The sequence below is a fragment of the Rhamphochromis sp. 'chilingali' genome (assembly GCF_963969265.1).
Source record: "Rhamphochromis sp. 'chilingali' genome assembly, chromosome: 19".
Taxonomy (NCBI): Eukaryota; Metazoa; Chordata; class Actinopteri; order Cichliformes; family Cichlidae; genus Rhamphochromis; species Rhamphochromis sp. 'chilingali'.
The window spans coordinates 10,296,016-10,366,748 of record NC_137946.1 but is presented as its reverse complement, the minus strand read 5'-3'; the positions used below and the strand labels follow the sequence as shown (position 1 = coordinate 10,366,748).

At 41.3% G+C, this 70,733-nt stretch overlaps 4 protein-coding genes across 12 annotated transcripts in view; 1 reads left to right on the top strand and 3 right to left on the bottom strand.

Annotated features, from left to right (window-relative positions):
• Positions 1–889: 889 nt before the first annotated feature.
• Positions 890–6,600, top strand: pcolcea (procollagen C-endopeptidase enhancer a). The gene is made up of 9 exons (XM_080866160.1): positions 890–1,073; positions 3,320–3,428; positions 3,516–3,774; positions 4,843–4,967; positions 5,068–5,204; positions 5,375–5,676; positions 5,765–5,842; positions 5,928–6,098; positions 6,241–6,600. The coding sequence occupies exons 1-9, from the start codon at positions 985–987 to the stop codon at positions 6,369–6,371; spliced, it is 1,401 nt and encodes a 466-aa protein (XP_080722286.1). The 5' UTR covers positions 890–984; the 3' UTR covers positions 6,372–6,600.
• A 239-nt stretch (positions 6,601–6,839) lies between these two features.
• Positions 6,840–10,521, bottom strand: tmem88a (transmembrane protein 88 a). 2 transcript variants are annotated; one of them, XM_080866063.1, is made up of 3 exons: positions 10,056–10,521; positions 8,779–9,104; positions 6,858–8,362 (listed from the first exon to the last, which is right to left on the bottom strand). In XM_080866063.1, the coding sequence occupies exons 2-3, from the start codon at positions 9,085–9,087 to the stop codon at positions 8,075–8,077; spliced, it is 597 nt and encodes a 198-aa protein (XP_080722189.1). In that variant the 5' UTR covers positions 9,088–9,104; positions 10,056–10,521; the 3' UTR covers positions 6,858–8,074. The 2 variants fall into 2 exon arrangements, with proteins under 2 accessions (XP_080722190.1, XP_080722189.1); XM_080866064.1 differs by lacking the exon at positions 10,056–10,521 and having other exon boundaries at positions 6,840–8,362; positions 8,779–9,102.
• A 2,035-nt stretch (positions 10,522–12,556) lies between these two features.
• Positions 12,557–40,417, bottom strand: kdm6bb (lysine (K)-specific demethylase 6B, b). 7 transcript variants are annotated; one of them, XM_080867685.1, is made up of 22 exons: positions 40,036–40,311; positions 37,637–37,801; positions 35,565–35,623; positions 34,963–35,086; positions 33,237–33,293; positions 32,768–32,972; positions 32,438–32,686; positions 31,236–31,325; positions 30,879–31,157; positions 24,128–26,682; positions 23,906–24,032; positions 23,342–23,447; positions 22,670–22,875; positions 20,828–20,997; positions 20,673–20,741; positions 20,439–20,587; positions 20,016–20,130; positions 19,745–19,932; positions 19,469–19,610; positions 19,229–19,355; positions 18,631–18,801; positions 12,557–16,600 (listed from the first exon to the last, which is right to left on the bottom strand). In XM_080867685.1, exons 4-22 carry the CDS (start codon positions 35,079–35,081, stop codon positions 16,577–16,579), a joined length of 5,148 nt encoding a protein of 1,715 aa, XP_080723811.1. In that variant the 5' UTR covers positions 35,082–35,086; positions 35,565–35,623; positions 37,637–37,801; positions 40,036–40,311; the 3' UTR covers positions 12,557–16,576. The 7 variants fall into 7 exon arrangements, 6 of the variants coding, with proteins under 6 accessions (XP_080723811.1, XP_080723810.1, XP_080723809.1 ...); XM_080867684.1 differs by having other exon boundaries at positions 31,236–31,391; positions 40,036–40,307; XM_080867683.1 differs by having other exon boundaries at positions 30,879–31,325; positions 40,036–40,313.
• Positions 40,418–50,312: 9,895 nt separating this feature from the next.
• The window catches only part of nlgn2b (neuroligin 2b), a 65,586-nt gene continuing 45,165 nt past the window's right edge, over positions 50,313–70,733 (bottom strand). The window contains exons 5-9 of one of the 2 annotated variants that reach the window (XM_080867279.1): positions 60,991–61,176; positions 58,283–58,548; positions 57,829–57,982; positions 57,157–57,523; positions 50,313–55,104 (exon numbers count right to left, since the gene is read on the bottom strand). In XM_080867279.1, the coding sequence (XP_080723405.1) occupies positions 54,174–55,104; positions 57,157–57,523; positions 57,829–57,982; positions 58,283–58,548; positions 60,991–61,176 (1,904 nt within the window). In that variant the 3' untranslated portion in view covers positions 50,313–54,173. The remainder of the gene's footprint in view (positions 55,105–57,156; positions 57,524–57,828; positions 57,983–58,282; positions 58,549–60,990; positions 61,177–70,733) is intronic. The other variant, XM_080867280.1, reaches the window with a different exon arrangement.

Here is a 70,733-nt window from a genome sequence, read left to right as displayed (position 1 = left end):
AACTATAAAATCTTACTAAACATAAAAAAAGAAAGAAGAGAAAAGAAAAAAAACTTCTTTGTGGAAATATCTTTGTGATTTTACAGACTGTCTGGACCTTTTCCCTCACAGTTTGATCAAGATGTCCACCTTTGTAGTCCATAAAAATTTATCATTTTACATCAGCGTACCCTCCACAGGCCTCAATAACGCAGGCGAAAGAGTTGGCTCATTACTGAATCTCAACAGAGAAAGGATACTCCCTCCTCTCAAGTGTTATTCTTGCCTTGGTGGCAAATAAACAGTCCTTGAGTCAATGGAGCCAAAGGAGCTCCTGGGGCTTAGGGAAATAAGAGCATCAGGTTTATTATCATTCCTATTAGAGCTTATTTTGACTCCCACATGTATTTTTCATTCAACTAAGGCTATTTTTTTTAAAGAAAAACATTCTGTTTTGCAAATTAAAGGTCTCACATCATGCTGTGGAATGTAAAGATTTACGGGCCTTCCTGTGCACGTACAGCCCATACAGCCTCAGGCTTTGCCTCTACCTGTGCCCTCTCTGTAATCAGGAGTCAGACGCAAGCTGGAGTTCATTTTTCCTGAACTTTTAGGCATTTAAAGGTCCAGAAACATCCAGAAACAAAACTTTCCAGACTTCTGATACTGGAGCCCTTTGCTCCTCCTTCCTAGATGCTCACTGAGACTGAGACCAGACTTACTCTGGAAGAAACATCTGGCTCAAATTAAAGCCTTCTCCTCCGTCCCTCGCCACTCATGTCATCCCCCCCCTCATGGTTATTTTTTGCAACTTTAGCCCTTTCATCCTTATTGTCCATCTCTTCGTCCATTCTTGCCCCCCTACTCATTCATTCTCTCCGCCCATTCCGAGCCTCCTCCTCCTCCTTCTCCTCCACTTCCTCCTCCTCTGTCTTTCACCTCTTGCCTCCTGTTACCATCTTCCTTTTCTGCAAATAGTCTGGTTTGCTTTTTGTACGCAGCATCATGAAGCCAATGAGCCATATCTGGGGTCTCTCCTTGGTCTTGTCTCTGAGTTTGGGATGGACAAAGGCCCAACAGACAAATTTCACCAGGTGAGGTTGCATTTTAAACCATTTGTGATCGAGAACCTGCAAAAGAAAGGTTCTTCTTGAAATTCACTCTGATCCTCATATGCAGATATGTGAGGTGAAGATACTTTTGTTTATTTTAACAAATATCAACCAGGATAAAAAGGCTCTTTGAAATGATCTTTACTATGACATTTTAATTCAGTCCTGCTTCTGTACATTCTTTCCAGCTGACTGTTTAATTGGGCACAGAGCTGTCCTGTTGGTTTTGGGCTCATGATGTGTGGCGCACTGAGTTTGCAAAGGCTGAGGTGCCACAGATGTTAATGCTTTCAGCTCTGCCTGTGGGGTTGAATCAGAGAAACTTGGCTCTGATTCTGTGCATTTAGGCTGTAATCAGCAGCTGTCTGACTTTGCTGGGGTTCTGCTGTCTGAGTCCTAGTCTGGGAAAACAACAACGTTATGTTTCAATCTAATTTTAGTTTTCTAATTTTGGTTGTCCACGTTGCTGTTTTTGCCTCCTTACAATTTGTTTACTTCCTCTAAAATGAGGCATGATTGAAAGATGTTTTATATTTCTTAAAAACTTGAACTCTCCAAAACTCTCTACACCACTAACTGTAAAATATCCCTTAACAGAAATGACTTCATAATAACTGACATTTTTTCAGTGGCTCCTAGTTTTACAAATGTATCCTTGCCAAAATAGGACATTTTTCTTCCTGGAAAGTACATTTTGACAAAGTGTCCAAAACCTGAGCATCAGCTGTAAAATCCCCAGTACTTTTCACTGGCCTACAATTATTCAACTCTTTACTTAAAGCTACTGACTAGTCACTACATAGTTATGGACTACCAAAGCACTCAAGTTTAAAAAAATACAAATTAAAAATTAATATGTGCAACCACTGTGATGGTATTGTCTCTAACCCCTATTAAATTTAGCTAGTTAGCCTCTGTTAGCTGCACACAATATCAAAGTCAGTCTGAGTCAAACAGTTATTTGATGTAAATACGCACATTGCACAAATGCAAGAACATCTCTATTTAACAAGCATTACAAATCTTACCTCGTGGGTAAACTAGTTACAACAACTTAGATAGTTTCCAACACCAAAGATAACAGATAATGTTAACTAGCAAGAAGAAGGAAATACCCACCTCTTTCTTGTTCATGTAAAGTGTTGTTTTGTCCAAGGAACACATTGGGGATCAAAAGACACAAACATGATAACCAGTTTACATTAGTTATGCTAGCCCAAACTCAAACCATGGCTGGTTAGTTCAAACTCTGTTAAGTTTGAAAATCTTTTACTGTATAAATGGACTAAGAAAAAGGCAGTTGTGTGACTGGGTAGATGAGGCTTGTATAAGAAAGCCCTTTGAGTGCTCAAATTGAATAGAAAAGCAAACTATAGGTACAAGTCTATTTAAAACACACAAATAATGACAGGTAATTTGGGAGCAATTTATCTTACTAAAATGCTATTCAACATGTGGCTATAAGATCTGCGAATGAAACCACCAACCTTTAGATTAGTGGACCTTGGCGTCTCCTATTGGTAATGGAAGTCCAGCTGTGAAGCTTCAACATTAGCAAAAGGCTAATGACTTCAATCAATCAAAAGTTCAGATTCCTATGGGGACGATAATTGACAAAAGAAAATCGCTATGTAAACCCACACGTATAACCATTTAATCAGAAGTCTTTTTGCAATCACAAGATTTTCCTCTTGCTGGACTTTAAAAAGAATGCAAAGTACTTCTGCGCTGGCTTCTGTCTTAAGAGCAGAAAGCCACAGCCATGTTTTATATACAGTCTCTGGCTCTATTTCCTGAGGTACAGCCAAGCTAAGACTATAAATCGATTTATAGGCTTTATAAATGACTGATATAGAGTAAACAAGGGTCTGTCAAAAGAAGTCATCTTAACTTAATTATGATCCTGTTACAGAGCTCAAGTGCTGACTCCAACTTGATTGAAGTGTGATTATTGTTGTTTTTTTCATTCTTTCCCTGTTTTAGTGTCAATTAAGCAGCAGACTTTAATTAAGAAAAACATTGCAAGAATACATGTAGCAACATCTGCACCCTGCGATTAAATCATCATATAATGAAAATTTCCATCTTCTTACACTAATTTCTTCCAGTAAATTCCCACAACAACAACCACAACAGCCAAGAGTTCATTTAGAGAGACAACTAGAGGATGTTAGTCCTTTTAGGACTCTGCTTGAGATTCCCATTTCTCACTGACTCCTTTACCACAGGCCTGTGTTCTACTGCGGAGGAGACATGGTTGCTGAATCAGGCTTTGTTGGAAGTGAAGGGTTCCCAAGCTTCTACAAACCAAACAGCAAATGTGCCTGGCGCATCACTGTGAGTCACTCTCCCTTCCCCAAGCCTGAGTTCTCCAGCTTTTCCAAGCTTTCTGTGTCTGACTCATGTGATCTCGATGCTTTCCAGGTCCCAGAGGGAAACGTGATAACGCTCTCCTTTCGCATTTTTGACCTCGAGGCTGACTCACAATGCCGCTACGACTATCTGGATGTTTACAATGGACATTCCAACTTGGTGCAAAAACTGGGTCGCTTTTGTGGAACTTTCCGACCTGGAGCGCTCATTTCAACCACAAACATGATGATGCTGGAGATGGTGACTGATGACGAGACGCAGAGTCGAGGATTTCTGGCCTATTTCAGTGCAGTCAAACCCTACGTATCTGGTATGTGGTCACATGATGAAGCTGTTTTGTTTTTGTGTTTTTCATTATAATGCCATGTATGCATTCCCAAATAATCCCAGTGCCTGAATGTAGCATATATTTTTGGACTTCGTATCCATGACCACAATTTCTAATGAGGTAATTTTGCCTTAAATTAAAGTTAAGCTTAATTAAATAGTTAATCTCCTCTTCTTCTTGGCCTCTTGCCTGCTCAGCTTTAAGTGGTGGCAAACCTAAAACCAAAGTAATAATAATAACAATAATAATAATAAAACATTTGAAAGCACTGCAGAGGTTCTCAATACACATTAGTTTAACAACATTTATGACTCCTAAAATTTTTATAAATCCCAGATTAAGCCTGTTTTGGATTTAAACTATTAAAAATGACTATATTCTTTAAAACGATTGGCAAGTGCAGCTTTCATAGTTTAGGAATGAAGTGTTTACAGTGTTAAAGAAAACAGGAAGTTTCCCACCTCATCCAGCTTTCACAGTACTGTTGTAAGGGAGCAGAATAATAAGTAGTGAATTTCTTTGCATTAAAACCTTCAATAGCAAATTATTACTGGTAATTAAAGTAACCTCTGGCAAATGATCTGAAACATATCATTAAAAGTAACAGGAGGCAGAACCATCGACAGTCTGGATTCAGCAGATAGATGTTGAGTATCAAGCCTGAGATTAGTCTTCAGACTTTTCTTTTTTGTTTGGAAGAGCTTATAATTAAGCTTCAATAATATGCTTCAAATGTGACCCTGAGTCATGCTGCACCAGCGACCTCCAGCAGTACCCTGGGGGCTCATCAGAAATTGTGTAATAATAGTAGAAGGGGGGCCGGAATAGAGGCCAAAGTATGATGCTACACCCCTGAGCTTGCACAATGTGTTTTAAAAAGTGTTCCAGCCAACAGGCTAGATTATTAATAACAGCTCAAAATGTTGAAATTTATATCTTTGTTATAAATGTGAAATGTCTTATTTGATATTAATGGTGCAGACAGCTTTAAGAAAAATTTACAAGTCTCTTCATTTAGCACCCTAATGGAGTGTTTACGGCTTGTTTCAGACGAACAGTTCTGTGGGGGGAGGATGACAAAAGCCCAGGGAGAGATCAAGACACCCAACTGGCCCGACAAAAAATACGAACCAGGAACAAGCTGCTCCTGGCTGATCACTGTGGAGCCCAATATGGTCAGTGGCAAGCTGACTCGCAGTGTGCAGCCACTGTATAGTCCAAAGTTCCTTACTTTGATTAATTGAATCTTTATACTTGTGTCTCTTTGGATACCAGGTGATCCACGTGAATTTTGATAAGTTTGCCGTGGAGGATGACGCTTATTGTCGCTTTGACTATGTGGCATTCTTTAATGGCGGAGAGAGGGATGACTCACGTCTGATTGGAAAATACTGTGGCGATCAGGTCCCAGAGTGAGTGACAGAAATTTCTGAAGCCTTTAACCCCTGGAGGGTCCTAGAAAAATGCATACACTATCGGACCTAGAGCCACAAATCGACCCAAGACCCTCCAGGGGTTAAAGTCGTTTTAAAATAGCCATTTCTAATTTTACACCTCATCCTTTTTCCTGTCTCGTTCCTAGACCTATTGTTACCAGCGGAAATGTGCTACTGGTCCAGTTTGTGTCAGACCTCAGTGTGACGTCTGATGGGTTCCTCGCCCACTTTACCAGCATCGCACGTGGTTCTCAGATACCAACAGTCAACTCAGGACAGACTACAAGATACAGTCCTCCAGTACCTTCTGTCAAACCTGCACATCCTTCTACCCCGATAGAAACAACCACCAAATATGTGCCAGCTCCTGTCCCTAGGTCCACTTCGAGCCCCAAACCAGTCAAGCCCACTAGAGACCGTAATGCAAAGCCAAATGGAAAGAGGCCTGGTAGGTAAATGTACAAAATAAAAATAAAAAAGTTAACAACTAGTATCACTAAAAACATATTATTTCTTTTTCACTATTTTCTTATTAGTGCCTCAAAATCCACTCTGTGCCAAAGCCTGTAAAAGAAATGGAACAATCAAGACTAGTTTCTGTGCCAGTGAATTTGGTAAATTTCCTGCTGTTGACATATATACACACACATGCATTATCAATCAGATGTTGCGTTCTGACTGACCCCACCTTTTTTCCAGTATTAACCGGGAAGGTGACCTCTGTGGCCCCGAGGCCCCGAGGTGCTATTCAGATTACTGTGTCCCTCATCAAGGCCTACAAAGCAGGCCGGCTAACCATAACACAAGTTGGAGAGACCATGTCAGTTAAGCTGATGTCGCAGTGCAAGAAGTGCCCGCTGTTCCGCAAAGGTGGGTTGTTGCTTATTTTTTAATTCGTATTATCCAGGTGCCGGAGATCAGCAGTATCGTCTTTAACTCAACAAACATAACCTCATTTAATCTTAATGTTTGTGGGGTTTTTTGGGTTTCGTTTTTTTTTTCATTCTCACAGGTGTCAACTACATCATCATGGGTCAGGTGAATGAACAGGGACAAGGTACCCTGGAACCCGGTGCATTCACAGCTCTCTACAAAGCCCCACACCACAAATTGTTAATGAATATCAGCCAACAACCCTGTTAACCTCAAATACCCGTCCAGACCAGAAAATGGAAACACAAATCTAGACATTTTAATGTGAAATGCAGCTCTTTCAAAGCACTATATATATGTTATACAGGAATACATAACTTCAGTGTTGTACCGCAAAATAATTAAAAGGAAGGCAATTGTAATGTCTTATTCAAAACTCTGCCAAACCTTATGTTTGTAATTTATAACTGAATAAAGGTTTTATATCTCTTTCATTTTATCTGACTGGCTACTTTGTGTGTGTGTATCAACTGTGACACTTAATATTAGAATGATGTCTCTGACTCCACCTTGTGGATTTAAAAAGTAAGAGCAACCTGCACATTATGAATCGGATAATCATGGCTCTAGATGAAGAAAATGTATTGTCATTCATAAACACAGAGACCAGTTTACCTTCATTTTTTTTTCAATATTTTTTTATTCGAAGATTCTGAAGCCAGGAATGACAAAGTCAATTTTCGAAAGATATATCAAGAAATTCCTCAATTTTATTAACAAAGGAAATGGAATTGCTCACTTTTTCTCTGCCGTTTTTGTAGCTTGCAAAACCATCTGAACCACTGAATACTTCTAGGGCCAGGGTCTGGCAGACTGACCTTATATTTGAGATCCGTGGTTCCTATTAAAAATCTCAAGAGGTGATAAAGTCTAAAGTCTTTGGTCAAAGAGTCTAAATCAAGATGTCACGTTTTTCAAAAAGGTTTCTACAAATTCCTGTTCTGACCTCATATAACTAGAGTGCAACCAAAAAATGTTCTGTACTTTTAGTACGGAATTATAATTGGAAACCTTGCTTTTTTAATTATTACTGAAGTTTATTAGTATAAATGTGTTTCACACGGCTATACCAGGGCATCACAAGTTGTAGAAATAACAGAAAGAAAAATAACAGAGTACTCCTACCATCAGTCACACAGCAGGGATGTGGCTTTTTATGTCTAAGTGAGAAGTCCAGTGTAACAGACTCACCTGTGAAAAAGCTGACATCCCCATATGCCCTCTTTGCTTTCCAGCAGCTTGTTATGTGGGTTGTTGATGGCAGTTTGTCCATTAGATCTACTACCCAGTCTTCTCCTCATTCTTCAATTTTATCTTCAGTTTCATCCCTAGCATCCTCTTCTGCCACACCAACACTCTGCATGTCCTCCTTCACCATGTTCAGCATTTGGCCCACATTTGTAATTTTCTTTGGGCTACCTTTGGCTTTGACTAATGAGGCTGAGATGCAGTCTAGCTGCCTCAACTAAGCCACGGGTCTACCTTATGACCCCAGACACGTGCCGTATCCTAAGTCAGTCTCAGGTCATACCCTTTGAGCCACATCTGGCCCATGCTATATTTTATGTAGCTCGTGTCATGAGTTTTTCCTGCATCTGGCCAAAAGTATATGTCACTGAGTTAACTGAGCTATCAGGGAAGGTTTTCTTTTGTGTAAAAAAAAAAAAAAAAGCTGAGTGACACTTTATTTTTTTTAAAAATAACTTTACTGTATAAAAGAAAAGAAAAGAAATTAAATACATTGAAACTGTATTCAAAACGCAATTGTGACTCTTAAACAATGAATATGAATGATTAAATGTGATGGATTTTTACAATGGCTACAGAAAAAGGACATATAAAAGTAGATTTCGTTATAAAGCAGGAAACTTGATAATATAATCATATATAATCCTCCTCTCCACTCCTCTCATCTACACCCAGATGCTACCCTTCCCCTGTCTCTCCATTGCATCCTGTTGACTAAAGCAGCTCCCCGGACCTTGCTTCTGATTGCGTTGGGTGGGCAGGTTCTTGTACACAGCCCGGCTGTAGGGGATGAAGCACAGGCCCAGCTGGAGGTGTCGGGCCAGACGGCAGTAAGCCGCCAGCGCCAAGACCAGCAGAGGGGTGAGCAGCAGAAAGCCCACCACCAGCAGGGCTATGCAGGCTGTGTCGTCCAGCAGGTCTGAACAGTATAGTGATGTTCCATGGGGCTGCACCTGAAGGAGAAGGGATGAGCAGCACATCATCAGCACTAACTCTAAGAAGTGTTTGTGTATTTAAGGTGCTCACACTAGTGATGTACAACACGGTCAGCATGCAGTGTGCTGTTTGTGAGGGCCTAAGTCTCACAGTGACCTAGAGCAGCTTAGTAAATGAGCTCTGGGAGGCTCCAGAAACAGCTGAGAAAACAGCGTCAAATCTCCGGAAATAAAGGAATTCCTTTCTTTTCTTTGGCATTCCAACATAAGAGTTTGATTAAAAATCGACATCAGGAGGTGCAACTCCAGTGGTTGGTTTGATAAACTGTGATTACCAGCAGAATCTAGTTTTAACCCCTTTCTTTCAATCTTTTAAAACAGCATTTTCTTTCATTAAATCCAAGATAATTATATAAATATATATATGTATTTACTGTGGAGTGGCAGAGAAAGCCGAATATGATCATGGTCAGCGCAGGGGTGAGGATGATGCCGAACAAGATGCTGGCCAGACTGAAATTGATCAGAGCGATGATCATATTCTGTGCAGTGACCAGCACGGAGCACGCCCAGCAGTCCAGAGAGCCCCTCAACTCCACAGGGGGGTCAGCGGCTTCGCTCCCTCTGTGAGAGTAAGGAGGCGGCACCACGACCCCTGACCCCAATCTGGAGGAGAACCGTGCTTCGGAGCGGGCTTGCTCAGACATTGTCTTCTCCAGCGTCCCGGTCCGTGAGAGGCTCATCTTCTTTGTGGTCTTTTCTGCATAAAAAAACCACACACGAGTCATTCATGCAGCTAGACAATCCACAAAACAACCTGGATCAGCATGACTTTGTTTTAATCCCGGCGTTATCGATCTCATCTTGGGTCTTTGATTGTCTGTTAAAAACCTTCCCTCTCCCTGCATGCTCTGATTCTGATTCAGTCTGACCGCTACAAAGATGGAAAGTTACAGAATGTTAAACCATATTATGCAATAGGTCCCTGAAATATTATGGCGAAAGATATGGAAAGTCACCATGAGATAACTGCACAGTTGTAAGTGCAAGGAAATTAACTTCCCTGACTCCACCTCCAACCCCCTCCCAAAACAATGAGCCAGGAGCATCTGGAAAAGTTTGAAAAAATTCCACTACTCACCGAAGTGTCAGAACAATGTCACAATTTTATTCATGAAATGCTGGGTGTGAGCTTTTAATTCCTACATTTCAATTCATTCAAGTGTTTCCACGCGATAAAGAGGAGCACTAACACTACTTCCCTCTGATCTGTGCTGCACTGACAGCTGCTGGTATTCACCAGTGTGAAATCTTTCACTTTGGCATTTCAACCTCACCCTCCAATCGACTGTCCAGTTAGGTGTTAAGATCATTAAAAAATATCTCTTCTAAAACTAGATTATTGTGCATTATATGGAAGTCAAAGAGTACAACTTGAGTAACAACTATCACATAGATTAAAAGGGCTTTTTGAGTATTAAAAAAACATATTAACGGCTTACACAACATTTTAACAGTTCCTTCGATCTGGGATGGCCTTTTGGAGACACTGGAGAAAATAGGCTGTTTGCTTCCAGATCAAAATGAACCCTACTGAATGGCACTGATTTAGTGTGTACACATTCAAATAAAATGAGCTGTTTTGTTTATTTTTGAAAAAAAGAAAAAAGAAAGGAAAGCAAAAGTAAAGGATGGATCCTGTCATACTTACTTGCGTTATAAACCTGATGACCTTCCCCGGTGCAGCTCAGTAGTGGCACCAGCAGATGAAGAGAATTTCAAGAATTTCCTCCTGATGTGCGTCTTCTCCGACTAAAAATCCAGATTTCGAACGTATATCCAAGTAAAGGTGGAGTTTCTACCTCTCGGCTAAGTCTTCTTCTGTGCTCAGGGCTAATTATACAAGCTAATAATAATAATAAGAAGAAGAAGAATCAGGAATCTGTCAGCAGTTTGGACTTTAGAGATGTCACAGAGGCGGGGAGAAAAAAGCTCTACAGGCTGGTGGCAAATTGTGCTTTCCTACTGGCTTCCTTCCCTGACATGCTTTTCCTTCCCTTTTTAAGATTTTCACTCTGACTCCAGTTTTGAGATCCGAGCCAGTGAGCCTGTATCCTGTGTTGCCTCGAATGCACAGAAAGAAGGCTGGGCTGTGTTAAAGGCTGATGTTAGGTTTGTTGGGCAGAGGTGCAGTGGAGGGGTTTATATATGATAACCCCTGAGAGGAAGGGGGAGGGAGGAAGAGTGTTTATTTGGATGGATTAGAGGAGTTATATGCAGCCCAGTCTGCAACACTTTACACCTTCACTGAGCTTTTTCTTCACTGTCAAGTCCCGATAAGGTCCTGTTCAAAATCCAAAACAGCTCATTTTGTATCGCTTTTCAAGCCAAAAGAGAAAAAATAAATAAATTTGAACCCATTCTGGGAGAAGTCAAACTGAGAGTCTGACAGAAGACTTGCTATATTTACATTTTCACTGAGAGCTCAATTCAACCACTTGGCAATATAGCCTGAAGTAAGATGTTTAAGGCACAGACAGACTTACATAAGGTTTCTTCCCAGTGCGGGAGTGACAGGGGTTTGGCCTTTGACCCTGTGATGAAAAACAGATCTGCTCTTTCAGAAAACATAAGGAAACGAGGAAGCGGGGGAACACTTGCTAATTTAGAGGTGGGGAAAGAGGCTATCATGGGACTGATAAGAAGCCAGAGGGGCTCAGATCAAAGGGTGAAATTAGTATTTTGATATGAAGTCTAATTTTATTATCTTTTTTTAAAAAAAGCTCACCGTAGACATCTTTGTTTATTTCTTTTTTAACAAGGGGCAGATCTGTAAATTACCCAAAGAGAATGAGACTGATCAAAGAACTCTTGGCGTTTAATCTGTGGGTTTAAAATAGAAAGAGGGGATGAGGAACAGAGAAGGTGACGGGGGTCAACCAGTGTTTTTGCCATTAGCAGTGCCACAGTGTGTGTTGTTTGCATGTGCATGTGAGTGTATGAGAGGGCTGGTAGAGGAAGACCAGTCTTCCTGTCCTTGGATCCGGGATATCCGCTGCTGTGTCCACGCTCGACACTGTGATGTGCACAGGTCTGGCAATCTCATACCCGTGAGACAGAAAGAATGACACTCTCATTGCGTGTGGCGCCTGTTTTCAAACAGTTTCATGCAAGTCTACATCTGTTATATTATTTTGGTTCATTATCATTGTATAAGCAATATGTAGCGTTACTTCTTTTGGTCACTTTAGGCACTGACTTCATTGTTTTACTGTATGACTTATTTGACTTATTGCTACATTTGAATTACTTTCCTGCTGAACTCGAGAGCAGCTGCAGCTTGTAGCTTTGACAAGATGGTATCAGGAAAGTGTTGGAGGGAAAAATAAACGAGCTGTGTGCTCGCCTCCCTCAGCATCAACTCTGAGGGAAGCACAGTGTCCAGTGGAGCCACTCAGTGGCCATAAGCAGACTGACAGAAGTGCAGCTGGCACATTTAAACGCTGGATCAGATCCTTCAGGACCACAAGACTTCATTGTTGCACAGATATGCCTTCAAAAGTGAAACAATTTTGTGAACTTGGAAAACTAAAATGAAAATAAAAAATATTATCCTTTGTTTCAGCATTTGTTAGTTTGGCTTGATAGCTAACACTTTTTAATTAATACTGAGTTTGACAGGAATGATAGTGGAATTTAGTAATTAATGGATAATGGATGGTGCATAGTGAGATTATTTGAATTTTTAGAAAATGGAAATTTTGATGTACTGGTTCTAGAAAAAAAGGGGGAATTGCATCACCAATAACACGAGGTTTTATTCTCCTGTAAAACTAATTTTTATTCAAATTAATAAAAGATTCAGACAGAAGCAAGTTGCATGCAGTTCAGTCTCACTTTCTTAGAAAACGATACCATATAAAATAAGTCGTGTTTTTAAATGCTTATAAACTTCTGTACCTCCACACTAGAATGGAGTTGGGTTGCAAAGCAGCTTGCCGAGCCATCTACAACTGTGGGCGGGCAAAGCTCTTTTTAAGATTTTCTCATAGAATGCAAATAGAGGCTGTAGCTTACCCATCAGGTAAAAGACATCCGCTCATATTGAGCTAATCTCAAAGAGAGCAGAGAGGGTTAGCCAGTTAAGACTGAAGAAGGTACTCGATGGGACTCCAAAAAAGAAATGAAACGTCGGAAAAAATCATTGTGGGATAATTTATCAAAACATTTTATTTTCTTGCACAACCATACAATATGTCACAGAAAAATCACAGAGGGATTTAAGACAGGTCTGGCTCAGGTTTTTTCTTCTATGTGAGTTCTTTTTCAAACAGTAAGTGCAGCATAAATCAAACAAGTCAAGAGGGGGAAAAAAGAAGCATTATTACACCCTCCAAATAATCCCAATAATGAAGACAAGACACGAAAAACCTCGACGCCATTAAAAGTCACATCCCTAAAAGTCTCTGCAAAAGTGTCAAGAGTTACAACTACTGCTAATGCTCATCATAAAATCACTAATGCCTCACAAGATTATGAATTTCATACAATGGAAAAAAAATGTTAAAAAAGATCTCGTATTTATCTGTTAGATACAGTACAAAGACATCATTCCATTTCTGTTACCAGTAAACTGTGTTGAAATGGTTCTGAGCACCAAATGGTTGGTTTGAGTTGTATCACTGACTTATGTTCATATATCATTATATGCTGTTTAATGAGGGGGCACTGAGGCAAGGAGGGGTCTAGCACCATGAAAATTAAACCACCCCCCTGATTGCACTTCCCCTATCAACACATTATGACCATACTACATTTTTAAAATACCTTGTAGCCCCTTGTCAAGTGACGTATCCTTTGATATGCAATAAATATATACGAAAACGACAATGTACAGTATAAATAATGTCACAATTTACAATTTTCCATTTTCTCTGTGATCCAAAAAATCGAAACTGACAACAAAAAAAAGAGGTATAAAAGCGGGAAAGATTTCCCATTGCAGTTATTTAAACTACAGTGAAACAAGATATTTTTAGGGTGTATTTTAATATAGCAACAACAGAAACAAATGACTAAGGTGGACAAGTCCGACCAAAGACGAGTTAAAATTTCTGATTGAGAACAAATCTACAGTCTTCTAGCAAACCTGAAAACAGATACATTATGTACATTGAATGGTGTGCACAGACTAATGAGGGGCAGAGGTATGATGTGGAAGATGTCATTCGTGGGCATTCTATTATAATGGTTATACGACAGTGAGGTTGAACCGCCATCCAAATTCATAAAAACAGACCCGAGCTTGTGGAGCGAGCACGAAAGACAACGGCAGGAAGAAAAGCTGCTGAATGTACTTGAAGCAGCGCTAGGCGCATACAGCATGGTAACCAGCCTCCCAGCGTCACACTACATTACAGAGCACGCGTGAGATTTTTAGCTTGTAGCTTAGAATTTTTTTTAAAAAGTATCTGTGACAAAATTAGTTGTGTTTATAAACAAAAAACAACATCATCATAGATTGCATTAATATGTGACTTAAAATCTCAACATGTGAAGCTACATCAACTTTGGCACATTTTGTAGCCAAGTAAAAGTGAACGCAAAATAAAAGTAGGTCATATGAACAATAAATGCGCCATTACTAATATAAGCAATAAAATGAATTAATGACAATGAAAATCATTTGATGTGCTGTTAAACAAAGAAATCTGGGTCTTTCCTGTCATATTTACATTCAGCCGCTCTTGAACATGCAATACTGTTCAAAAGTTTTGGTGCACTTTTTTTTTTTTAGAATAAAAAAGTAATTTGTTTTTGGAAAAAGATTGAAATTACTTAGTAATCATTAGTTTAAATTAGACACATTGTAAATGATGATCAGTGACCACCGGAATCGTTAACTATACATCATTAGTAACTATTTTAATGGAGGGCTGTTTTCAGGAAGCATCGTGTGTTCCTGTGGTACACTGTTACCTGATACAAGTTTATTAAGTTAGAAGGCTAAGTGATCATGCTCGGAAGCTGCAGAATTGGCCTTTGTTTGACTGATTGCAGCTGCTTCATCAAGAAGGTTTATGTTCTAAATAATGAAGCTCTTCAAAAATATTTAATAAAACAGCGTATATGATAGCTTTCTCTGAACCAGCACAATCTGCTTATAACCAAGAGAAGTCGGAGGTCCTTGTGTGCAGCCAATAAAGTATCCAAGTACATCTGAGTCTCCAGTTTGAACAATAGATGCCACATGGCGTCTTCTCTGGCAGCTTCAACAGCGCCCATAAAATGCCTGTCTGAACATCTGCAGTAAAGAGGCGTCTAAGCAGTGTCACAAAGGAAAAAAGCCACAAGACGGGCAGAAGACCGAACAGCAAAATATGGCTTTTTCCTCACAACTTTGCTTGAAGACCAGAATCCTGGAGTCACCTCTTCACTGCCGACACTGAGACGGACGTTATGTAGCTGCTGTTCACTGAAGATGCCAGGTGAGGACCTGTGAGGTACCTGTTTCTCAAACCAGTCTTTAGTCAGTAATGGACTTTTCCTCTTCCTCAGCTGTGCACCAGCCTCTCCAAAATCTCTTTCCATTCTGATTAGAACTAGTTTGTCAATTTCTTTTTGGCTACAACTGAACGAGCCAAATTTACTGCTTCCGTTACTTCAAAAAACATTTTCACATGTACTCATTTAATTTACAAAAACACTCTTCTGACGACCACATAGCCTTTTAGCACGATAAAGCTGTAACAGGAAACACCGCAGAACACAGAAGTGATGGTTCTCTTTGAAGCAATGACGACTTTGTCCATTAATCAGAAATTGTTTTGTAGCATGTGGCATGTCTGATCAGCACTATGCCTCATTAGACAAAAAACAAATATGCTTCTATTTCAGAAACAAAAAATCTTCCGAAACCAACCCAAACTTCTGAGCAGCAGCGCACCGAGCTGGACCCTTCAGGACTGACGATACTGACGCGGCCTGCAGTCTGACCTCACTGGTTTTTGCATTATAACATGATTGTGTGTCCCTCCGGACGTTTCACTTCACGAGCACTTCACTGACATAAACCCGAACGGCGACCCCTGCTCTCTCGCACCCCATCTATGCACACCACTGCGTATCCCATAAATTTATTCACAATTTACAATTATTTATCTTCTCTGTCATCTAGAAACAAGAATATTGAAACAAAAGAGGTATAAAACTGGGACTGTTTGCCCATTCCAATAATGAAAAAAGAGAAAAGAAAAAGACATCACAATGCCTTTTTTCCTCCATGTGTCATAGAACCACACCTAACACCATTTAGACCTGTGAAGAAGCCAAAAACAAATAAGACAAGTTCGTTTTTCTTTCTGCACACTTCATTTTCAAATAAGAACAAAACTGTTTTAGTCCTCTGCTAAACCCGTATTTTAGAGACACTGATAAAAATTTGTGTTTTTTTCTTTTTAATGCTTACATAAAACCTTTGTGTGTGTTTAATCTTCTAATTATCTCTCCTCTAAAGTTCACAAGGCCAATGTGGTGTACTTCTAGGCTGGTAAAACTTTTTTTAAGCATCTAACGAGCATAAATAAGATTGGAATAGCACCTCAGAGAGTTTACAGACAGGAGTTACAAATGTCAGAGCTTTTACCTGAATATGAAAAAAAAACCAAAAAAAAACCCCAACAACAAATAACCAGAAACAGAAACCAGTACAATGCCAAATGTGACAATCAGCTACTTCTCTTATGAAGCGTTTCCCCTGCTGGTACATTAGAATCACAGCAAATTCATGGACACATAGAATAACTAGATTGGTGTAAAAAAGTTCTACTGAATTTGCATAAAAGTACCTGAATCAATACACAGAACTGGCTACTTGACGCTTTTGAATCACAGCAGTGTCCGTTGAAAATACATCACCTGATTTTCAGTGCTAGCAGTGCTCACATTGTGTTTTTTTTCTCCTGTCCTTATCTAAAATGCTTCTTGTGAAAAGTACCAGTCTAGTCATTCTATTTCAAAACACATGTCCAATCAGCAGCTGGTATGGGGAAGACGGTGAGCTATATAGTTGGACTGGCTGAGTATCCATACCTTACAGTGTGATGTAAACAATACTGAGTAAACGTGATTGGCTGATTGAGACAGTGTTTGCAGGAACAGATTGCCTTGAAGGCAACATTTGTGCTGCCATTAGAGTTTTGGTTATGGCTGAAAGACACTGTGGAGGAATCCTCACTTTGAGAAGGGAGTTGGAGTCTGAAGGATGAGGGGAGAAAAAAAAGAGGAAGAGAGACAGTTCAGCTGGGGGTTTGGAAAGAGCTGTTATCAAATACTCATTGCATTACTGCGGACTATTTTTCAAAGCAGACAACTAGTATCTGCAATAAGGATGTTGTTTATTTAAAAGCACCAGGACAGGGAACCTAGCAGACTCCCTTACTGCAGCAAGAAATCATAATGTGAACCCCAATTTTACAAAATGGCCAAAAGTAATATAAATTTTAGCCAAATAACACATGACTTATTTGATATGTATAATGGTAGATGAGAGCAGTTCTAGGGAAGGTTAACCAAAGCCAATAAAAAACAAAAAAAAGAGAAATCGAGAGAAATAAACTCTCATTCACACATTTCTAAAGGGAGAAACTCTAAAGGCTGGATTAACATAATAGCGTCACATCAGCCACCAGTAAACAGCACTTCATCCAACCCAGTGTGCTTTTTGAGAATGATGACTATTCTCTGTTTAAATGACAAATACATGATTTGGAAGCAAGATGATATCACTTTGTAAAGTGAAGCAATGTAGCTGTTTGGAAAAAAATAAAAGTTACAGGGAAATTCTGATTTTCTTTTTTGGTTGTGAACTTCACAAATTTGCTAGCTCAGCCTGTTAAAAAGAAAACGTAGGAAGGTAATTTCGCTAAAACAATACCATGAAAAAGTATTTGACCCCTTCCTGATTTCTTAGCTTTTTGCATATTTGTCACACTTACATGATTCAGATCATCAAACAAATGGTAATACTAGACTAAGATAATCTGAGTAAATACAGAATTTTATCTAGACCTACCAAGTGAAAATGTGAAAAAGTAAACCTGGTAACTTCTTGTGTCATCCTTGGCAGCAAGAACTGCAATTAAGCATTTGTGATAATTGGAAGTGAGTCTTTCACATCGCTGTGGAGGAATTGTGGCTCACTCTTCTTTAGAGAATTTGTTTTAAGTGAGCCACATTGGAGGGTTTTGGGGGGATTTAAATCTGGACTTTGGGCACTCCAAAAACCTTAATTCTGTTTTTTTGAACCATTTAGAGGACTTGCTGATGTGTTTTGAATCACTGACCTGCTGCATAAGCAAAGTGTGCTTAAATTTAAGGGCATGAACTAACGGCAGGACATCCTCATTCAGGATTTTCTGGTAGAGAACAGAACTGATGGTTGTACCAATTATGACAAGTCGCTCAGACCCTGAAGCAGCAAAACAGCCCCAGACAATCACAGATCCACCACCATGTTTGACTGCTGGTGTGATGTTCTTTTTATGACATGCTCTGTTCCCGTTACATGATGCAAAAAAAATAAATAAATAATTATAAATCAACTTTTGTCCAGTTAGTCCACAGAATATTTTCTTGAGGATCATCGAGATGTTTTTTGGCAAACATGAGATGAGCCTTCGTCTCTTTCTTACTGTTGAATCATGAGTGGGTTCCTTAGATGTTGTTCTGGGTTCTTTTATAACCTACTGGATGAGTTGTTAAAAGCTCTATGGAGTAATTTTGGTAGGCCGGCCATTAAAGTTTTCTCCATTTGTGGATAATAGCTCACTGTGGTTTGCTGGAGTCCCAACGCCTTAGAAATGGCTTTATAACGCTTTCTTTCAGCGACTTTGTTTCTCAGTTGTTTCATGATAATGATGTGTTGCTTTTTCAGATCTTTTAGCCTGCTCCACTTTGTCAGACAGCTTTTTTAAAGTGGTTTCTTGATTAGACATGTGTTGCAGGCCTGCTCACAGTCCATGAAATTGAACTCATTTAAAAACTACAGTTTGTATTTACTTGGGTTATTTTTGTCAAATATTTTTATGATCTGAAACATGTAATTATGACAAATATGTGGGGAAAAAAAAATCAAGAACGGGGGAAATACTTGTTCACAGCACCGTAGCTCCAAATGCATGACAGAGATGCCATCAAAAACAAAAAACAGTCTGAATAAATAAATTTAATTCATTCCAGATGCCAGATTAAAAAGTGACCATTAGAGATTATAAAATCATACTAACCAGCACAAAACCGTCATAGATTTTCATCAGCTCCTCTGTCCGATACTGTTCCAGCACCACTACTCCTGTCAGCGACGGGCTCTTAGCTCTGGCACAGTCCTCACAGTGCACCACGTAGGTCGTCTTACTACTGTTCTCACTGGTCACAAACAGCAAGTTAAACACCTCCACCTGCACAAACACAGTGTAGTCAGCACCACTTTAGTCAAGCATTAGTTCATATTTAGTGGTATGACTCTGTTGGGGAACCTTCCAGACCCTTCTATATGCAGACATAGGGAGAGCCAAAGCAAAGCCCCAACACAGGACAAAGCAGGTATCAGCGACTGCAGATATAACATTGCTTATGCCATAAACAGCATGAAAAGGAGCAGCTACAGCAGAGGAGGGTTACAAAGCAGCTTGCAGGTATGCAGCACTGAGGGAAAGCTAAAGCAGCACAAACAGCATCTTCTAGGATGGATTTGCCAATTGGATGTGTAAAAGGGTGTCAGCTGAGCGACCTCATAGCCTGATTAAACTAACACCGCGCTCGACTTTTGAAAGTGGGACTCGTATCATGCTTTCACTTCTTTCACACAACAGAAGAGTCACTCACATCACACTCGTTGCAGTAGTAGGCTGGCTCGTCTTTCACGCGGCTCTGGTAACAGATTTTCTTCCCTGCAGCCACCAGCTGGTCTCTCAGAATCTGGATGTGCTTGATGGACTGCAACAGGCAGTGTCTGAGTGTTTGAGAGAGAGGGAGACAGAGAGGGAGGGGAAGACAGTGAAAGATGTACACTAACGCCCCCTCACATACACACATGTATTCTGTAGATGCAAACACACATCTTACTTGATCATCTTGAAGGTATCCTGATCTGTGATTTTAATTGTGCGAGCCACATTCCAGGAAACGTGGATCATGGGAACGATTGACTTAACCTTCTTCACCTCGTTCCACTCAAAGCGCTCCAGGGCGAGTTGATATTGGTATGCTGGAGGAGTGAAAAAAAAGCAAACACAAAACAGTGGCTGACAAAAGGCAACAGCATATTTAAGTAGTAACTTTAGACAAAGAGGTTTGAAGCTGCTGCTTTTGGCTTATTTTATTTTTGTCCTTGTAACTCACAGTTGAGTGGTCCCACATTCCAGGCAATGTTGTTGCACCAGCCCACAGCTTGGACCCAGTGCACAGTCCCTGCATTAATCCACACCAGGTCGCCTGGCCTCTGGATGAAGCGGTACACAGGGATGTTGGAACTGTAGAGATCCTCTAGAACTGGCCACCAGGAGCCTGTAAGGTAGTCTACTCCATGCCTGAAGGAAAGACCAAAGCAATTCAGGCTACAGTAACATCTTTTGTATCATTTTTGTTTCAACTGAATAAGTTCTTAACTCACTTTTCACATAAATTATTAATAAGTTCCCAGTAGTGCTCATGGACTGCGAACCACTCGCAGTCACCAGGCCCGATGTTGATGTTAACTGAGCAGAAGTTGTTGTTCTCTTGATGACCTGATGAGAAACACAAGCAGTCCTTTTAATTTGAAAAGCAAAGTGTGTAAAGTGTGCGTGTTAGTCCCCATAGGGAAATAGTTCCTCTGCATTTAACCCATTCACCCAGTGAAGCAGTGGGCAGCCGCCAGTGCAGCGCCCGGGGAGCAGTGTGTAGGGACGGTACCTTGCTCAGGGGTACCTCAAGGTAGCCGTTCGGTGGAGTCGAACCCCTGACCTTCCGATCATGGGGCTACCACTCTACCTACTGAGCTATCCCTCATTTGAAACATTAAAAAACACCCTCCTGAGTCAAGACACGCACTTACCTGGTGTACGGCTGCCCGGCACCTTCATGTAAAGCTGGACAGTGTTCATGCCCAGGATGGTGTGACCGACGTGACTCAGCATGTTGTTACTGGATTCCACTCGCATGAAAGCTGGCAGCTTCAGCAGCTCCTGCAGCTGGGGCTTCCACCTTGAAAAAAAAAAAAAGTCATAAAAAAAGAAGGTAATGTGAGAGATTGTGGATCCTCGATTAGGTAAGTTTAACATGATCTTACCTTTTAGGATCAGACAGATCTATGTTGGTCCCGAATTTAATGATCTTTCCAACAGGTTTTTGCTCTGAGCTGGGGAGAGACACAAGCCTAACATGAATATGCTTCGCTGTAATACTGTGACCTTTTACACGAACAGATCACAGTTTTTCACTAACCTCAGAGAGCTGTTGGCATGAGGAGGCTGAGCTTTGCTCAAGATGGACGCAGAACTGGCTTTTGAGGTATGATTGCCTTTACTGTTGGATAGTGTCAGAGCGGCTTTTGTGGCTGCCGATTGGTTTGGAGTCTGTTCCTCATCTTCCTCATTCTCACTCTCCTTCTCCTCCTATAATACATCTGCATGAGCTTAGCTTATAACTGATAACAAATGCATGATTACATAAATTCAAGGTAAGTTTTGGACAGAAACATCTGTGAAGTCAATCACGTTTTTGCCTGCATGTGTTGATTTCCTCACTTCAGACACTTAAATTGTTAAACACAAACTACTACACATCTGCTTACTAACCTACAACCTTCATTTAATGTATTTTATTCAAATAACCTTTGAACAAAATACCTTAAAATACTGTTAGTGTCCCCCTAATGCTTTAAACGATGGACAGACCTGCATCAAAAGTAAATACAAGTCTAAGAATATAAAACAATTCTGAATTATCATTCACAGTGGAACACATAACACATGTATGCTTATTTACAGAAGCATGGATTCTTTCTTGAAAAATATACATCTCACACATCTGAGATGACAAAAAAGAAGCTAATCTCCAGTTTGCAAAACATTAGTTTTCATACAACTTTAAAAATGTTTTTAACACACTGCAAATCACTGTTGTTTATTCAAGTAAACCAACATTTAAGTTCTAGTTCATGGACCCCACTTCAACCTAATTCCAGTCTATAGCATAGCGGTTAACACATTTGTCTAACACAGAAAAGATCACCACATTTTTTCATGATAAATAAGGTTCTCTTAACTACGGGACAGGACTTTTAGCTTTGAGATAGCTTTGCCTTTCTCAGACAGAAATATGAACTTTGCGATCCTTGGATGCTTTGTTTTATACTGTTATCAGATGAACACATTAATAACGTGCCTATAACTGCACCCAACAACCTTCTGTTTCATTCAGACATTTAAAAACAACACTCCCAAAATGTTCCCGCTTGTCTTATATTCAGACCTATGATTACATTCATTCATGACCTCTTCTTTTGTTTGTTTGGTTTTTTTCTGTGCTGATACATGGAAGAGCTAGCAGCCTTTATTCTTCAAGAAGCATAGCAGTAGGAAATGGACGGCTCAGATTTCTGTCCCTGGTAATATATGCAAGACGATCCAAAACACTGCCTTCATATTCAAATCACAGCTGTAATCTGTTTCTTTTTTTCAACACCAAAGATAGTGCTTATTTGTTTTGCATGTGTAGCTTCCTCCATATCGGTCACAAAACAGGTGTGGTAAGAAAGCCTGCATTGATGCGCACTTCTTGTTGGGAGGGATTTATAATGCACTCTGACTAAAAGCCAGTTGGTTTAAAATGGAGCTTAATGCAGTGGACTGTGCAAATGGGCAGACAGACTGCAATGATATAGGAGCCTTTTGGAACTGGGTCACATACTGTTGCCCATGTCCTCTACTGGTCAATCCCCTTTCCTCTTTAACAGACAGAAGAAATGACCTGAAGCCACCTGGCCATACACCCTATTTTGAACTTTTTTTGTTTGCTTTATTAAAATACCCTGGTCTAGCAAATGCTGCTGAACTTCCAACCTGAAGTGTCCGTTAAAAAATGATATTCAGGGGTGAAAAGACACCAGCAGGCAAACAACAAATTTAGCAATGTCAGCAATCACATTAGAACATGTGATACAATATTTCTTTAAAATCTATTTAGCCATGAGCTGAAATAAAAGCTGGTGCAACTCAATTATTCAGTCAGTTATTTAATTACCCAACATTAATTGCCATAAAAGTAACATGAGAGTATGCCTACCTGCAGGCTCTCCTGAAAGGTGGAGGCCTGGTACTGGGCGTATTTGGCAATGATGGTGTGTGAGCGGCTGCTCTCGCAGGGCCATGTCTGACTCGCGCCACTTGCATCCCAGTTCTCATCAGCAGGCTGCTGAACCTGAGTCCTCACTTCCACTGCATGGTCCGAATTGGCCTCCACCAGAGATTTGGTTGAGAACAGACCAAGATCTGCGATGGAGAAAGAAACAGAGAAAGATAATTACCAGATAATTACAAAAACAAAATTTTTTTCCCCTGTTCAATTGCTGAGACCGGTGTTGCCATGCAAATGAATTCAAAGCGGCAATCATAGAAGAGTGGTTGCCAAGCCATCAATCGCAGTTGAGAATACATGTTTTGCATTTAAATGTGAAAGATGAAGCAGGAAGTGTTAGATTAGATTAGATTAGATAGAACTTTATTAATCCCTCGGGTGGGTTCCTCTGGGAAATTCGATTGTGTTATGTGACTAACAAAATTTAAATGGGTTATATAGCAAGATACAGCACTATTAAAATATCCACTACTTCTATGACAAACCAGTTTTTTTTAATCTGAACAATCTGTGCCTAATTTGACCTTTCCTGCTTCTTGTGTGATGATTTGAACAAAACAATAAAGTAAAATTATTTTTTTTAACAGTAATTAAACTTACTAAGGCGGAGGGAGCCAGCGAGGCCTCTGATGACCGTAACAGCGTTTTTGGGATCAGTGCAGAACTGAAGCAGAACCGGAGAAAAGGCATCCCTCTTGCTCTCCAACTGTGAAAACAGCACGGGGTAAACCATGATGAGATCTGAATGCAGTGTTGGAGAACATTTCTCTGGAAACCAGGGGAAAAGTCCTCACAGTAGGTTTGAAATTTGCAGATTTCTCAAACAAGGTGTGTTAGGATAGCTCTCGCTTGCTAACCAATAAACAGGCCAAGAAATAGAACTGAGCTAAATGTTAACATGGGGATTTGTTGTATATCCATAAAAACTAATTGAACTGCAATCCATCCAGTTTTTTTTAAATTTCCAAGAGATTTCATTCTTAACCTTTCAAAAGTTGAGAATGGCTAAGCTAGGCTAGAAAGGTTAGCAGGTTTTTGAGTTTAGGCTAACTGACCAGCTTAGCCTGAGAACATGATCCGCAGAACCAGCCTGTTAGCGTGGCTAAAAACAAGATTACTTTTGAAGTCTGGTTACTTGAGCTCCATTAATTAGCACATACTCACATAGATGCTTGGTGTAGGAGGATTCAGCTTATCACGAGGAATGGGGGTCTCCACTGCAATGTTGGGTTTAACCGAGAATGCGGGAGGCAAGTACGACTCCTTGAATTTCCCTTTCAGACTTGCCCCCCTAGGAAAAAAAATGATACCAGAGCATTAATACTCATTAAGAGAGGTGAATAACACTCAGTGAGCTGGTAGCACATTTGTCAGCTTTATACTCACCTGCATGCTCTGATCACATCAGCGGCTATGTTTGTGATGTTGATCTTGGAAAGTGGGATTGGGATTCTGGGCTCCTGCACTTCTGATATATTGAATGTCTGCCTTCCGCCGCTCTCCACTTTAACCAAGAGGATCTTCAGCTCCTTAGACAAGCCCATGGACAGCGCTTTCAGTTTCAGTGGGTCCACTTTACTTGCTGGTGCAGGACGATCTAATTTGGTTGGACTTGTTGATACAGCTGATGTTGAATTTGAGGTGGTAACGTCTGTATTTCCGACTACACAGGCAGTCTCATTAACGAACCCTTTCTTCTCATCTGTTGTTGCATTTGAATTCCCAGTGTCCACTTTTTGTCTTTTGATATCTTTACCATTTGGGGTTTGATTTTCCTGAGGAGTCTGGCCCTTCATGCTGTCTTTGACCAGTCTGGCTGAGTATGAAATAACTGGCACTGAAGATAAAGCATTGCTGTCTTTTACATCGGGTACTCTACTTGTTTTAATTTTACAGCTGATGACCTTATTTTCTTCTCTCTTTATCTTAATCTTGATCGCTCCCTCTCTTTTCCCATCCTTTACCTTCTGTTTTCTCTTTTTCTCTTTGCCTGCACGTTCTGTCTTTGTGCCGTTTCCACTTTCTTCCTTGGTAGAGGGAGCTTGCTTTACCATCTTCATTACTGTATGTGTTGTGGTCAGAGTCAGCTCCGCACTCAGTGCCCCATCCAAAAGAGTCTTTGTCCTCTCCATCGGGTTTGCTGCATCCTTGTTGTCTTGTTTCATCACATCTTGTACATAACTCTCATTTCCCTCCTCTTTTTCCTGCACCATTGAGCTGGTGGCTGGCTTACTCACATCTGTCTGACTGCGGAATTCTTCAAGTGTGTCTGAGGTAATGTGAACTGGTGATTGATTACTGGGTTCGGAGGATTCTGTGGGATTTGATGTAGGGAAGAAGTCCTGGCTCTCGGGGCAGTGGATATCTGGGCCCAGTTCAAGAGAGGAAGAGTACTTCACTCCATTGGCATCACTAGCAGGAGGACCGCCGAATGGACCACCTCGGCACGCGACCCTCTGGCTGGCAAGTAAGGTGGCCAGGCTCTCAAAGACATCATCAAGACCTGCGTCATCATTGTGAAACTCATGAAGGGGAGAGCCAGACAGCTTCCTGCTGCTGTCCATCATCGCTTCTTTTTCTTCCTCCAGAACTTGTTCAATTGTACAAGGTAGATCAGAGAATTCAGACATGCTGCTGTGGGAATAATCTTCTGCACTCATATGATCAATGCTTTCACTCTCTACAGGAGGGGGTGAAAGACATTGAGTGGGGCTGAGCTGGAGGACAGGTCTGCTTAGTACACCTTTCTCTAGCTCCTCCTCCTCATCTCCAAGATCTGATACTGGAGATCCCTGCCAGCTAAGCACAGGAGGTGTGTTGGCAAGGTTGTCTCCCGTTTCCCTTAAATTTCCCATCACAGCCACAGGCTGAAGGTCTGGAGCATTGAGAACTCCTCCCTGCCCACCTTGCTGCTCTAAGCCAGCCGAGCACACTGTACTGAGAGGCGCTAAGGCTTTAAATAAGAGGGAAGGGAGTATGTCATCTGGCTTTGCTCTTGGCTCACCTTCCAGTTGGGTTGAGACGATGGTGGAACGCTTGCTGGCCTGGTGGTGGCTGGCTTTCTTAGGAAGAGGGGTTTCTGGGGCACTGCTGCTCTTTTTGAGCATTTTGTGATTTTCAGACTTTGAGGATGGCTGCTGTGAAGTGGGCCTGGGATGAAGGGTGTTTGTGGATGACCTATGCGTAGTCTTTTCTCCTTTTTCACTCCTGTCCCTGTGCTTGTGTTTGGGTGGTGACTGGGCCTGATTCTCTCCGTTCAAAGTCTGCATTTTACTTATCTTTGCCTCACTTAGACAGGTGGAAACAGAGATGGAAGAAAACATTTCCTGTTCTGTAACTTTCATTTTGAGGGCTAATTTCCGTTCCTTCTTAGATGCTTTATCGCGTTTCTTTTTCTTCTCGGCCAACCTTTTCTCCTCTTTTTTCTTCCGCCTTTTTCTGTCCTCACCCTTTCTGCCCATCTTTGGAACGTCACCCTTCTTCTCCTTTTTCAGCAGCTTATACTTTTGTTTGGATTCAGACTTTTTATCTTCTAACTCCCTCTCAGGCTTGTTCACTCTTGCTCTATCGTGGGGAGACTGCAGTGAGCAGAGGAGCTGTGAGGTCTTCCTGTACTTGAGGTCTGAAAGCCTAGATTTTGAACCAGCATGGGGTGTCGGAGATGTACTTGATCCCCGACTGGGTCTCGGGATGACACTGGGACTTTCTTGGAGCTTTAGCTGCCCACTGAGGCTGGGACAACGCGGCTGAATGACTGGTGAATCTTTTCTGCCATTGAGCATTTTGTCTGTAGAAGGACTGGAAGGAGCACCTGTACTGCTGGAAGTAAAACCTCCATTGTTCGGACCACAGAGTACAGATGAGTACTGAGGAGAGTTTACACCAGATTTCAAGAGGGAGGGGTCCCTTGAATTTGTCCGTTGATGAATGCGCTGATTCTCCTGCAGAATTAATTTTGCATCAGTAACTTTAAGCTGTATTGTACATTTAAGGCCTTTATACACCAGACATGTAAAATTGGTTAAGTGTTAAAAATATCTTTCAGACTCACTTATTCTTGGTGCACGTGACTGTGCAAGTGACCGTGTAATTTTACTGGACAAACTTGTCATGTACTTTTTGGGACCAAGCTGAATTTTTCTAAGTTTTCTGATGAAAAGAAACATTCTGACCAATCAGATCACTGAATCTGGCAAAAAGTGTGATTGTAGCTCAAAGCCAGTACTGAATAGAGATGGCACGATACCACTTTTTTATGTCCGATACCGATACCGATATCATAAATTTGGATATCTGCCGATACCGATATGAATCCAATATAGTGTTTTTTAATCAACAAAACTGTTTTTAAAATATCTTGCTGCATTTTGTATAAGTTCATACTCAAGTTTAAAACAACAACTACACTAAAGCTATTCTGTTATACCTGTATGCAAAAAAGAAATGTTTCATAGTTCAGCAATACTGATCAATCTAATAAACTTAAACCTACACCATCCTCCCTATTCTGGTATTTTAAAGAGTACTTAGCGTAAATATTAAGCAACCTAACTAATAGGGTTCCAACTCCCAGCAACAAAAATAAATAAATAAAAAATAGGGAACCACCCCTCACGCTCCACCTCATGATGCTTAATTGACGTAATCAACCTTAATTTGATGCAGTGTGAAAAAAAAATGCACAGAAATCAATTATTTTTCAAGAAATATTAAATAGATTCAACATCTTTCTTCAACAAAATTGCAGACTGCACAGATGGTACCTTCCCAAAGGAAAAAGTACTATAGCTTACTAGGGTATATATATTAGACTTAATAGTCACTATATACAGTAATTGACTTCTATTCATTTTACATCAAATTAAAACTTTGGGTGTCAGATAATTATTTATTAAAAGCTAGACATTTTAAATGAGAATAAGAAAGAAAAGTATGTCTTTGTGCCCCCTTTTCCCTGTTAATGCCCTATCGGCCCCCCTGGCTAAACTTTGCTAGATCCGCCCCTGCACAGTTACCAGCCGTCAGCTACGTAGAAAAAGATTCTCGAGTAGAAAGTAATATTAAATAAATTCTAACAACAGCTTATCAAGCTTAAACGTGCTGCTGTTGTTCAGCCGCTGGTTTCCTCTTTCTGGTGCAAAGTGGGCCAAAAACAAACAAGAGAGACGGACTCGCGACAGAAAAGCCGATCAGCTGATCATTAAGCAGTTTCATGATTGAAGTAGCAGCAAGAAGAGGCAGTCGCTTGTTAAGCTTAACGCAGGAATGCTTTACATTCAGAGATGGACTTACACACTTGCTTTACTTCTCTCGGGGATAACTTTGTCGGAGATGAAATGCCGGGTTGCTAGCGAAGCTCCAAATGCTATCCAGACTACCGACAGGTCCCGCATGCCACAGCCGCTCTATCACGTGATGCATACTGCTCCGACGTGCTAACGTTCTGAGGTGAGTTACGGCGTGTTGCAAGTTTTGTGAGGTGCTTTCGTGATATTTAATGGATCGGATTACATTTTTTATTTTTCTCCGATATCCGATCCAGTAATTTAGGTCAGTATCGGACCGATACCGATACGTAATATCGGATCGGTCCATCTCTAGTACTGAATATGCAATGATATGTAAATAGTAAAATTATACTGTTTTACCTGTTTACACACAGCTAAACACTAGGGGTGCAACGATATTCGTATCGATATTGAACCGTTCGATACAGTGCTTTCGGTTTGGTACGCATATGTATCGAACAATACAACATTTGTAATTTATTTTATCAACTTTCCTTCTGACGATGCTGTCTGTGTTGAGCGCTCAGTGAATCTGCGTTCGACTACTCCGCCTAGGCTGCACTGTCGAGCGCAGATCCACTGAGCGCTCAACACAGACAGCATAGTCAGAAGGAAGAGCGCAGGGCAAGCTAGCAAGACAGAAGTTAAGCTCTCCTTGCAACATGGACCTCCCCCACCCTCATTCAGATCTGGCGTTTGGAATTATTTTGGTTTTCATGTGACGTATGACCCTGAAGGTAAGCGAGTCATGGACTAAAGTAAAACAGTATGTTGGATGTGCCATGCAATGCTCAATTACATGGGTGGGAACTAGTGTGTTAGCGCAGTTAGCTCGTTAACGTGTTGGCCGTCTAGCCCCATGCACGGGGCGATCGGCGGTAGCTCGTTAACGGAGATTTGCCGTGTTGTGGCGTTAAGGTCATTTCAACGAGATTAACCTGAAAGCACTAGTGGGAACACAACGAATATGACTGCACATTTACGCCGACATCATCCTAGTGCAAAGACAAAAACAACAAGCATGCTACTAACTTTAGCCGAGTCATTTAGACAGCTGTTAGCACATGATTCTCCTTATGCTGCTGAGAATATAGCCCAGAAGAAGCGGATAGTATAGCTTTTATTTTGGAAAGAGACATTTCTCTGTAATAAACTCTCTTTTCCAAAGATGAGTGATTCCTCAATCAGATACATGGCTTGCAATATTGCTAGCCCGACGTCCTGGAGCTAGCGATTTTTTCAGTCGGGCTACCAAAATCTATCTCTTCCCTGCCCGTCGGGCTATTGTAGGAAGGAAAAATATATGTCAATGCTTTTGCATTCTTTCAGAAATGTAGCTGGGTAATTATGTCATTGGCATCGGTGAGCCACTGTCAATATGTGACATATTGATCGCGTTTGAATTTGCGCTTGTTTTTTGCTTTCACTTTGCAATCGTGCGAACTGTGTATAGAGAGCGACAGCACTGATCTGTGAGTGATGATAATTTGTGCACCAATTCCTCTGACATCGTCTTATTAATCGTTAGCTTACTACGCAAACATGACAAGTGAAATCTCCCGCAGCAAGCTTAAACATGTGAAAGGTTGATCGCGCAGAGAATCGCTGAGCTTATGTGAGTGCGCGTGTAAAAGCAGCAGGATATATATTTTAGTTCTGCTGAGCCAAATAAGACAGGTCAGGGTGAAGAAGTGACAGCCAAAGAAAAGCTTACCACAAAACGGAGAAGTTATGACAAATCAGACTATAAGGCAAAAAGAAAGTGCAGCTTTATGGTTTCATGGACAAAATAATTTCTGTGGCTGCAATATGACGAGCTAAATAACCAGGGCTGCACATAAGTGGTCCGCAGGTGCGCATTCGCTGTCAAAATAAAAAACACGCACAAGGGTTAGGGTTAAATTTAAAAACTGTACCTTTGAGTTTAAATATATACATTTATAATTTTAATAAATGACAAATTAAAAAGGCATGAACATTTTTTTTGTATCGAAAAAATATCGAACCGTGACACCAAAGTATCGAACCGAACCGAACCGTGAATTTTGTGTATCGTTGCACCCCTACTAAACACTGTTCAATCTGCTCTCGGAAATTACTTCTCTGCCTCTTCAGATGTGGTCCAAACTCTGTCAACAAGAATTCCAACTACCCCACTGACATCCTGAAATATGTACGAAAGTGTTCGTGATACAGCTTGAACTCCTGGACCAAACCAAGAAATTCTCCCTGCTGCTGCCTTTATGTGAGATTGGATGAGCTCAGAATCTCCTTTTCTTCCTTTTCTTCCTTTTCTTGTTTAGAAACATCAGGATCAGCTCATCATCGCTTCATGTCAACTTTTTTCACAGTGCGTTTTTTGAGAATTAATTTTCTGCTAAAATTCAGCGCTTCGACGAGCGGTCGACAAGTTTGCATCTGAAAAAATGTGGAATGTGTCACTTTTCCGCTAAGTACTCAGTGTGTAATGGTCTTTAGGTTCACAATAAAACTGGGGATGTGGAAGAAAACACAATTATACTGACACTAATCATTAATCATTATTAATCGATTTAACTATAGGGTACTGTAGCTAGGATATACAGATCCCAAACGCTCTGGAGGATCCTCAGGATGGGTGGAAAAAGACCAGGTTACTTTTTCTTTCTTGTACACAACAAATAACATCATGGTCACCAGAGCATGACCCCTTTAAAAACATACTGTCTCCTGTCAATTCTGAAGGTGATAAAGAGCAACATCTACCCACACTTTATGAGCATATGGCTTTGCAATAAAAACACTCTACCTGTTTACTATGTGTAAAATAGCATACTGAAATAAAAGTGTGATAGTAGTTTATCTCTTACTGTGCTTTGTTTGTGATAATGGTTCCAAGAGTCCTTATCCTCCAGAGGGTGTAGTGGGGCGTTGTGCTGAGGTGCTCTAGGCTGGCCTGTGTGCCGTTGATGGTTATAGTGATGGTGTTGGTGGCTGTAAGGCACACGGGTGTGGTCTGCTGGTGAAGATGAGATTTTCCGCTCGACCTTCCCTCTGCTTCCATAATGCGGTGGCCTCCTGCCGCAGCTCTGGTTGGATGGCACTGGGTCACTGAAGCCGTGTTTCCCAGCTCGCAGTTTAGAGGTTTCCTGCAAAAGTGAAAAACCAGATTTGGGAATCAATGGTTGTGCCAAATCTGAGGAATAATACATGTTGTACATGCTCACCTGTTGCTGTTTTGTTGAGGTCCTGTGTTCAGAGTGGTGGCATGGACCCGCTCTGTCACTTGGAGGCTTCCAGTCGTCCTGGTTGGAGCGCTGTTGGTGAGGTGGTGATGGGGCACGAACAAGTAAAGGTAATTGCCTGGATCCAGTATGACAAGCCTAAACAGATAAATATCCTTTCTTTTAAAACTGCATTACACCAATAGGTGGGGCTGTTACACAGAAATGAAATGCCATGTAGCATATAGATGTGTACATGTAAACATAGTGACAGCAGTGAAATTGGCACAGTAAGATCTAATGAAATTATCTGACTAAGTTTAAGAAACTAAGGTTAATAGAAAAAAAACAATGTTGTATTCATAAATAAATATTGATTAGTGAGTAATTATGGCGTTAAACAAACTGATCCATTCACGTGAACTTAAAACGAATCCATTAAACATGCAGTGTTTGAGTGCCCGAGATGGACATCACCGACCTCGCAAATTGAGTTTCCTGTATGTGGCTAGAGACTAGCTACATATGTAATAGTCAAAGTCCTATGTTTTATGGCCTGAGAAGGCTTCCCCTTCAACAAGCTAAAACACAAGGGAAAGGGATAACACAGCATCTGTATAAAATACCATCCTCTTCTTCCTCACCTCAAGCCTCTGCTCCTGAACCGAAGTCAGGGCTCTAACACACAAAGATGTACATAAACTTTACTTCCAGTTTTTGAGCCACTTCAAAGAAAGTTTCACTAGAGCCAGCTAATAGTAGCCAACACGGTAAAAAACGCCGCTAACAGCAGCCAGAAACACAGAAAGCCTTTGGATATCCTCAACAACTTATCTCAGCATAACTGCCATTGAACAGAAGTTTTACACAGTTTTACAGACGTGGATACATATTGCACTCACCATAGATGAATTGAGGCCAGAGGTTTTGAGGTGACTTACGGGGTAAAAAACGTAAAACACTTTCCTGATTTACTTTCCGTGTTATTCAAATATGTTAAAACAAAGCGTGTACAAAAATGCTTTTATACACAGATAGTAGAAAAAAAGTTGACCATAGCAGTTATGGGTTACTGTTTACATTGAATGCTTTTGATCTCTCTTGGCTGACCGACTGCAATCTCCTGACATCTAGCAGTGACATTTTACGCATTTTGCGTTTAAAAAATGAAATAAAGGTTGTGTCTCCAAATCAAACACATTTACCTGATCAGGTCCAAAGTCTCTTCTCCTCTTAGCTGGACACTCATCCCGGGGGGTTAATGGGTGCTCCGGGGTTGGACTGTGATGATGCGCTTGCTCCCGTCGCTGGTGGAGGGCTGGCCGTTTCCATGGTCCTGTTCTGTTGTTCACCATCCTGTCTGGGAAACTCCTGCGGGGGTCCGAGTGGGCCCATCTCTCTGGCGTGGTTCCCTGAAGCTCCCTGTTGTTGCGATGCAGGCGAGGAGCCCCGTTCTATTGGGAAAAGAAAAACAATACAGTCAAGATTCCTTAACTAATGACTTATCGGCAACACCTCACCACAAAGTTGCTGACATTGTTTTGCCAGTTTGCGTAGCGTTCCTCTGGTCCTGGCAGATAACCATTGTTGGTGCCATCTCGGATGTGGAACGAATGGATGGAGTTGTGATGCCAGTTCTGGACCTCAAACTGCACCTCTTTACCATCCCAAATTCGCAGCAGCTGGCTATGCCCCTTTGGGATACCTTTGTCCGGGACATGGTTGATTGTTCTGTCACCCCTGTGAAAACAACTAAACTCAGGACCACGCTGTGGACAGGCATTAATGGTAATTACACCACAGTACAACGGAAACTTTTCCGGTCAATACTCAGATTCATGAGGGCATCAAGAGTTGTACTGTTCAGTTTCTCAGTACGAGTGAAGCCAGCTTAGAGAAAATGACACTGACAAAAGCAGTTTCAGTCACAAATCACAGCACATAGCTCTGAAAGCTGGTCAACACAAACCCCTTTAAAGTGTGGTATGAACGATAAATACTTACCTGCTATAAATACGACTTGACAGAGAATGATATGGCTGTTTGCGCCCCTCTTGGAGCCTATAGTGGGGGACAAAAAAAATATTGTGTTGTCTTAATTCGTTTCAAAAGATGTGACGCTTTTACTCGTAGCCTGAAGTCAGATTAAAGCTAATTTCTCAAATGTTTTCTGCAAATAAATGTTAAATGTAGTTCACTGTTGCTCAAAGTTGCTCACAACTTTGGACATACTCAGAAATGAGGTTTTCCTTCACAGCGACTCTAATCCAGTTTTTTCCCACATGCTAAACTTCACAGCTTGTTCATCAAAGGTCTCTGCAAGAATAATTTAATCCCACTGTTTCTAAAATTTCTCCTGGCATGCCTCCTCTTCAGAAAATGAAAATAGTTTACGGCCCACACCCCACAAGAAAATGTTTTCAAGGTGTTTTTTTTCTCTGTGAAATAAATGCTATCACCACAGCATTAGCAGAATTTTGTTTACTTATGTTAAATAAAGAACACTATATTTAGCTTTATGTTTTTACCTACAGCCCTGCAGTGGCTCTATGCTCCACCAGAGGGGCCTGATTAAGAAACACTAGTTTAACCACACACGGTAACCACCATGACTCAACCAAACTATTTAAACTTTAAGTGGTGGATGCGCATAATAAACACATCAAATACGTAGTGGAATAAGAGCATCAGCTTCATTTCTACATTACTTATTTAGATTACTGTTATCAGTTAGTTCAAACTGCTCTAAAACACTATATCCAGGCAGTATGTTTTTAAACTCTTGGCTTTGTATGATGTGAATAACAGCTGATCTCCCTTATATGGTCATCTCATGCACAGCGCTTTGTCTGCAAGAACACACTCTCTACCTACCTGCTGCTATGAGAAGCAGCCAATCAGAAGCTAAGTTTGCTTGAAAGTAGTGGAAAGAAAACTAAAATGACTTGTTTCAGACATTAGATGAACTTGGCTGCACCAAGGCTCCGTATAAAATGCATGAAGATTATTTTGATCTGCGAATCATGCAAAGCTACTGTAGCAGCTTTACCCTAGAAATAGGAAGAAAACTATGGAGCTGAAAACGAGCGCTTTCCTTTCACTTTTATTATCTATTTCTCTCCAAAAGCCGCGACTGCACATAGCTGCATGAGCTACAGTCGCATTCATCAGCGCGTACCCTCAACTGTTGCAGCTGAATAGCGAGACTTGAGTCTTGTGCCAACTGCAGCTGAAGATGCTGTAGTTTCATTCACCACAAGCCTGTCTGTTGAAACCGCACACGGGTTTATTCCCACAGCTGCACATGAAGTGAGAGCTTTTCATGAATATGCTCATCAGAGTTTCAGTTGATCAGTCAGCCACATAAAGTGGCTCTTATCTTGAGTCAGCCCAGACTACAAAAGGCTCAGGTCTCACGTGCTCAAGTGACCCTTGTTTGAGGAAGTTCGAGCATCGAGTTGTTCCACTACCAACGGCCGCAGTGAGCTTAAACCCAGAATCTTTTTTAAAAGTCACACTGGCTTTCTTAACTGATGCAGCCTTAGTGGTTAATTTTTTTCATATCAATATGATCAGAGACATGAAAATAGAAACAAACGAATATAGTATGGTGAGGCACATGCATAGCACATGTTATCTGCTGCAGGTGAATCACATGTGTACCCCTTAAATGAAATACTGTCCTGCAAGTGTTGCGTTTGTGTGTGGGTTTGGGGACGGTGCTGCTGACCTCTGTGTGTGGCTCCAGGGGCGAGCATTTACAGGAGCCCATTGTCCTTTGTTAGGTCCTCCAGCTGAGTAGGAGTCCCATGTGTTACGGCCAGAGTAGAGCTCTGCTGGGTGATACATGCAGCCTGGAACACACACACAAACACATGCACAGAGTTTAATGTGTAAGTGAAAATGCTGAATACACAAATCAACCTGTAAATATTTAAATACCCTGACTTTATGAAATGCAATTTCAAAATGATGCTCCTTTAAACTTTTAACACAAATTTCAGCATGCACATCCCAGGTATATGAAATGCATATACTGCACACATGCTGTATACGGTATTCAGGGTCCACTGCAATGAATTGTGCAGTAATTTTCATTTGAAGTTAATTCCTACATTCATACCACGTATATAAAAAAGGGAGCTTTAGTTCCATGATACTTATACCTCAGGTCGATGCAGCTCTGGGTTGTAGTGCAGTAAGGACTTTGGGTGATAATAAACTCTGTACGGTAGCGCCAAATTGTGAAGTATGTCTGCTTTTAAATAGTCACGCACAAACACACCCACACACAGAGAGCACAGAGACAGACAAAAATATTTATGTGGTTACCAGTCTTGGTCTGTGTTTTGGAGGCCCTCCACTTCACACCTGAGAGCAAAAAAAGCAGTCTGTGGACAAAACACGTGGTTAAGTGAAACGTTCCGTTCAAGGCATTTTTCCACAACACTTGCATTTCTTCTGGCGTTATAAGAAGCTTTATTTTTTTAATCATGTGGGTTTGTGACTGAACTGATGCCACACTATCACTCTGTGTGCTCCCGGTAGATTTAATTCTGCTCGCCGAATTTTCTGCTGCTGCACTGTATCTGCTCAGTGGTAATACCATCACTCAGCCAGAGCTGCACTGTGCACTCAGCTTCTCTCTAATCACAGCCACCACCGCCAGTGGTCACCCAGTGATGGGAAAAAAAAGCCCACTGCAGTGAGACCATGGGCCATGGCAACCTCACTTTGAAGACAAAGAAAGAAAAAAAAAAACCATGGTGGCCTGCTGCATTTATTTTATCACCATTCCCTTCAAGCCATAAGTCCCTAATTTACTGACAGAGCTGGTGGTAGATGTGGCTCAAATCAGCAGCAGACATCCACAGTAGGAGTTCATTCTAGCCAGCTTTATCAGTCGCTATTCCAGGAGCTCTGCGTTTCCCTATATTCCTCCTAAGCCACAATCTATATCAAGTCAGGAGCTTGCTGCACTGTATCTGTCTTTTACAGTGTCTTACAGCCTCAATTCTTATTTCCACTTTTGTGATTGCTTTCATTGCTTAAAACAGGAAAGTCACACGTACGTCTTTCATTAGCGTGGACCGAAAAGATCACTTACTGCCTCTAATGATGACACACTTTTCTTGCTGAAGAAAGCTTTGCTGTTACGGTGAGACATTGGCTTCATTTCTCACAATGAATGATGAACTGGCATGCAGCATTTCACCACTTCCCTCACTGTGCATTAATTCTACTATAAGTAGGGTTTTTTTGTTGTTTTTTTCATGGTTCTGTGCGTGGTGAGACTGTTGCAGCTGTGTTATATTAACTTTTCTGCGAGTGCTGAATGAGTGAAGGAAGCAGCCTCTTCAAGGGACCATTTCCAACCAGTTGCTAGAGCAACTGAGGCCAGACAGTTCCTAATGCTGTAGCTCTAGGCTTTTCAGACTCAACTGCATTTAGATGTATTTTTAGAGCACACTGAGAACACAACAGGTCTTTAAGCGTGCACACAACGTTGCACTGCTAGCATGCATTACAACAACACTGCATGCTTTCACTTTCACATACAGAACCGGGTGACATCAGTCATCGCTGGGTTATGCTGTGCAGCAGATGCAACACATCTGGCGACATCCACCCCAGTCCTGCTAAAAATCTGCTGTTTCAAACGTCCGCAATTCCACTCTGCCTCTTTATCAGTAAAAGTCTCCTTAGCTGAGATATCGCTTGGTTCTGTTAATGTATTTTGAGTGTTTGTGACTGTCCCAAACAATTACTTGCATACAACAGTTTCCACTTTTTTCCTACTTTCACAACATTTGCGGACAAAGTGCTGCGGTTGCTGTGCTTGCAAGTGATGGGGCAACGGTATGCAGACCCATCTGGTATAGACCCTCCCTGCTTACAGTGTTGTAGGGGGAGCCGTCAGTCAGCACCAGCTTGCATTTGACTCCACACAACAACGGCTCTGTGGCTCCAATATTAAACCCATGTGTGCAGGAGTTAATTCAAGACATATGGGCTGTAGCTGCGAGGCCACATGATGTCATGTGCAGAATGGGTTAAGTTGCTGCAGGTTAAACTCCCTTCACAGCAAGGTAGCCCAAAAGAAAGCGCACACAATTCCAAAAGTGTAGTATGTAAGAGCTGACTTTATGAAATGCCAGGTGCATTCAATTACCACTGTACCTTTGGCCACTACAGTCCCCTCTTTGCTTTGGCAGTGTGTAACGTTTGTGCGCAGACAGGTAAAAAGCCTTCATTTGTTGACGCCTATTGTTCACTTAAACCCACCATCTCCTTTCTCTTTCCATGCCACCAAAGAAGGACAGCCATGTAAACCCACATCTGGCTATTTGAAACCAAATGTAGAACCCATGTGTGTGTTTGTGCATCTCTTACACAAGTCTTACCTTCAAAATAAATGCTGAGAGAACAGTGTTGTTGGTGGAGTTGGGGGTGAGTGGGAGTGGGGACTTTCTGGTCCAAATTAGATGATGCTGTCAGGCCGGAATAGAAAGACAGCAGACCCGCAGAGTCTCGGATCCCTCTAAATAGACATCCTCATCCTTGGCTAGCTGGTAAACACACACACACAGACAGACACACAGTAAAAAAGGACTGAGGAAATACCATCGCCAGTTGGTGCACAGATGTACAAGATAAGGAAGGTTTTGTTTGTTTGTTTGCTTTTTTAAGAAAAAGGGCACTTCCATCTCATCTGTCCCCTGGGTACACCTGCCCATTCTCTTTCTTTCTGTTCTTGTTTTTTTTTGCAAAGATCTACATTGCTGCAAACCTGACCCCCTCTAAGACAAAGAGCTGTGAGCAAGAGAGGAGAGGAAGCATGGTTTGACAAGCTGGCAGGCATTCTTTCCTCCTGCCTTCCCCTCCTTGCTGGTCTGCCCTTTTGCCTTTGCTCTCTTCCTTACTTGTTTCAACAAGGCTCTTTTTTTTTTCCTTCTCCCTCCCTCTTGATATCCAATATCCCACCCTTTCTCTTCCAGGCAATCTGTACGGCTCTGCCCATGCCTCACCCTTCCTTTTCTCTGCACGCTGTGTCCTTGTATCCCTGGCAACCAATGATATCATTTAGTCCAGAGCTGGGAGGAAGGCCTCGAGCAAGGAGGGGAGTTTTTACATTTGTGTGTGAATTTTGACATGGAAATGGGGGGGGGGGGCGAGCGGTAGGATTTAATGGATCCTGCCACATTTCTCTGTTCGCTCTCTTCAGGCTTGGGTGTTGTTTACACAGCAGCTCTGTCAGCTCCTGAGATCTCCAGAGCTTCAGAAACAAGCTGTCAAATTCATGCAAATCTTCCACCACGCCGACTGCAGTGACCCCGCTGCAGATGTGCAGATCTTTTTTTCCACCGAGGCTCCATCATGTGCATGTGTGTGCGTGTGTGTATATGTAGCACAGCTCCTATACCATAAAAGGAACGATGGGCTGCCTCTGGTGGTCTCCTATTGCTAAGCTAACACAGAGCAGAGACGTGAGGAGAACAGATGGAGGAGAGCGGACGAGCAACAATGTACAGACGAGAAACAAGAGACTGGGCAGGCTCTCGTGCACATGCGTGATTTTATCGGACGCCGGCCTTAAATAGTGTCACCATCGCAGAGAAAGAACGTACAGTATGAGGCGAATATCAATCACATTTCTAAAAATAACCCCCAACACACACACGCATACACACACACACACCCCTTCTTGCTCTATCCCCCTTCTCCCTTTCTGTAACAGCAGCTTCTTTCCAGTGTATGCTCCATAAAGCACAGCTCTCCGAGGGGGTGCTGGAATGTACCAAGGCAAGGTCAAGAACAAGAAAGAGGGGTGCCTTTTGCAAACAATGCAAAAAAATGAAGCTTTTTTGTACAGCTTTCCCCCCTCTCTTTAACAAAAGACTGTGAAGCAGGAGTGAAGAAGACGCTGGATGCATGCATGAATGCGCGTGACAAACAGCTGGGTTTGTGGGAGAATGGTAACCTAGAAATGCACGTGCAGGTGGTTGCTTGCACTGATCCTTTCAGCTGAAAGCATACACCAGGTTCACATTACTGACAGTAACGTCAGACTGCTGCTTTTCCTTTCAAAATCACAAAAAGGGATCGCTTCTGTTATCAAACGTGACCCAGATATTTAGATGGAGTCAACGCATGGCCAAAGAACCACTGTGGGAAACATGTTGAGGGAAGTGAACTTTGAGAGGAGCCCAGCAAGTGACACAGTTCAGACCTGAGCTAAAGCCATAATTACAGCACTTGGTTGCACTGAAGAGCCTTACTACTGTACACCTCTTTCCCTCCCTCCACGCTCACACAAGAGGATATTCAACAGTTTAAATGTGCCGGAGAGCACCGATGTAGCCATAACAAGAGTGTAACTGCAACAGTTCCCCTATCTTCAACCTCCCCCTCCCATCACATTTCTGTTCTTGTGCATGCTGTGTGTCTGCACGTGAGCATGTATGTGTGCATGTATGTGTATGTGTGTGTGTGTGTGTGTGTGTGTGTGAGAGAGAGAGAGAGAGAGAGAGAGAGAGAGAGAGAGAGAGAGAGAGGGAGCTTCATTCATGAACGTGCGGCAGTCTGCAGACACCACACACACTGCAGTATGCTCATCCAAGGCAGATCGTTCAGGCATAGTGACACAAATAACAGCAACAATGCAAGGGGACAGAAAACAGTTACACTTCTCCTTCCACAGTGCTGTACACAAAGCGACACATTTCCACTCAGACATAAATGCACATCCAGTCCCCCCCCCCCGCCTCCCTCCTGCCCACCCGCCCGCGGTTCTCTCCTTTACCTTCTTTTTTTTGTTGTTTTTGTTTTGGTTCTCTCTCGTCGCACGCCCCTCTGTTCCCCTTTTTCCTCCCTTTCAACTCCTGGCCACCTCGTCTCTCGCACGATCCTCTCCTTTCTTCCCTCTTCTCCTCCTCTTCCTGTTTCCACTCCACTCCGATGCTGGTTCTCGCTCTCGCAGCAGACCCATCCATGTGCACAGAAACGACGGGGGCGGGCCGGCCGACTGTCAATCACGCGGTGCGAGCGAATGAGGCGCGCGAGCTTCCTATCAAACACACTTTGCAGGGTATGCGAGAGGAGAGGGGAGGGGAGAACGGCAGACAGAGAGAGAAATAAAGAGCCCCTCTTTATTTCCCCTCCCCTGTGTGTATGTGTGTGTATAACCTGGAACACAGCCAGTACAGTAGAGGAGATATTTAAATCTCTCCACAGCTGTAAAATAATCTTCGGAAGCAGAGAAATTGGTTATACATGCGTATTTATGCATAAATAGACTGGCGACTCGTTTACCTTATCATGTCCCCCTTTCATATATATATATATATATATATATATATATATATATATATATATATATATATATATATATATATATATATATATATATATATATATATATATAGGGAGAGAGAGAGAGAGAAAGAGGGAGAGAGATATTACACCAGTATGACATATCTCATGTGTTCTTGTTACAACATTTTTCCTCCCCCAAAACACTGAAAAAAAACCCCGCAAAGGCTCACAGAAGCACAGTTTCAGTGTGTACCGTGTAAGGGCTCAATACCCGCGGTGTTGTCTTTCTGGGTGCGCTGGAAAGTGAAGCAGAGTGAAATGGTGACAGAGAGGCTAGCCAGCGTTGGCTGAGCTCAAATGTCAAGTGACAGGATAACTGAGGGGAGGTGGAGCTACAGCTTTTGGTTCATGAAGGGAGGGTCTTGTCTTTGTGGCTTTAACAATGCAAAGCCACCGCTCACTCCTCTCCGCTCGTTTCACCCGTCGGCGACCAATAACGAGCAGGCAGACCTCTCAGCTGCGAGTGAAAGTGAGAGGCAGAGATGAAGAGGACGAGCAGCCAGACAAATGTAAAGAGTGAAAAGGTGGAATCAGACTGCTGGAAGATTTTTTTTCTTCCTTCCCCCCCCCCCTGAAGTGCCTTAGCAACAGTCCCTGATCAGCTCAAAGTCTATTGGTCAGGGCTCAACCCCATGTGGGTGTTTGGACCAATGAGCGGTCTTTGCTGCAGAACTAAGCGGGGAAAGTCTCACAGGCTAGCAATACCTGCTAAATTGTGCCCCCTGGCGGTTCAATGAAGGTCTACAATCTGTTCTCAAGTGGATGGGAGCATAAACTCTCAGTCCTGTAACTTTTTTTCTTCTTTGCAGTCTTGTCTGTCATCTTCAAAGTAGTTCGTGTAAATGTGGATGTAATTTAAACTTTGTGATGCATTAGTTTACCGTGACTATAACGGAGCAATAATACACTGATGCACAAAGTGGAGAAACAAAAGCAAAGACTGGAAATTAAAAACAGTTTGTCATCATATGACCATATATATAAACGTGATTTCATGCAGTTATCATGAGAGAGGGCACGAGGAAACAAAAGAGACGAGTCTGTAGTGCCTCCATGTGGCTAATATGCAGTATTACATAATGGCAAAACTGCTGTACGTTAGAGCAGTTTGATGCTATAAATGCATTATCACTAGTAAATATATGTGTGTCTATGTTTTATGGAATCACTCTTGTTTTTAATATGATTGTGCAAACATTTTTAACTACTTTATTTTTGTATTTTTTATGTTTGTTTAAAACAGGTCTGTCTTGTAAATGAGACATTGAGTCTCAGTGGGATTACCTGTATCATAAAGGTTAAATAAATCTGTATTTAAAAGTGTGTCATACATTGAATTGCTTTAATGTACTGCATTATATATTTATTCATCAATAATAAGCCATCATAAAGCACTTCATTTGTAATTAAATTACTCAACAGCCATACACAATCTTCCTGTATTCTGATCACATGTTCATTGCCTGTCTGAGCATCATTGAAACAGTGATGCTTCATGTTTGTAAAGAACTTTGTATGAAAAGTACTCTTGCCCTCTTTGATCCACCCCAAGAGACACACAGACATGCAGTCAGGCAGGCGGAAGGATGCCTGCTGGCTGAGATCTAGCACTGTTTCAAAAGCTTTTTTTTTTTTAACAGTATCATTTTTGGCTGATAAGATTCTCTGTTAAATGGGTTTCTCTGCTGAGCTAGAGCCTTGTTCAAAATTCACAATCTGACAGCACAGTTTCATCACACTGACCATTTTTCTATGAAGGGAACCAGACCGGTACTTTGGAGTTTCTGTTTCCCTCGAAGAGCAGCAGAGGGCAGTGGAGCCGGGACTACACACTTGGTCTGGATTTATAATTTTAATTGGTAAAAATGCTGACAGCTGAAAAATGTCCGTTCACATAACTGCATCATCAGCCCCGGCTACATAAGTTATGATTGTCATAACTCAAGATTAGATCAGAGAGGCAAGCTGGTCCCTCAATGAATAACAACACTCAGTCACTCAAATTGACTTATTAGGGCAGTGAAGGATTGTTGCTCCGGCTAATTTGACAGTTTCCATTTGCATAACACCGACTTTGGCAGAGGGCAGTATGGACAGCTCCACAAACTCCCGCCGCTGACGTGTAGCTCCTTTTATTTGCTTTGCATCGCACATTATTTACATGTGTGGTTCCCATCACTTCATATTGGACATACCCCGAAAGCCTAAGTGTGTTCATTTGAACTGATTTTAATGAGAGAGAAAAAATCAATACACTTGTCTATATTTAAAATATGAATATGAACGAACATTTTCCATGAATTGCTCTTTTTGTATGCTTTTGTATTGCTATAACAGAATCCGTCACCATCTAGCTCCTTGGACTGGTATTTTGAGATAATTCAAATTGTCATAAAAAAAGGCAGCTTACAGTAAATGTCAAAGCTTTTAGACGCCTCAGCTGCACATCCGTAACTTTGAGCTTTTCACACACTTTCCAGTTCTTTCCATCTGCAAAAGGTGGGTACAGGTAACCCTGAATCAAATGTTAATCTTTATCCTAGCATGGTTAATTAAAGCAAACAACCTCTGACGGGACACGTGGGCGGTGGCTTGATATGTTTATGAGGTGGAAAACAGGCTCAAGTGAGCTTGATAAGGAGAGCCTGTCATCAAATACTGGCTGACAACAAGTTGGATGAAGAAAAATATACAGTAAAAAATAAAGAATATGCAATATAGGTTCAAAAGCTGTTATTATAAGTGAGAGGACAAAGAGGAAAAAAAAACTTTGGAAAAAGGACGCCGTCTTCAGATGGATTACTCGCTCTGTACACAGTGAGCTGCCAAAATAAGTGCCGAAGCCGTTTTGGCAGAACACTGAGCCATTTGCTAAGAAATACTTGCACTGTACTGCAAGGGAAGTTTCTTGAGTTGCTATGAAGTACTTTTGCTCCAGTGTCCTCACAAAACTTGCATTTCGAATTTTTTATTCTTGGCTATATGTATTAAAAACAATACCATCTTTGGTACCAAAGCTTATAGACACTCGATTATCCTTGTCCAAGTCATTATGCTCTAGTTTAACTATTGCAGCTATACAGGAGAATGACATAGTTACCAAGTGTCACTATGTAGCTGAATTTCCATCCTTTATCTGTTCATGCCTCTGGCTTATCCATGCTTCACGGTGAGTAGTACTTTACTGCGAAACGTGTATACGTAGTGCCTTTTTCTGGACTGTGAGCCTTTTGTTCATCGCCAACATAGATTAGATGGATTTGCATTTTAGGATTCCTCCAGTAGCATCTTCCTGAATACATTCCAGTGTCCTCTGTTTCATTATCGTTCAGCAGACCTCGGGCTTATGCGAGAGTGAATACCAATTACAGTTTTTCTTGGGAAAAATAAGTCATTGTGACATCCTAGCTATCCTCTTTGAATTTATTTGATTAGGCCATCAGTATGATATTGGCCTCTGTCTCAAAAATCAAGCCACGACTTCATTAAGAACATTAAAAAAGTTTTGATAGTTAGCTTAAAAGTCAATATAGCTGATGCACTTAACCTAACCACAACAGGTCCATAAGCTTTAAACACTGTATGTTTGACCTATACTGCAGCAAACCTGCATATCAATGCCACCATCCATTAGAAGGCCTGTCGTTGGCGCACACACTTCCTGCTTTGCCTATCTGCTGTGTGACATTTAAATCCTAACCGTACACCCTACGCTGTCATAGTTCTGCAGAGAGCACAGTGCGAGACATTGAAGAGACACGTTGACCATGGAGATCCTGCAGCTGCCTTTAGTTTGTGCTCTTATAATCAGTAGTCTCACATCAGCAACAGTTGTTCAAGATTTTAATCATGTGGAGAGATGCAAGGACTCCCTCTATATGGGGACTCCGCCGCGGGGTTTTGTCGACACCAAACTGAAGAAGATCTGCCAGCGATATGCTGACAAACCCCGTTATGTGACCTTGTACGATCCTTCTAAGAGGATCCCAGTTTACTCGGCTTATACCTTCAAGAAAACTGAGGGAGACAGACGTGTGGACTACCCCTGGATGTACGAGCCACAGGTTAGTGTTTCAAAAATACTTTTTTTTTCATTCATTAATCCTTAATCCTTGAATTTTAACCATTGCCTAATGAGATATTCCACACTTGTTAAAAAAGAAGCTTTCAAGGAAGCCAAAATTGGAAAGAAAAAGGGACATAAAGGCCTTGCATAAAGAACTTTTATTGGGTATCTTGTGCTATTTCTTGGCATGTTAAAGACTGCTTTAAGTTTTATTTCATTTCCCCAGCTGGCAGAGCTCGATGGCAATGGGAACATGTTGCCCTTCCCAACTGGCTACCTGCACATGAAGTTTGAGGACAGCCAGGCAGTGCTGGATGACTACTCTGATGTGGTTCTTTATGAAAGAGGTCACCTGAACCCAGACCAGCATCAGTCCAGTCCACACGACCGCGCTGCCACTTACACACTGACCAACGTGGTCCCAGAGATACGAGAGTTTAACATCGGGCCTTGGCGAGAGTACGAGGAGCGGATCCGGGTGCGCCTTAACAACTTCTGCCGTGGCACTGCCTACATTGTCACCGGAGTGACCACCAGGGGCAACATGATCCGTCGCAACAATCAGAACCGCGTGGCCATCCCCGAAGATGTGTGGTCTGCTTACTGCTGCACCGAGTATGACCGCAACGCGCCCCATGACGTTCGCGTTCTCTTCCCATCCCATGCAGCCCTAGCCAAAAACGCCAAAGAGGGCAACAGCATCCACGAGATGACAGTCCTGGAGCTTGAAATGTTTCTGAGAAATAACATCGAAGTCGACACCAACCTTCAGATCTTCTACGACAACTGTGTCTCTCCCTCACCCCTTCCTCTTTATCTGCAGCACACCATCTGAATGCTATCTCAGCTACATCCTCTGTGTGCATATGGGTTTATGTAGCCTAACAGCAGCCATTAACAATAATAAAAACAATGATAGCAGAAGTAAGGTAATTCAAATTTTGTCCTGCAAGATATTATCTAAGAAAGGAGTCCGTATCAGAATAAAATGAAATGTTCTTCATTCAATAAAAATGTTCTGGGTGATGGTTTTCAGGCTTTAGAGGAGGACTACTCTATTTAGAAAAGGATTGCAATACAGTTATGTAATCTTGTGTGGAAGGCTATGGGAATTGGCTCATTTAATAAATTGTCCTAATCTAATATCCCAAACTGAGTTTGTGTTGCTTTTGTGTAAAATACTAATCTTTGAACCCCACTTTCAAAAGTATATGGACACATTTGCGTAAAAAGTTTTCAATAAGGCTATCATTAACTTTGGCATTAATCCGGATGCAGATACATGAACTTTTCAAAAAGGATTCTTTACCCGAATCCTAACACTGAATACTGCATGTCATATCCAACTGCAATGAAAACAACTGGAATACATGATTTTGATGTTCTCAAGAATTATAACACAAATATCTGCTCCTGGACAGATCGCGGCACTCATTCATGGTGTAGAGGGAATTTTTCAGCTTTTGCAGAGGCATTCATTATCAGACTGCTCTTGTTTTAAAGCTGACAGCAAAAAGAATCAGAAATGTGCTTTCGGACATAAAGGCTCCTCTTACACTACAACAGCTGTCCACTGGAGTCATTTACTTGAAATTCTTGTAAAATGCCAAAGAAAGGGTGTTGTTAGATCAGAAATAGCCTCCCTGTGGTATATTGTGGAGCAAGTTTCATTGTCTGTCCAGATATAAAAACTGGATTTGACTTTTATGGGTGTCTGTTGGGTTTTAGTGTCTTTAATCGGTTAGTTAACCTACAAATAATAAAAGACTTTTGAATATATATATGTTTTTTTAAACCCACATTTGTAGTAAAGTTCTCAAATTGAAAACCAGAACTATAACAATCTAAATTTGATCATTCTGAGGACATTCAAAAAACAAGGCAATGCTCTGTCTTTGTGTTGGTAAAGATATCCTCGTACAAGATGCCCTTTAAAAAAAAGTTTTGATGTGTTCTCTATAATTTCTAGCTCAATGCTGCCATCTAGTGTAGAGAAAAAAAACTTAGGGTTCAGAAAACATCATCCAAGTGAGTATATTCAGAGAGCAAAAGACCTGACATTACATTAATGTGCATCTAAACAGCTGTGATATGTATTTATGAATTATACTAAACCTTGTGGGGTGTATTCATTAAAGCAGTTGTTAAAGTATAAATAAGGATGTGGTGTTTGAGATAAAAGAAATGATGAAGATGATGTTTAGTAAACCTGTTAAATATATTGTATACCAGTTTGAGTTCTCAGGCTTTTCATTATGGAATTCCTATATATTGATCTAAAACTGTTGAACACGGAAGCCTGTACACAGCTGCAGGAAGCATTATGCGCAACAATGATCTGTCCTTTTTGTTTGTCCACTGTAAAGATTTCGAGGTGTTTCACTTACAGTGCCAAAAGTGGAATTGGAAAAAAGATGATCAGTTGATTGGAGAATAAATCTGACGGGGGAGATGTAAAAATAGGAGCAACAAGTTCTTAAACCATTTACTGACCACTGATACCAAAGAAATTTACCTTTGGCAAAGGAGGTTTTATTTTCACATAAGGACCTGAATGAATGGAAAGCGTTCCGCTAGCTTTATCCAACTAAAGTAGTGCATTAGTCTGGTGTATTTGCTGTAATAACAAATTATTGTGTACCAGCAGCTGAATAAACAGATGAGAGGACAGTTCCTAGCATGAAACCCTCACTGCCAAGTTATGCCAGGCTTTGAAATTAGAATTATTTGGATGTGAATGAACTGAACCACAATCAGAGCTCAGTTTGTGTTCATTCCTGTTTATTTAACATAATGATGAGTAGCCTTATACTTTTAAGAAGAAGGTTTCATCAGCTATTGATGGCGTGGTGAGATTGGAAGCATTACTGCAAAAATGAACCAGAGTTTTTTTTTTTCCTCCAAATGGCAGACTAACAGTAGGACATTTCCACGAGGATCCGAATATTACACAGAGCCATATCTCTGCTTGATGAGCATTCTGCAAAACCAAGTCAGCGAAAGGCAATGGTTTTTACACCATGTGTGCTGGATAAGCATTGGTTTATCTACCAGAATGCACAGAATTAGCTGGAGCTCTAATTTTGGTGCATGTGTGGCACGGCTTGGCAGTGTTGTGGCAGAGCTAAAACATGTCAAAGAATTGTGTTTTATTTTTTGACTCGGGTACTATGCTGCCACACACTGTAATCTATCATAATGAAAATCTTCTTTGCAACTAAGAAGTAATATGATGGTTATGATAGTCTCATCATCATTATGTTTGAATAAAGCAGAAATCAGGGTTGAAGAAGGTAGAGGCTGTGTGATGTAGTTGGGGAATGAGAAATGAGCAGGGAGGGAGACACTGAAGGTTGGTTTTAAGGTATATGACGAATAAAGAGTCCTTAAAGTTGGAGACACTCCATTCTATGTCCCCAAGGGATGGGAAAAAGCACATTACCCTCTGAGGTGAAGTTAAATCAAGGCATATTGAAATGGCTCTAGGCACTTATTTGAGCAGTTATTTTGAAGCACATTTTTAAATGAACTTTGTCACAAACTGGACCACACAGGCACAACAGAAAAGGAGATGCACACAAATGCCAATTAACAAACTGCTCCTTTGAAATTAAAGAAAAAATGAACGAACTTCAACCAACCATGGTGAGTGATGTCAATACTGGCAATGATGTGAGTAGACATTCTACATATATAGAATTACCTGTCAAATCTTTTTCGAAAAATGCTTTTAAAAAATTAGCAGACTTCATCCTCTTCCCCTATTTGGTTTTATCCAAGTCTTACTTATCTTACTATCTAAAATTCTAAAAAGTGCTACTACTTTTCAATTCTTCTGCAGATTTCAATTAAGAATTCTATGAGTGCAACATCTCTCTCCTGCAATACCCCTGGCCAAGATCACTAACACTACAGTGTAGAAAGAGGACATCAGCATTATCAGGTGCAGTGGAAAACAGGACTGTCGTCAGTATGTGTCACAAATGACTCACTGGAGAGGCAGCTGAATGACACCGAGGACAGTTACACCACAGAACTGGCCACCCTGCAAGTACAAAAACACGAGACAGGGAAACAGAGTTGTGTCCAAAGTCTTTAAATAAAATACTTATGTAACCTTGAAACACCCTAAAGAAACTCAAGTAGTTTCTTGGTACCAGAAACAGAAAGGAAACAATGAACCAGAGTTTACACTCTGAAAAATATAGCTAAAAGAAGACATAAAATGCTAGGTGACTACAGATGAAAAACTAGCCGTACGCTAAACCTGATAAAGGGTCACGAATGGTAATATTCATGTCCAATATAGATATATCATAATACAAATAGAATCAGAAAATAATGCTTTGCATAGTCACTTTGATAAGTTTAAAGAATACAATCAAAATGTTGGACTGGAAGAAGTGAGAAGGCAAAAGATAATGTTTTTAAGCACATTCCTTACATTCAAATTCATCTTAGATGTAGCTTTCTTACCAAACATACATTTGTTTTCTCCTGATTGAGTCCGTTAAAGATAAAATTATATTTATCCACCCTGGTCTTGTAGACAGTTCTTAAAACCTACAAATGACTGCAGGACCCAGGTGAAGTTATAGGGCATGTTTGACCTGTTCTATTTTATTGTTCTAGTGGGACAATACATGCCTTCAAAAACACTAGCAACTAACTCTGTAATTTTTTCCTTTCTTTATTTTTCTTGCCTTCTTAACCCCTTTTTGAAGTTTTACATTAGTCAGATTCTTTCCATTGTCAAATTCAAGTTCTGCATCTGTTAGCAAACATTAAGTACTGTAAGCTAGAAACTGAGCTAGCTAGCATGAAACTAAGCTAGCTTACTAAATAACTACTAGCTAAATAGCTTTTTTTGGTTTCTTGTTTTTTTTTTTTTTTTACCAGACCAGAGGTTCTTGGCAGTGACTAAATCTGAAATCCAGGAATTAATTTTTACTCACTCTAACCATAGATGATCTAAAACATGGACGAAACTTTGAAGCTTTAGTTCAAAATATGAAGGCAAAGAGGAAGTGCTTTAAATTCGCATTTTATCTGAAGGTCAGCAGGTGGCTGTGGCTGCAAAAAAAGCTTCTGGTCCTTTCTATCTTGACTACTATAAACACCTTCCGGGCAAATTTATTGGCTCATTCATTCATTTTGGGTCAAACCAAATTAAAAACAAACAAACAAACAAAACTGCTCATGGTCTACTAATTTGTAAATCATAAACTGGAAGCCAATGAGAATGCAGATTTACAGTTACACCTGCCTGTCCTTGCCACATCCAATTATTTTTACAACAGTGGAAACAATAGCAGACATGCTTCTCTCCAGACTTCAAAATGGACTTTGGAAACTTCACATCAGAGTAACTAACATCTTTTTTACACTAAGGCTAAAATGACGCCATGTTTTGTCTTTCTGTAAATTAGAATTTGCCTGCTAATGCGATACTTAAATACTAGGAAGCCAAGTTGTGTTCACATGCTGCAGAATTCCTCTGCCACCCAGTGGCCAAACCACAAACACCTTTTTAGCAGTACAAACCCAGCCATGTCATAAAAGCGATGGCACAGCATTTGTTTAAGAATGTCTTTTAATGTTTTCCAGTTCAGATACACAACATACAGTGTGTAATAGCCTCTATTTGAAATAGAAATATTAACTTTAATTCTTTCAACCCCTTCTGGTCATTATGCTCTCTCACAGTCTCTTGAGCCTCAAGCAGGTTTTACTGAATCAAATGAAACAGACAAACAGGTGCAAGCCTTCACTTTACCTTTCTGGCATTAAATCTTATATAAGAAGAAGAAGATATTTGGATCGGTGTAATACTTTCTCCCCTTACCTTAAGCCAACATCAAAACTGTAGTGTAAACATGTAAACTTGGTGAGTGTGCTTCCGTTATCTGTTGGCTCGTCCAAATCCCTTGTTTCCAAAAAAGAAGGAAAAAAGAAAGAAGGAAAGAAAAACACACATTTTCTTATGCTGTGGCTAACTTAAACTCACTAACAAACAGCTGGATCAATAATCCCCAAAATTCAATGTGCAGACAAGATTGCAAAAAGGTAGCAAAACAACCACCGTGGTTACTAGAGTTTGAAATTAGACTAAAAGAATACAAAGGATTTCACAACTTCCCAATTACAGGTTATACTGTATGACAATGCCCGAGACAATGTGAGACACTAACAAGTAAATTCAACAGCATCACAAAGAAAAATAAAAAATAAAAATCATTTTTTTTCTATTTTTGAGCATATTTAAAGAACTAACATGTTGTTTTTTCCAAGCCTCATTTCACAAATCTTCTCAATTTCCTCCTTTTTCGTGTGTTCTCCACAGCTGTTCTTTGGCTTTTCTTTCTTTTTTTTTTAAACCAATGAAGGGATTCATTTCACTCAAAAGCTGCCTTCATGATTGATGGAATAGTGTCAGGCCTGTACGTCACATTTTAGGCAAGACTATTTTTATCACAATCTATGCGAACCTGAGCCGTAGACATTCCTTTTTCATGTTCATGCTGCCCTCAACCACGCTGTGCCCATACAACCTACTGGAACCTGACCTTGAGTTCAAGGAAACAAAGGAGAATCGAACATATTTGAAAACCATGTAAGTCACCAAAACTTGCACCTGTTGTCACAAAGAAAAGATCCGGCCAGTCAGTCAAACCAAACGACAAACATAATATTTACAAATTCCAGTTTTGTTCGCTTACACTTAAAAAAATGTACAGTTTGTTTTTATGTGTTGTTGGGTTCTTTTTTTCCTTTTTTTGTTTTTTTTTTGGGTGGGTTCTTTTTTTGTTGTTGTTGTTGTTCTTTTGTCCTCGCAGCTTGCTCCAGTCCAGCGTGAGGGATGGCAGTCTGGCTCCAGAGTGTGGTTATCCTAAGCAGACGGGACATCACAAGGAAGGAGGGGGACAAGAGAGGAAGAGGACGGGGGATCCTGCTCACCTTGCGTTCACGGTTTATGTTGTGTGAGTAATGTCTGTTAAACTGGGTTTTCAGAATGTATCCTCTGCGCACTGACGGATCGTACTGTCGCTATTTTCGTCATCGGCACTGTGTTTGTCCAGCGTTTGTCCTAATGTCACTGTTTCTGTTTAGTTTGCTTTGTTTTTTTTGTTTTGTTTTTTTCCTCCTCCTCCTCATTGTCCAGAGTGTGACCCGTGTCCGTGTTGGATTGTGCGAAAGATGTGAAACGCGCATACAAGGCTCTCTCACCTTTTTTTTTTTTGACCATAAATACATCTTATCCTTTCTCCTGCCTTTTGCAAAAGCCAGAAACATGGGACAACAAAAGAGCAGACGGAAAAAAGATAACTGTCGGGCAGTCCTCAAAGACTTTGAAGCAGGAGGGAGGTTAATGTCCAGTCACAGACAAAGACCTTATTTATACTCTTTGTGTAAAGTAGTCATTTCTTTTTTTCCCTAACTTTAAAAAAAAGTGCTATCTTCAGGTTGATTCAGAGACAGTGACTGTGCAAGCTCGACATTGCAAAAGATAAAGAGAAACAGCAAAAAAAAAAAAAAAAAAAAGGGGGGAAAAAAGGGGGTGGGGGTTATAAAGGCTTTCATCAGTCTTTCCTGTAGTTTTTGCAGCACAGCCTCGGTGTGTTAGGGAATGAAAAAAATAAAGAGGAAATATTTACTCTCTTTGTTATAATCATAGTTTTACACAATATTCATCTTTTAATACTTTAATACTTTCTGAAGTACCACAAAGTGCAGCTGATATTGAAACGGGATATTAAAAAGAAAAAAGAAAAGATTTTCAAAATAAAATAAATGGCAAATCATCAAAATGACAAGCTAACTTCTAGAAAAAAACCCAGAAAAAAAATCCAAACATGCAACAAATATCCCACACAGTAAAGTTGTTAATAAAACTCCTTAAAAAAAAGAAAAGAAAAAGAGGATATATTGAATCTGATTTCTCTTTAAAGAAGAGACCAGCCACAGTGCAACATTGAGTGGAATTTAAAAAAAAAGTTTTAAAAAAAGTGTGTGGTTCAAAACTAAAGATGAAGGGGTTGGCACTTTTTTTTATGGTAATTCCTTTTGTAAGATACAGTCAGGGTGGACCTCTCCAGGCGGTCCACTGGACGCCAGTAAAAGAGGAACTTTATCACAGTACTTGGCACCAAGAATGCTGGTAAAAACGAGATATCAGAATATCTTTTTTTTTTCATTCATATCCTTACAATTTATTAATAATACATCATTTACACTTGTGTTTTTGTATAAAAGACTCCAAAAGGAAAAAGAGAGTCTAGAAGTGATTGCAAGAAAGAGGAAAGGAATGCAGATGGATTATGTCGATGGTTTTAATAAAAAGAGCTACAAGGGCAGATGAAGAGCGAGAACGAGAGAAGCGGTTAAATGAGACAAAAGAGATTGTGGGTATGAAGATAAATAATGTAATGGATGTGATTAGAGTGTGTGTGGCTGAAATGCAGCGACTTCTAATGGGCAGCCTGGATTCCAGGTTGCATCCCACAAAGTGAGTGGGATTCAGTAATTTCCTGTACCGCCCCACAGTTGAGGCCTCAATCTGGAAATGTTTTGAAAGCAGCAGTGGTGAGTATGCACTTTTGTTTTTGGTTGGGTTTTTTTTTTTAAAGCGTGGGCAACTTAATCTCCATGGGATGCTTTATGTTATTCAGCTAGCATCACAACCAAAGAAAAAAAGAAAAAACTCAAACAAACAAACCAGTAAATATATGTCTAATTAATAAAATCGCATTTTAAAATTAAAAAGTCGTGATTCGCCATCCAGTGGATTCCACCCCTTTTCCTTCTAGGCCCGTCAAATACATTTCACGCTAAACAATAATCCCCAAAAATCACAAAGGAGGGACAGCTGTTGGGACAGAGTGCTAAACACAGGGTGCCAAATTTCACTTCCAGATTGGGCCTTTAAAGCTGCAATTTGTAAGTTTCAGGGAATCAACGCTTCATGACAGGCAGCTTGTCGGGACATATGTTGCCTCAAACAAAGCTGCTCGCTACTGTTTTATCTTTTTTGCTAAATGAGTGAAAATGAATATTTGCATTCGGCGTTAAACATAGTTTTTACACTGACACAACAACACATGCGCAAAACAACGGAGCTACCACAATACATGTCTGACTGATTGTTGATGAGCCTGAGAACCCTCTGCGAGAGCTACAAGCTTAAAGCTGCGTGTTTGGTGGCTCTCCAAAGCACCAGATGTTGAAAGCGCGTTGACGGGGAAAAGCGGTATGCATCTAGTATGACGGTGTTTTGGCAAAGGACCTTTCTTAATCAAGTCCCCCCCCCCCACCTTGAGTTACGGTTACAGTTTAGAGGTATTTCACTGCTTCGTATCTTACAAACTGCAGCTTTAGTTGAGGGCTTAATGAGAAAAGAGAAAAGTAGAGTAAAGAAGAAGAGAAGGTGGAGTTTGGATGGAGCAGTTTGTGTGGTGCATCTCTGTAAGCCCAGAGTGGGGTAGCAGAGCTTGTGCCTGGTCCTATACACGGGTGGTGGAGTGTTGGTGTGGCAGAGCATTGTTGCTGTGGCTGGGGACGGGTGTAGTAGACGGGGCTGGGACAGGGGGATAAGTGTTGAAGGGGTGAAGGGGCTGCATGCTGCTAATGGTGCTGGGGATCATGGTAATGGTGTTAGCTGTCATCAGTGGCACATCTTCGGGCGCTCGCCGCAGGGCCAGCGTGTAGTCAGGTGGGCACACGGGAGGCCGCAGCGGTTCCAGGTCGCCGTGGACACCGCGGGACGGTAAGGGGGTCCCATGCTCTAGCTCCACCCTCTGCTGTTTCATCTGCAGTGACATTAGCTCCTCCTCCTGACTCAGCGCTAGGTCGTTGTGCGGTGGGGCCCCTACGACTCCCATGCCAACACCCATGCCCATTGTCGTGCCGCGTTGCGGGGAAAGTCGGCGGTGGCGTCTCTGCATGAGTTCATGGCGCTTGTCCCGCTTATAGTAAAGTGCGGCAAAGGCCAGCACGTTCAAGAAAAGAAGCGAGGCGCCGACAGCTACCGTTACGCTCAGCTCGGTGGAGTAGTCCCTCGTCTCGCTGGGGAAGGGAGGATAGCGGGGCCTCTCTGAACTGTCAGGGTCAGGATCCGGCGGGTAGGTAGAGACCACAGGGTGCCGTGTTGAGCGAGTGCCAGGATGAGGGGCCTTCCAGCGGCTGGTGCCTCCAGGTGGCAGACGGGTGGTGATGGAGTTAATGATTTCCTCGTGAAGGCTGTGGAGGTGCGGTACCAGCTCCAGCCAAAAAGCCACCTTGTTAGCGCGGTAGTTATCTCTGACACGGGGCTTCAGGCCAATATGCAAGTACTGCTTGTCCTTGGAGCTGAACTTGGTCCAGATGACCTCCTCAAATCGGTTAGGCTTAGTGTGGATGAACGTGGTGTCCTGAGGAACTGGTAGGTTAGGGTCTCTGTATGACACAAGACACAATTATTAGGCTATAAACCTAACCTTATATTTGCTTTGATAAAGTCAGTCAACCAAAAAAAAGGAACTGATATGACATTTGAGGGTAAAAGAGCAAAGAATAGCAAATTACTAGGCGCTCTATAACCTTCAAGTGCTTTACTGCAGGTGGTTTATGCTTGTTGTTGTCATCCTTGTGCTTTTGTGTTGTCATGTACCTCCTAAAGTTTATAACCTGCCATTTTAGCTGGGATGGAGGCACAAGTCAGCAAAGAACTTGGCCTCTACAGGCATCTCTCTGAATCAGTGCAGGAGCTTAGGGATTCCAAAATAGGCACACAGGCAGAAAAAGTTGGATAACATGATGTTCTGTAGAAAACTTGTTTTGACATCTTCCTTTTGGAGAGGTGAAGTCGTGATTGTAGATGGTATTCTTTTGGGGCAAATGCATAATGTTTTTGGGGGGGTGGTGCCTGTGGTTATCGACATAACAGCAGCAGACTGGCATTTATATGGTGATCTAGTGATCGCTCTGAGCACTTTATGGTGCTGTTTTGTATATAATTCAAGCATTCTATCTACCTCACATTCATGGCCAGTTTAGAATCACCACAAAACCTATCATGCATGTCTTTGGAGAGTGGGAGGAAGCTGTAGCACATACAGGACCAAGAGACTACATACTAGAACCTTTTTTGCTGTGAGCCAACAATGCTAACCACTGGGCTGCCACAGTTTGCAAGAGCAGTGAACAAAGCATTGATTACCAGACCTCAAAAGGCTGCATCCTGGCTGCTTGGGCAAGATACTAACCCCATGTTTGCCTACTGGTGGTGGTCAGAGGGCCCGGTGGCGCCTGTGTCCGGCAGCCTCGCCTCTGTTAGTGCGCCCCAGGGCAGCTGTGGCTACAATGTAGCTTGCTATCGCCAGTGTGTGAATGTGTGTGTGAATGGGTGAATGACTGAATGTAGTGTGAAGCGCTTTGGGGTCCTATGGACTAGAAAAGCGCTATACAAATGCAGGCCATAATCAATTTCTTGCAGTGAAGTCCCCTAAACTCACTGCCATGTTTATAACAATGAGTCTGATTTGCCTTAGCTAACATTTGCATGTGAAACAGTCTTACCATAATGCTGGAAATAGCAATTAAAAGATGGTAAACTGTGGCTACATGGGCTCTCTATTGATTTTTTATTGTGACAGTAACTCCTTGTCCTTCTTGTTATGTGACAACGGTACTAACCAGTGCCCTCCCCACATACAGCAAAATATGATGCTTTTAACCAATTAAGAGCATTTGCAGCATTTCAGAGCTCAGCAACGCAATGTGGGGCCAAGTGTTTTCCCCTCCAGTGGGTGTGATTATGACATAGTGTTTCACATGGTCTGCAACAATACTCAGGCAGGATGTGGCATTCAAACCATAATTAATTCATAATTAATTCTTATGGTGTGCCAAAAAACATTCCCTGCACCACTGAACCACCAGCAGGCTGGACTGTTGACACAAGGCAGGGTCTATGGATTAATGCTGTCCTCAAGTGTCCTCAACTTCTGACCCTATCATTTAGAGAAAGCAACGATCAGTTTCCAATTTTCGGGTTTTGATGATCTTGTGCCCTCTGTTGCTTTAGATTTCTGTTCATGGCTCACAGAAATGGAAACCCAGTCTCTTCCACTGTGGGGGATTCCTCTGTGTCACTATAGGTTTTGTGACAACACCAATTCTCCTCCAAACTCTTTTAACGTGAATTTCTGTGAGTTTCTAGAGATGGCTGTGTGTGAAAATTCCAGGACGGCAGTTTTAGAAATGTCATGTTCTATGTTAGTGTTTACTGAAACTCTTGTATGCTGTGTGTCTTTCAGAATCTCAACACAGAGGACTGATCCATAAAGCTTTATACACAAAAATGTTTCATCTGTAAAATCCCCAGAAATATCACTGGGCTTGTCTTTTAAAAGTCTGACTGAGTTAGTCATTGTGTTATATGTGACAAATATAATCAATACTTTATACACAATTCATAATTCACTTGAAATTAAGTGTTATACTGACCCTGACTTGGCAAAGTTGGTCCAATATGTCATCACAACAGCACTGAGCATTACGTCATTCTTGGAGAAGTTACAAGGAAACAAGTCAGTGGCCCCCACCATGGGAATCCCAAACACATAGGGGATCTCATCTCCATGGGCAGCATCTGCCCAGTCTGGCCTCGCCTCGGTCTGACAGTGGTGGTGGAAGGTATAGAAGTAGACAGGTGACTGGAACTCAGCGTGGAGTTTGGCAGTGGCGACAGCTGGGGCCACCCACTGGTGGTCTGTGAACAGAGCCAGGAGGGTCTTCCTGCGCATGTCGCTGTTGTCTCTGTCAGCCCAGTCTGTGTACATGAACTTTATGGTTTCCCTGAGGATATCTTTACCTTGGAAAAAACAGAAGTTAATGTGAGCATTTATGCCATGATAGAGTCCATGTTTGTCTGCGACATTATGTGGAAGCATGTAAGGCTGAAATCTTTTAGATTTTTTGGTCAAAACATGGTTTTTGCCACAGGAAGATTCCGAAACATAATTTACTGTGAATACTGTTGACCAGCCTGGCTTACGAAGGACTGTAGTCGCTATTCACAAGCAAATCGATGTCATTTTTATAAATGCTTAGTGCTGTTGACAACATTTAGAAAGAAACACATCGTAATAGTCTAGAAAAATAGGGATAGGATCTGACCATCGGGGTATCCATACAGATTGTCCACAAAGTTGGAGATAGTATAGTCAAATGAGGCAGCTGATATTCCATCTTCTCCTTCACTGTCATCCACAAACTTCAGGCCCTCTCCCTGGTTGACACCCAGCAGTATGTCGTAGTTGAGGAACTCGCCCTGGTGTCACGACAAACACACACAAAGCATGACATACAAAACAGAATGGAGCAGTAATGCTTGTCAGGAATGTATTTATATAGTATAGGTTAAATAATTATTTCATCCTCTGCTGAATTTGTAGGTTTGAATTTCTGATTTTATGTGATTTTCATTATAATGGAGAAAAATGAAATTGAAAAATCAAAGTCAAACTGTGGGAGCCAGAATTCTGTCTGGCGCAGCGGATCAAATACTTTTTGATATTCTGTCTCTCACAGTATCACACAGTGTACGGTAATTGAAGAATTCAAAGCCGACCTGCTGCATGAGGATCTCAGGGTCATCAGGTACCACGTCCCCATCTACCACAGGACCAAAGGCGATGTGGTATCGGGCAGGCTGGATGTCTTGGTCCACCAGCTCCCTGAAACTCTTCCTACGCAGACAGTCCACCAACTCTGCATTGTCCCCTGTGGTGCAGCCAACCTTCTTGGCCAGGATCTTGGTATAAATCTGCGGTCGGTAGTTCACCGACCAACTGGAGATGGCTGAGCCACTCTGAGCAATGGCCCTCTGGAACAGCCCTATACAAAAACACAGTCATATACACCAGATGTATTAAAACATACAAACACTTATTCTCCATCAGCTTAGCTGCCCCCCCCCCCCCCCCCCCCCGACACACTCTTGCTAGCAGCTGATGGTGTCTTCAAGGCCTTACGTTAGGCCTTGAAGACACCAAGGCCTTGAGAGCACGTTAAATAATGCATATGTTAGAGGAGGAGCAATTGTAGAGTATTACAGGGGCAAGATGAAGTAGATATCCTGCTGCACTTCTTAGCTGGAGAAAATCTTTATGAAGACCAGAGTAAAAAACATGAAGTGTTTCATTTACATGCAAAGAGAGACAGCAGCAAGAAAAATGGCGGCAAATCTGTGCACGGCTTGTTGGATAAAGCGAAAAGGACAGAAAGAGAAAGAAAACTGCTCGCACTGTTGCACCGCTGCACTGTTATGTAAAGTGGCTTGCTGTCCCTCTGTTTTATCTGCAGATTCTGTCATTAATAATTAAGCCTCCCCATATTCTGCGTGTGCCCCGCCCCGCTCCTCTCCCTGTGAAATCAATTAAGAAGCCTCTCAGCTGCAACTCCAGCGCCTCATCTCATCTCTCCTCGGCATACGCACACACACACACACATGCAGACACGCACACACTGTACCTTTAAAAGCTGTTCAGCCTCCAACTTTTTCTTGACTTTGCGTTGCTTCAGCCTGCTTTCAAAATGGAGTTGGGCTAATCTATGCAAAACAACCAGTTGTGTTTTTCTGATATTGCACCCACTATTAAACCTGCCATAACACTGACCTACAGTCGCGTTCTACAGAAGAAATTCTCAGCAATGCACAAAGCACATAAAGGAAAGTGTGATCAGTGTTGATGTAATATATGTGTTTTCAGTGGAAAAAGTATATAAAGTCTGTGAGCCTCAGTGTTCAACCTGGAAACCTGGACTATCAAAGTATCCATGCAATATGAGCTGGTATTATAGGAACCTTAAAAACTTAGCAAATGACCTCCTGACTTTTTTCCTGACTCAATCCCTTGCATCAACCGAGAATCTGCTTCCTACAGTATATGCAGTATTTTTATTTGTTTAATCCGTCCAAGATTAGTCTCTCTGCGTGAAGGTTAACAGTTTAGTAATATCATAATCTGAATTCTTGGTAAGTAATGAAACGCTATTTGACTTCTCAGCTCCACAGACCAAAATCATAGAGAGTATTAATGACAGAACATCTGGCGAGAATTTAGAGATCCGCCATTCAAGAACTAAACGGTCCTTTTCTACTAATGAGGTGCAGATGCTAGTGCCTAATCCAGAACCTGTTATGTGGATGGTTACAGGTCCCACAGAATGATGAATCTAAATTTCAAGTTTCAGGCTCAAATCATTTTCATGGTTTGGGGCTGCATCTAGACACTTGTGTTGGGGGGCTTGTCAAAAGTGATAGAATCAGATTTTGATCCACCATCCTTCAGAAAGTGTGTACTGCATGGTACTGGCTTTAATTTTCAATATGAAAATGATCCCAAACAGCTAACCCTGGATAGAAAAACACCACGTGGAACACTATCAGTCATGGATTGGCCTCCCCAGATCCTGGACCTCAACATTATTAAAGCAGTGTTGGACGATCTTGACAGAGAATGGAGGGGGGGGGGGGGGGGGGGGGGGGGGGAGGCAGCCAAGAGCCAAAGAAGAGCTTTAAATGTCCTTCAAGAAGCCTGGAGAACTATTTCTGAAGATGAATTAAAGAAATTACAGCAACATATAAAATAAAATGCTGGATGTCTTAAGCCTTATATAACATTAAAAGCACATTAAATAATAAAGTACACATTTATTACACAAAGCTTGCACACAGGTGCATCTTAGGCCATGCTTATGACCATGCTTCCTAGCAACCACCTATCAATGGGCTATGTTTGGGCTAGTTTATGCACCTATAACACATAGTAAAAGTTTAGATTCACAACACTATATGTAACTCTGTAACATTTAAAAGCCCAATTTGACAGAAAAGTGATGAGAAGACGCACTCATTCATCTCAGTGCTTTTTCAGTGACTGTAGTTTCATGTGGAATGATGTTATTTGGAATTATTAAAGGGTTTTTGTCCCAAGGGGAGTAATGGTTTTTAGAGCAAAAACCTACTGTCTAAAACCATTTGTCAACTCCAGAACTCACAACCTTGTTTTCTTTCAAATTACTTGATCTTTGGAGTTTTGTCCTGCTTATTGAAATAATACCATAGTGCCCCAAACTGTAAGTGACTCATCTCTGAATCCCTTTCTTCGTGGGAATAATACTGCAGTGCATTTTTAGCTGCTTTAGGCTTTTCACTGAAAAGCACCAACATGCTCTGTAAAGAAATACATTACCCACACACTGTCCTGAAATATTAATCCCCTTTGAGTGGAGTATGTGACTACTAATCGGTCAAGGACAGGAAAAGAACCTTACCCTCGGAGTGGTGGGAGAGGATGAGAAGGTTCACACAGGCGGCACCAGCTCCAGAGCCAAAGATTGTGATTCTCTCTGGGTCTCCTCCAAAGTGGCCGATGTTTTCATTGAGCCAACGCAAGGCTTGGATCTGGTCCAACAAACCATAGTTCCCCTTAGCAGACTGATCCCCGGTGCACAGAAACCCTGCAGGGCAAATTAGAACAAATACAGACAGGAAAAGAATGAAAAAACATAGATTTTCCCAAATGAAGGATCAGGGCCCGATTTAAAGAGACGGGATATGTGTATATCTTTTTCCGTGTCCCACACAAACAGAAAATGGCATCCTGTCATTGTCAGGAACTTCTAAGCCTCCAACTCACTTCAAGTCTGTGGAGATTTCACACAGAAAGCTTGCCAAATTACTCATTTTTAATACCCACGCTGAAAATACAACACAGTTAAGAGAACTTGTCAACAGAGAGAGGAGGAGAGCAACAGAAGGCATGTTTCACCTACTTCCAGGACACACATTTACACAGTTGGTGCACACCCACAACAAGATAAAATAAACTGAACAAAATGCACACTTCTCAGAGCCGTGGCTGTAGAGGTGGAAGATATACTGAAAAAGAAAATCGTGTTCAAGCATGTTCACCCGACTTTGATTTAGCCAAGTCTGCTTAGCAGTATTTACTCAGGCGCTTCCTGTGAATAAATACAATTTCCTATCCGGTCGTTAAGTCTGACGTCACTAGCCGTGTCTGGGCCTAAACTCCGCTGCAGGTCCATATATCAAACGATCACTATGGCATTACTGAGAGTTGAAAAACTGTCTAAAGTCTTTCATCTTTAATAAAATGATCAGCGTTCTGCTCTACCAGGTGTAACAATTGAGTTTAACATCCAGGCATCCATGAAAACGGAATTTATGACATTTAACGGAATTAGAAGTTAGCAGGAAGTTAGCTTGCAAGCTTCTATCTAAATACAATATAGCATGTCCTGACTGTGGGGTTTTGGAAACAAATTAAAACGTACAGCTCTGTTATCACTTCCAACATAAATGAAGACAGAAAACTAAACAGCAGTGACGTTTGATGTGCTACGTGACCGCTAGCGGCTCAGCTATGTTAGCATAATATAAACAAGCTAACTTTTTTTCCATTCGATAAAAGTTAACGTGAGTGTTCTCGGTGGTCAGGAACAAATGTAATCGCATGGCGGGATGCTGTAAAAGGACCAAACTTCAGCCAAGAGAACAATTGAGATAATCCATCCACAATACGAGGTTAGTCATTCATATACTGCACGGGCTGGGGTGTAGTTACATCCTAAGGTTTTAAAAACTGAGCTTAAATAAATGATTAGCGGTAATAAAAGCCAAGGGAGGTCAACAGTGATCACTGACTGTTTTAGGAGCTTTTTGAGATTAAATAGAAGAAAATACAAAACATTAAACATGTTAACAACACAAAAGCCATATTAAACGCAGACTACTTTAGGCCTGGAAGTAGGATTCGTCACGTCATCACTGAACGACCGGATTGTTGCCTATAACTAATACCAGGGGGCAAGATTTATGGAGACAGAGTTTTATTATGGCTTAGATCTAAGGGTCATATAAGGCACAAGGCTGTTTTGATCTCAATTATGTAAAATGGGGCTAATTTGGAGTGAATTTTTAGGGAAAAAAAGGACAAAAAATGGCTGACCGTGCAAGTCGGTAACCTGCGGCAAACAAAGATGCTCAGCTATCTCGTCATGCTAATGTGGTCGCTCTCTGTTCTGACTGTTTTCTCCACAACACTGTTAGCAAACAGTAAATTACCCTGTAGGATAATGTAGTTATTTGGTGCCACTGGTCACTCTGTGTCAGTGACTGTTATCACTGAAACATGGATCTCAGTTCAGGCTGAGTCTGGAAGCCAGCTTGCTAACTTATTACGGTAGTGTTAAAAGAAAATCCTGTTAGTGCAATGTTATAACTTTTTTAATAACACTTAAAAGCCACTTTGCTAAGACTTCATAATGCATGCAGACTGCACTGTTATGATACCTACTGTATTATATACTCAGTGTGAATACACTGACCTATCCACACTGAGCCTGGTACAGCATCACCACCTGCCCATGTGCACTGTGTTAACTTAGAGTCTGTAAACAAAGCCAATGACAGCTTAATGGGCTGAACATGGTTCCCTGTTGGCAGTGCCTTAGTAGACCGTAGGGAGCTATGGACAGCCCGTCTACCTGCAGTGAGCATCTGCTGCCAAATGGAAACAGTGTCCAAAGTTTGTGGTAAAACCAGCCTGTGGGCTACTCTTACTTGTGCTGTTCAAACATGTCAGGAGAAGAGCAAAGTCATAACATATGAAGAGCTGAAGTGAAACTGAGTGTTAAAAAACAATGAAAAGTGTCCACTGCAGCCATCATCTGTGCTCTGCTGTATTTTTAACTTGTTGTTAAAGATGTTTTGCTTTAAGCTTGTCCGATTACTGGTGAACTCCCTTCCCTGCTCCAGTCCAGCATCTCATCTACGTACAGCTGATCTATGAGGCGTTGAGCTTTTGGAGGCTTGCATGACACCATGTTTGCAAAGGTTGAAAACCCCTCACTCTGTAGGCAGTCTGAAGGCAAGCGCCTACGCAAGCAGACATGACAGCAGTACTATAAAACAAGAATAAGATAATTGTTCCACTGCATGCCCTGAGTCCTACCACAGGAGAATGCCACCATCACTACAAAATCACAATATGATGCATAAACATGTGTGAGATGCTTTGCATTGATGGTTTATATCTGAATGTGGGACATTTACTGGGCAAAATATGAAGCGGATCAGAGTGCGTACATTTCGAAGTGGATTGTAATACATCAAATATATCAAGGGAATACTGTTATTTTATTTTAATATACATTATGCCTATTTTGCAGATATCATTTTTGGCGTTCTGAACCCTGTGCTGCCTTTCTAACATAAGACGAGGTAAAACCAGCCAATAAGATGTAATGTTTAACCGGTAACAAGTTTTACAATACTTGCAATGTGGCAAATGTGTTGGCTTTGATATATTAGAATGATAATAACCCATTTTCAAGCCAGGACTGTTCATTCAAGAATTAAAACACCAGTCTTTGAAAACCAGGCCTGCCACATCAAAGCAAAGCCTTGCCCGGCTAAACTAATCAAAACGAGCAGGTCAATCATCTGGAGGCGGGATCTTTAGTGTCCACCACTTTAACATCAATTGTCAAGGAAAGAACTCAGAGGGACTAGCTGGACTCGGAGCATGAATGGGGCAGTAAAGCTCTCATGGCTCTAGGCTTTTCCGATTTCCAATTGCAAGGCTCAAATTGTCAAAACTTGCAACTTAAAATGCGAACGTGAAGACTGAGGAGGCTTTAAAAAAGACTTTTAGAGTAATCTTTCTAATTTGGCAACCCTCTAATATGTCAGATGTTCTCTGTCATTAAGAATGTATGTACCTCTGTTAGGTCATAGCCAGCTCAACACAGCCTTTTCTACAAGAAAGTGTATCCCTTCCAGATTCACTATTCAAATAGTTATAGTAAGAGTTATAACAATAATAATAGAGCTTTAAGGTATTGGCCCAAGGGCAGTTGGGGCACAAGCACTTGGGAAGGGACAAAAGTGTCAGAGGTCAGGGAGAGGTCAAGGAAAAGCTTTCAAAAGCTCCAGGGTGCTTTGTTCTAGTTAGACCTGGGGTTCAAAACACAAGGCCCAGGGGCCAAAATCCACCCAGCAAAGACTCCAACCCAGCTCCCTGGACTGGATGTCTTTCACTAAACAGAGCAGCATTTCTCTTCATTTCTGTAGAAAAACTGTAAAAAATAACTTATTTTTCTTATATTAGGATATCTAAAGATTAAAGTTCTTTCCACTGACAGAAAGGGCGGCTTTACTGGTTTGGCCCGCTTAAGATTAAAGTGGGCTCCATGTTTCCCACAATGTAAAATGAGTTTGTCATCCCTAAATTTGACTGAGAGAAAAATGAAGGCTAGCATAATACTAAAGGGTAGTCTAAATCAGGGGTGCCCAATCCCGGTCCATCCAAATGTCATACTTTCGTTTGGATGAAGCCAAGTGACCCAAAAACTCTGGGAACACATTTTAGTTCATTTAGACCAGGGCTGCCCAGTCCCAGTCCTCGAGAGCTACTATCCTGCAGCTTTTAGATGCATCCCTACTCCAACACAGCTGAATCAAATGGTTTGATTACCTCTTCAGCATGCCATCATGTTTGGCAAAGGCCTGATAACAAGCCATTCATTTGATTCGGGTGTGTGGGGACAAGGATGCATCTAAAAGCTGCAGGACGGTAGCTCTCGAGGACTGGGATTGGGCAGCCCTGGTCTAAATGAACTAAAATGTGTTCCCAGAGTTTTTGGGTCACTTGGCTTCATCCAAACGAAAGTATGACATTTGATTTACGTTTTAAAATGGTATGACTTTGCTTACACATACAGCTAGTCATTGAATGTGGCTATCTTAAGCATTCAAGTATTCACACATCCACAGGAAATATTTAAGGAAAATGGAGCTCTCTGCTTCTATCCGACAATAATTTGTGACTTCACCTGCTGGATTATACGAAAGCAACCATCAGACCTAAATAACCCCATCCGCTGGTTGGCTTTCCAGATTGGCGCTTGCTTTACACTCTGAGACAGTCCATATATAGTTCAATAAAGATGACTAGTTTATGACCACATGCTACTTTACATAATGCAGCCAAGTCTCAAATAGGTTTCTGAGCAACGTCATCAAAATGTACCAGGAGGCTGAACACAAATCAAGATGACTGGGAACTTCTGGCTACATGTAAAACCCTTTTTAGCGGTTTTAAACTGCACAAAGTGACCAGAGCAAAATACTGGCCACAATCCTGGACTTTGCACTGGAATTAGAGGAATATGTGCACCTTTCAAGTTAAGACAATGAACCTTGTTGGTATGGGTTTTTTTTCCAGGGGAACAGTACAAACATCGTTCTCTGTGATCAGTGTTTCAGTAAGCAGTCTGATGTGCAATGTCACTCCAGTCATCTTTAATAGAAGACAACAGTCTATCTGGCCTATTTTTGAGAAAAAAATCTTTTCACAGATGTCACGAACAACTAATGGCACAAATATGTAACCAGAATTTGGGCATCTGCGCACCATAACTTGCGCAGAAAAAGCTGTTATTACATATTGTTGCTTCCTGGCTTTTGCTCTGATTTAGGACAGAGCTCCAGATTTATTACTAATTCCAGGCCAAACATTGTTTGGTCTGTGATGCGGTGCTTCCAGCATCAAGTTTCAAAATATCTTGCCAAAAACCGACAGACAACTGTCAAAGGTGAAATGTAGTAAACCGTGAATTGCTTTGGATAAGCCACTGGTGACTGTCACACCCAAAACAACAATTATTTTTCTGGTTTCCAGCAACTGAACACTGAAAATAACCATTTTTGGTTTCATGACATTGCATTGGCATGTTTTCCACCTCCCTGCTGCACATGGATCCTAGATTGTTTGTACAGTATGTCACCTAAACGTGCATAGTGGCTGAATAAATGTTTACCGTCGCAGGGCAATGCACAGCATAACCTTGCGTATGCAACTATATACAAGGTCACAGCCACAGTGTGTTTACATAAACTGTGTTATAATACTTTCTCCTGAAGCAGTATTGTTTTGTGAACTAAATTCCCATTCTAGATGTTTTCTCGTGCGGACAAAAGAAACACACTGTATAAGAAACTGAGTTAAAGGGCAGTTTGTAAAAAAAAAAGGTGGTATAGCTCAGTACAAAGGGACAGATGGTAGGAACAGACAAAGCACATTTTCAAGTGTGTTAAATAGCAAATTAAGTTTTATTGTTGATGATTATTAATGAAAGTGATGGCGATGCTGATGAAGGTAACAGCAGCCATGATGACAGTGGTGATGATAACCTGCCAAATTGACCTTTCTACTACAGTCAGTGTGACACAACACAACTCTCATTCCACACTCTTCACTGTACTTACACTACAGTCAACAAGCACTTGAAGCCTGGAGTGTCGTGTTGGGTTAACCTGGCTTAATTGTGATTCACATTACAGAGTGCACAGTTATTTTGCTGACTTTTGGGGGTTTTCTTTCAATATGACTGTTTGCCTTGGACAAAAAGTGCAAATTCCAGCCACGATGACAGCTGATGTGTCACTTTATCATAGCTTAAAAAAAGTAAAAATCTACGTTAACTTAAAGTCAACATTTGACTTGTAATGAGCATTAATTAAAAAGTTTTTTCATTCATTTTTATTTTGGAATTTAATCCTCAAATGCTGTGACAGGATATTTCACATTCAAAGAAAACACTGCAATCAGCAAAGTAAGCAAAGAATATGCAACCTCAAAGAGTGACCTCGTCTTGAGCAGGCAATAATGTTTGTTATGAAATGGCTGTAATGTGATAATGATTTTGAAAAGAAAAAAGTATGATTAAACTGTAAATGGTAAAATGGTAAATGGCCTGTATTTGTATAGCGCTTTTCTAGTCCCTAAGGACCCCAAAGCGCTTTACACAACCTGTCATCCACCCATTCACACACTGGTGATGGCAAGCTACAATGTAGCCACAGCCACCCTGGGGCGCACTGACAGAGGCGAGGCTGCCGGACACTGGCGCCACTGGGCCCTCTGACCGCCACTGGGCCCTCTGACCACCACCAGTAGGCAACGGGTGAAGTGTCTTGCCCAAGGACACAACGACCGAGACTGTCCAAGCCGGGGCTCGAACCGGCAACCTTCCGATTACAAGGCGAACTCCCAACTCTTGAGCCACGATCGTAATATAGAGATAATTGGATTACCAAATTTATAAGAAACCACAGCTGCTGCCTGTCTCTATAGTGCAGTGTTTAGTGTTGGATGGATTATTAAAAAACAGAAATCATGTCTCAGTGCTGTAGCAGAAATATTACTTTGAAAGGATTAACCCCACTAATCAAGATATCACATGTTACTATGTAATTGTATTATCCTTGCATCATCCCAGCAATTGACTGGTTCTTAGCCTTATGTGGCTCTGACCTGGTAACATATTACCACTGACCTGTGCCGCTTATCAAAACCATGTGCACGTGGAAGTGTCTCCTGCCCAGCCAAGTGCTGAGCTGCCTGCCACAGTTGCCTGGCAACTGTCTAGGACTTCAGGCAAAATGAAATGGACAGGCACTCACGAAGGCACTCGGATACCCACATTCAAGCACTTCCATATTCAAGTACGCAAACAGCAGCATGCAAATGCACGTGAACTCCAAAGTCAGTGCATGTACATGCAGGCAACTTCACAGTATGTGCTAGCATGCTAGCTCTAGTGCCGCTCTCTTTGAAAGGCCGACATGAAGGGAGGGAATTCGGTTTATCTTCCACCATTGAAGATAAGTCAAACAAGTTCCCTCCTCTCCTTTCTTTCTCTTTCAGTAAGTTTTCCTTCTGATCCACCACCCACACCCCTCCCATCTGCTGAGTTGGGTTTCCTACTGACTTTAGTGCTGAGAACAGCAGTTTAAGAGGCTGAACTCATGCATATTCAACACTTGTTTGAGGTAGCAGCCAAGGAACTGTGAGGAGAGTCATCAACCTCTAAAGATACAGGTTGAAGACAGTGAAGTGAATGGATGAAAGAGAAACAGAGGAGGAGTGAGGAAACCATGGAGGGAAATTTAAAAACAAACTGTATGATAATAACTGGAGCTTCCAATACCTCTGGGATTGTTACCAAAAGCTCTTTCCACAATGCATCTACTCTTTCTCTAATGTATGCCAATGAGGAGAGTCATTATAAAAGCTATTATTCCCAATAGATATCGTATTGCGTCTACAATAGGATGAAATATTTGCATTAGCTGGACTTTTATTCATTTTGGGACAAGATACAAAAAAAAAAAAAGACCAACACAGAGATTGTTATTGGTATGTTGTGTCTTTACTCTAATTCTCTCTTAGTGAACTGCACCATTCAGAACATCCTATGTTGTCACCCATATTTGTAAAAGTCATTCACACATTTTAGCCCTAAAACTACGCTCAGCCATATTATTGCTTTACAGAGATAGGAACATCTGCAGAGCAATTTACAGGACTGAACAGAATAACTGTAGTAGGTCACTGAACATATTTCTGTGAACAGAGAAGAAAGAACAATAGGAGAGGGAGGGGGGTGGAGTTGAGGGTGAAGGATTAAAAAAGGGAAAAAAAAGAAAGAAAGACATGAAACAGGTATTAAATCAAATATTGCCCAAAGCTACTGTCAGATGTTAACTGACAGACAGTAGAGAGGAATACAGTGAAGGACGAATTATATAATTTCATTGTGACGTCACACAGGAGATGATCAGAGATGTCTACATTCAGAGGAAAGATGTAGATTTTATTTTATATACACAGGAAAGGTGATTGAAAAGAGGAAACAAAGCGTTCTTGTCTCTGTATATGTGAGTCACAAAATTAATGAAGCACAGGTAGAGGCATTATTATACAAAAAAAGGAGCGGGGAAAAAAACCCTTAGCAGATGGTGAATGTCTCTTGCACACTGAAGACTCTGTTTAGATGAGCAGAATAGAGTGGATTGGATCACTCAATACTGTGCACCGGAGTCGGGGATTATCTGCTATGTGTGTATGTAACAGTAGATTAATATGACAGGAGAAAATCACAATAGAAAATTCTTTAACTCAGAGAGATGCTATTGTAGTTCACCTCTTGCACATTCTTGCTGGATTATCTTTTTTTTTCTTCTTTTTTTTTGGTTACACAAATCTGTTAAATCTCCTTGTCGGCACCAAGGGTTTGATTTGAAGACTAGCTGGCAGGTCCGTTTCAATTATGCATCATTCTGTATGTCAAGTATACCCAGAAATGAAATTATAACGCAATTGGGTTTCACTTCCACTGAACTAATGTTAGTTCAGTACACCGCCCATAGGCCTCTGATGTCATTGTATTTATTACCTTACTTATCTCGTTCAATTTTTCCTCACAACTGTCCACTCAAATGGCACCGTGCCATGCAATAACACCAGGCTGCCATGCAAATTTGAAAAGCAGCGGTTCAAACATCATGTTGCCTCTCAAGACTTTTCAAAGCTTTTCAAAGTTCTGTTTCAGAAACGCCTTATTGCTCATGAAAACTGCAGCCTGCCTGAATAAAAAATCAAGTCAAATTAAATGAATTAAGAGTCTTGAAACAGAGCCTCGTCTGCAGTAGGGGACGCAATTTTAATCACAGGGCTAATATTTCAGACATGAAGCTATTTTAATTAATGATATGGTGTCATTAATCATACTTGTTACATGTATCCACTCAGCCTCTTAATATGGCAGTTCAGGTGCCCAAGTGATTGGCAAACATTTATGTAATTTTACATTTACTTACGCATAATGGTATTTAAATGTGGATATTTCACTTTAATCACTGCCTCCACTATTAGGTAACAGTCAGATTAAGGCTTTAGCACTGAGTAGATGACACAAATGAATGCTAACACCAATTATGGCACAAAACGGGGACAGATTCATCAAGCTGAATGAAAAATCTTGCCATCAACCGAGATCTATCTGTCATGTAAAGGGGCATTTAAATTATTTAAATAAATGAACCTTTTTTACATTTCGCTAGTATTAAAAATATCTCAGTTAGTTTTACAGTTAATTCTATCCTGAAATCACGAGTTAATACTGATAATAGACACTGGAGCAAAGTT

What these genes read in the sequence shown, in the direction of transcription:
- pcolcea (XM_080866160.1), top strand. Translation starts at nt 985, where the DNA reads ATGAAGCCAATGAGCCATATCTGGGGTCTCTCCTTGGTCTTGTCTCTG. An exon ending in CAACAGACAAATTTCACCAG is followed by an intron (nt 1,074 to 3,319) that starts GTGAGGTTGCAT and finishes CCTTTACCACAG; the next exon opens with GCCTGTGTTCTACTGCGGAG. An exon ending in AGTCAAACCCTACGTATCTG is followed by an intron (nt 3,775 to 4,842) that starts GTATGTGGTCAC and finishes GGCTTGTTTCAG; the next exon opens with ACGAACAGTTCTGTGGGGGG.
- tmem88a (XM_080866063.1), bottom strand. Translation starts at nt 9,087, where the DNA reads ATGAGCCTCTCACGGACCGGGACGCTGGAGAAGACAATGTCTGAGCAA. An exon ending in GCTTTCTCTGCCACTCCACA is followed by an intron (nt 8,363 to 8,778) that starts GTAAATACATAT and finishes CTTCTCCTTCAG; the next exon opens with GTGCAGCCCCATGGAACATC.
- kdm6bb (XM_080867682.1), bottom strand. Translation starts at nt 35,081, where the DNA reads ATGTATCACCCAGCAGAGCTCTACTCTGGCCGTAACACATGGGACTCC. An exon ending in ATTATCACAAACAAAGCACA is followed by an intron (nt 26,683 to 30,878) that starts GTAAGAGATAAA and finishes TTAATTCTGCAG; the next exon opens with GAGAATCAGCGCATTCATCA. An exon ending in GATGTGATCAGAGCATGCAG is followed by an intron (nt 24,033 to 24,127) that starts GTGAGTATAAAG and finishes TTTTTTTCCTAG; the next exon opens with GGGGGCAAGTCTGAAAGGGA.